The following is a 72,089-nucleotide window of genomic DNA, read 5'->3' on the forward strand; positions in this document are numbered from 1 at the left end:
AGTGGTAGTCAGATGGATTTAGACTTCTCTCACTAATTGTATAATCCTGGAAAAGTTACTTGCTTTGTTTTGGGTTCTTCATCTATAATATGGAGATTATAGGGGTGCCTGGGTGTCTCAGTGGGTTGAGCCTCTGCTTTCAGCTCAGGTCATGATCTCAGGGTCCTGGGATCGAGCCGCGCATCGCATCGGGCTCTCTGCTCAGCGGGGAGCCTGCTTCCTCCTCTCTCTCTCTGCCTGCCTCTCTGCCTACTTGTGATCTCTCTCTCTCCGTCAAATAAATAAATAAAATCTTTAAAAAAATAATATGGAGATTACAAAACATGTCTACATAATAGAGGTGTTGTGAGGACTAAGTGAGTTAGTAATAAAACAGATAATGTATGTGGAGCACTTACTCAGAGCCCAACAATGCCCTAAGAGCTTGCCCTATTTTACCTGTTTTAATATGAAGTAGATAGAATCATTATTCCCATTTTACAGGTCAAGAAACAGGTACAATGAAGTTGATAATTTGTCAATAGGCTCATAGCTTATAAGCAAAGTGTAAAGCTAGAGGATGAGACAATGGCAGTCCTCAAAGGGAGGCAGTGAAATGAAGAATGAGAAGGTCTGAAGACACTTCCTAAAGCTCATACACCTTTTCACATTGGCAGGAGATGTGTTTGGACCCATTTATTCTCCAGCTACAGCAGGACTCAGCTGCATGATTTGTAACTACACATGCTCTAGCCAAATAATGACACAGAAGATGGACAGTTTTCCAGTTAAACAGGTTCAAACTCTTACGGTGCATTTGATTTCACTTTATTTTAAACCCACTGCCACAGATTCGACTATTGATCTTAATGTTATACCCCCATGGACCCTCACTGCAGAGTGTACTTCCTCACTGTGATGAGTCATTTTGTCTGTCACCTTGACTGGACCACAGTGTGCCCAGATATTTGATCACATATTATTCCGGTGTGTCTGTGAGGGTATTTTGGATGAGATTACCATTTAAATCAGTCAACTAAGTAGATTGCCTTCCCAGATATGGATGGATTTCATCCTATCTGTTAAAAGCCTGAATAAAACATAAAAGCCAACCCTTCTGCAAAGAAGAGGGAACTCCTTCAACCTGACTGAATCGAGCTGGGATATCAGTTCTTTCCTGTGCTCCAACACAAACTGGAACAACAGCTTTTTCTGGGTATTAAGCCTCCTGGCTTCTGGAGTAGAACTATACCATCAGCTCCTGTGGGTCTCCAGCTTGCTGACTGCAGAATTTGAGAATCATCAGCCTTTATAATCATGTGAACCAATTCCTTATAATAAGTAAGTAAATATCTTCTTAGCTCTGGAGAACCCCAACTAATATGCATACCCCCTGACTTCAGATTTATTCATGTGGATTGCTTTGTCCAGTGGGATGTTAGTAGTTCTGATGTGAGAAGAGGCTTACCGTATGCTCATAGTTGGGTTTAACCTCTTGCACTTGTACCATTGTTATGAAAAGTACATATTCTGGGTAGCCACTACCCCTAGGCGTCAAAATGAGACAAGTGGAATTGGCTTGAGCTTGGCCTTCAGCCTGGAGCCAAGCTCTGCTGAATCCGGGAAAGATCAGCCAAACTTTAACTGGCAGCTTCATGAGTGAGAAAATGTTTTGTCTAGAAGCTACTGAGTTTTTGATGGTTTGTTTTATTATTGCTGTTTTACAGCATTATTATGGTTATAGCTGACAGATACACTCACCATATACAATGCCTTCTTTTTTCAGTGCCTCTGAGAGTCATCTCTTCCCTCATTCGGGGGTAGACACTTTGACTCTGCATGCTTTTCTCATTTTATGAGAAATAAATTCCTCTCCTTGTTTACAACAACCCTCTATTTCAATCAGTATTCAGTGCTGATGATTGAGTAATCTATCTAGAGTCTTGTCCAACTCCTATCATTTCCCTACTCTAAAGTCTTCAGTGACCTCCTAGTAAAGATAGGGAGCTCTAGCCCTTACCAGTTCCTGCTTCCTTACACTCTGGACAGTTCTACACGCAATTTCCTCTACCTAGAATGTTCTGTCACTCTACCATTCCCATTTTCCCTTATATAACCACATGGTATAATTTTAATAATGATTTGAAGGTCTACTAAAGCTTTAATTCCTCTTTGGGCAACTCCTCTTATGCATGCACCACACCCCTACCCCAAACACATAAATACGTATAAAAGAATCACACCTGGGTCTTTTGAGATCATCATATTCTTTTCTAAGCTCTCATAAGCTCACCATCCACATACTTAACTATATAATTATAGTAATAGTTTGCCCCCAAGGAAGGTCACAGACCTGTATGCCTGTGAATATTTGTCAGGCTAGGGTTGGTTACACCACAGAAATAAATTAGTCCCTTAATCTCTGAATTTATTCTGAGGTACAAGTCTGCCATTGCACAATTAAACTATGTGGTATTTCCAGGGCTTAGCATGGGTTCCTTCCACACTCTTCTCATATGGGGGGGGGGGTCTGCTCCACGTGGTCACTCAGCGACCCAGGCTGGAGGAGGCTTCATCTCTACACTTGTTTCCACACTTTCACAGTGAGTAAATGGTGAGCCTGGAATTTGAACAAGGCAAATGATTCCCAAATCCAGTCTTTAAAAACTAGTTTATGTTTCTCCATTCAAATCAGGGCATAGAACAGGAAGTGCCATCTAATGAATAATAGTATTACCATAAATAAGTATTGTATATTCCTTATTTAATTCTAATAGTGGAGTTAGGGGAAAAGTATTATTATATCAATTTGCATAAGGAAATAAATTTCCTTGAGGTTAAGCAATTTGCCAAAGGTCACATAACTAAAAATATTGCCAGAAGCAGGATTCAAAACATATTGATATATCCCCAAGAGATCACTTAGGACATAGCAGTTAAAGATTGGAAGAAAAACCTTTTCTATAAACCAGGTCAGGTGAGAGAATTCCAGCATGAGAAAACTAAGGGGAGGGGGAAAATATATGTATGTTCCAAAATATATCATCCTTGCCCTGTGAAAGCATGCAAAATACTAATGAAAATTCTATTGGAATTACCCAGAGCTGACATATGAAGCATGAAGTAACAAGAATATATAGTTGATTTTCATTATTCATGGATTACATACTTGGAAATTCACACCCTCACTAAAATTTACTTGTAACTCCAAAACCCATACCCCAGACCCTCCACAGTCACTAACAGACTATGCACAGAGTGGAGACAAATTTGAGCCACTGGATGTACACATTTCCTTCTGAGTTTAAACAAGACAGGGCTCTGCTCTCTCTCAGCTCTCATTCTGTAAACAAGTGTCCCTGCTATGGTCTACTCAGAGTCACGTATTTCATGTTTTGTGCTTTTTGTTGGTGATTTTTGCAGTTTAACTCAATCCCCAACATAACACTCATATGCCGTCTAGTGTTTCCGAGTGCAGGAAGGCTGTGATGTGCCTGACAGAGAAGCTGTTGGAGAGACTTTGTTCAGGTAAGAGTTTTAGTGCTGTTGGCTGTGAGTTCAGTGCTCATCAATCAATAGCATGGTACTTCCATTAAAAAAAAAAGAAAGAGAGAGAGAGAGAGAGAGAAAATTCACTAATCTGTGTGGGAGGCCACTCCACAAGGTTCTAGAATATCATTTCTAGTGCTATGGACAAGATTGAAAGGTAGATAAACTTGTGGACATGTGAGATGACAACTGATAAAAAAAATGTTTACTGGATGGCATAGTTGTGAGGCTGAATACAAAAAAAAAACATAGTCATGTTACCTAGGATCAAGAAAATGTCACACCTTTCTCACCTAGAGGCAGCTGGCTTTCATGTTTCAAAAAGCAATATGGCCTGAAAAATATTAAATTTGTAGGTTCTACAGATCAAGAAGCTATGAAAGAGTTTTTTTTAACTTCATAACTCAGTGTTATGCAGGTAAAGGATTAAGTGGAAGAGTGTTTTCAACAGTGAGGAGACTGTGTATAACACCGAGTGTTCCATGAAATATGTGCCCTCCTTAATACCCATCAATGAATCATGGAATACTACATCAAAAACTAATGATGTACTGTATGGTGACTAACATAACATAATAAAGTTAAAAAAAGAAACAGTGATGAGACTGGCTTGTTTTACAAGAATATTGGCAAACCAACCTATAGAACACAAATGGTATTTGAGTTGACTAAAATGTTGTGATCAGAGGCATGTAGGAACTTACCCCGTCTTTCCCCTGGGAGCAATAGTTTGATATTTGTTAATTCAGTGTCCATGGTGACTTTATAGAATATAACCCCTGTGATGAGAACCAACTGTGTGTGGTCTGTGTGTGTGTGTGTATGTGTGTGTGTGTATGCATACACAAATACCTAGTACTAACTGAAAGTGATTCTTTAATGTGTGCTTTTCTCCAGCCAGGTATTTAGTACTTCTGGATCGAAATCTCCCATTGTACATGTTAGCCATGTGGAATTTTCACAAGGTTTCTTTGGTTGTTGCTTTGGTTTGGTTTTATATCTTTTAATCCTTTGTTGCTTTCAAATGAATTTTTTTTAAATCAGCTAACATGGGAGTGAGGGCCAACACTCTTTTTCTAATTGCTTTAGCTATTTTTTGAGGTTTTGTTTTTAGACCTTGTCTGTTTTGATAAAAATGGAAAGTGATTTGGCCCTGACCATATCCCTCCACAAATTTTCATAATTGGGAGACTCACACTCAAGTTTCAGGATGGCTAAGAATTTGCTCTTTCCTAAATGAAAAGCTGGATTTTCCCTTTTGCAAAAATCCCTTTGTGAAAGGGACTGTTTGCCACTTTTTTTGACATTGCAGTGTATATGATATTAATGCAAAATCTGATAAATGCATAGGTCTCTTAGTCACACAGATCCTATTCTCTTCTAAGAATCTAAGAATTCTTTTTGAATAAAATCACTTTGGAATACAAATTGAAAATTGAGGAGCAATAAAAAGAAGAAGGATTTCTACTTCATTGCCACAGAGATTTCCCATCTCCAGTCAACTCTAAGTGCAGTTTAAGGGGATGTGCAACAATTTAATTGTTCTACTCGATTGCAAATCGCAGGACATGCAAGGAGAAGATGAATCTATCTTGGTAAATACATTATTAAAAATCTTCTAAATGTGCTTGCACAGAAGTGAAGGAAATGTTTCTGTGCCTGGATGGGAAAGATACAAGCAGTAAAAGGCTCTCTGTGCAGAGACTCTGGTTTGTAATAGGAATAGGACTACCATCGATGTGCAGTTATCTGGACATGCTCAGGAAGGAGATGGTGGTAGAAGAGAGAGGATGGACCTTCTGAAATGGGAGTAGAGACTTCATGTTCACAGGTGAAAAGCAATGCACTGACAGCTCTATGTAGTGAGGCTGTAGGAACCAGGGTTCTAGTGCATAGGATTTTTAGGGACTGGAAACCTGGGAGTAAACATGACTACAGCAAGGTGGTAGCCACTGCTGGTGCCTCATTTGGAATGCCCTTGTGTTACCATCCTAGGACATGGCTTCCAACTGCCAGCATCTGCTTCTGTTTGCCTGAGAAATTCTCAGATCTCCAGACCCCATCTTGCATATAAGTACAACAGGCCAAAAGTTCCGGGCTGTGAACACCGCCTACCCCAGCAGTCCTCAAGCATGTGTTCCACAAATTGCTCTCAGGGTTCCCTGGTAGAACTGAGCTCCAGATGCCCACCCTTAATATCACACTTCATTATCCTCTTTTTCTTCCCTGTCTCCCTTCCTTCGTCCCCAACTTTGTTTCTTGGGATCATGCCCAGAATGAAACATCTGCACTCCCATCCTCATCTCAGGGTCTGCTTCTTCATGAAACTCAAACCAAAGAGATAAGTTAGCCAGGTTCTAGAATCCTCAAGATGAGTAGTTGTAGGGCCCTTATATTCATTTGCGATGTTTCTTTAGTCATAAATGAAGGAAAAGAAAACCCAGAAGCAGGGGTCCAGAAATTACTGTCAGTGAGTGAAGCAACTGTTTGGGGACTGTGGTAAGTAAGCTCCCTGTTGAAAGTGGGTGTCTAGAACTAGCTCCAGCCAGTCTAATTTCACTGAGCAATGCAACCCTTGGTTTGTCAGTTCCTCTTATGGGAAACTTATTTTTAAATGTTGAGAATTAATTCAGGCTTTTTAAAAATACAAAGCACAGTACAACAAATTTGGAAAATCATTAGGGATGTCTGCTAAAACAGAACACGTTTATACCCTATGATTAAGAAAGTCCACTCCTGGGGAGATACTGAAGAAAACTGCATCCTTTTGAGCACCAAAGGACATGTACTAAAATGTTCATACAAGCATATTCATAATAATTCCAACCTGGAAAGGAGACAAATGTTCCTAAAAAGTAGGATGGGGAGATACATTGCTTATACCCATGTGATGGGATACTATGAAACAAGGAGACGGTATAAATCATTGCTACTGACCACACTATGAATGCTTTCAAACATCATGTTGAACTAAAGAAGCTTGAACAAAGTATATGCCCTATATGATTCCATTCATGTAAACTACATAATTACAAAAGTAGACAAAATTAATCTATACTGTTGAGAGAATAGGCTTTCTTATTCAGATAAGTTTCTCCAATCACTGCTCCACTGCCAAAATCCCATGGGTAATTCATTTCTCCTCCTTTTAAGGTGTAATTCTTGGTGAGAGAGGTGATGATGTAGATCTACTGGCCATTATTATGTTAGCATGAATTAGGGTCCAGCATTGACAGAGGGCCTGTTGTAAGAACTACAGACACAGAAATGGACAAGTCAGAATCCATGTCCTGCTGACTGGACAAGAGCTAAACAAACCATGGAAGCCATATGTTGATTTATGTAGGTCTTGGTTACTGTCCACCCCTAAATAAATTGCTGAGGCTAGGGGATGTGAGATCATGCTCATTTGCTTATGTCATGCAGAGTCTACCTTTGGAACCCAAACTGGGATTAATCCCATGCAAACCTTAGGACTGCTACTCTCTTACTTTGGGTTCCCCTAGGAACATATCCTGAAAATAAAGACTTAAATGTTTGGAGGCAATCCTGGGAAACATCAGTAAAGGGATAAAGAGGAAGAGAGGGAGGGGATGATTGATTGGCAAGGGAGCTGGAGTGTTTATACACCCATTCCTATCTGCCATTAAGTGAGGACTGGTCCTAGAAGACATTTATTCTCTATAGTGGCTTGTGTTTCAAAGAAAGCTCTAGAAGTCAAAGAAAATTTTAAGAACAAGAAATTCAGGAGCTGACAGTTGGAAGTTAGGCCAAATGCAATGTTGAGCAAAAGAAGCCAGAACCTTAGAGTATATACTATGGGCGATGAGAGTGGAGCATTGACAGCATCTGCTACAACTACCCAATGAGAGAAGCAGTTCCTCAAATGAAAATTTGGATACAGTAAAGAGATAGAATAAATGCCATTTAGAACACCAATCAATGTCCACTACACTCTCAAACCAGAAGTCAGTCATTGAACAATAAAGCAGCCACACAATTGATGCTGAAAAAAAGAGCGACCCAAGAATCTGTCTCATTTGTGAGATGCCAGCTCAAAATAATCTCCATTTGTGCAGAAGTCCAGTCTTCTGTGTGCCCAACAGGTGTCCCTGCAGCTTCTGTATGATTCTTCCACCAATAAGGGGCCCACTCTTTCATAAGACAGCCTCTTTTGTCATCATAAAGTCTTACGTATTATGTAATTCTGGTATGATATTGAAGTCTGCATCCATATGAGTCCTTCCATGCTTCTTTTTCCTCCCCTCTGGTCCATCCACCCTCCCTGGGCTGAGTCCCATCTCTGCAGTGCCATGTTGGATAGATCCACAGGACCTTGTACCATACACTTGTCCACGTCATGGGAAGTGGTGGGTGAATTTTTCTTTCATTCAATCTTTCCTACAGTGATTTTACAGATGAGGTTAATGAGATTCAGAAAGGCTAAGTCATTTGGCCCAGATCATATGCTCATGCATATGTGAGAGAAGTGAGAAGAAGTGAAGTGAAGTTCAAACACAGAATATCTGACTCCATTAAAATGCATTACTCACAGAGAGCCCATAGGGGAAAGTGTGTGTGTGTGTGTGTGTGTGTGTCTTCTCCCCCTCACCTCCACTGTCATTCCCAAGTACAGCCATCAGCCTTCCCTTTCCCTCACCTTTGCCTAATAGTTGCATAGGTGTGCACTCCAAACCCTACTTCCTAATGCAGTCAGACAAACCTCAAATCAGTAGCATTGACTCTCCCATTCCCCTCCATCAAAATTGCCTTCTTTGGGGTCCCAGACAAAATGGCAATGGGTACTCCCAAAGAAATAATTGATGCCTTTGTGATAAATGGCTGGGATTCCTCTCCAATTCACAACTTACCCTTGGAGGGTGATGCTTTAATGCAGAGGCAGCTGAGGTGGGAATTGCAGCAAACACAGGAGAATTGGGGGTTCCTTTGGGGATTTGTGACACAACCAAAATCACATCATATAAACATATACCCACTTTTCTAAGCCTGTAGCTAGGCTTAGGCTCAGGTCCCACCTAAAGGGAAAGTGGTTGTCCCTAAGTCTGCCAGTCCACAGTGTACTGGGCACACATCAGAACCCTCCAGCACAATGTCTGGGATTCCCTGTGCCTACCTCTTTTTGCGTCAATGCGATCACAGCCTGCTTTATGGACTTCCTGGAAAGATATGCTAACCAGACATCACAAGCCCATTGTCTCTTTCGAGAATCTCCTTTCCTGAAGCACAAAGCAGAATGGGAGAATGAGAGCAATTTTCATAGGAGGTTCTTGTTTTCACAGTCAGAGCAAGTAGTTTCAGTCAGACTGCCATGGGTTCAAAGTTAGGCTCTGTCTTCAACTACTAACGGGCCAGTGGGCTAGTGTCTCAACTCTCTCAGCCTCAAGTCCCAAACATAAATGAGAGTAGCCCTCACCTCTTCATAGGTTGCTATGAGGATTAACTGTTATGATTCCTATGTATGTTCCTTGCATGCTGTGAGTGCTCAAAGTCACTTTTCTTTTCTTGCTATCAAAGTACGTCCCCACGATCATTCTACTACAGAAAAAAAGAATATTTTGAGACAGAAGTTGCACTCTCTCTCTCTCTCACTCCCTCTCTCCATCTATCTTTTTGGCTTATGTATTTTTCAAAAGTATTGTATGGGATAGGAATACAAACCTCCCTTGGCAGAATCAGGTAGTGACAGTAACGCGCTTTATCGGGGACAGACAACTCCCCAGTTCCCTGCCTTGTCCCTTACACTGGTCATAACCATCACTCATTTTTGTACTCTGTTTGCCCATTCACGATCTGCCAGACTCTACTGCAAAATCTGCCATCACTCCTGCCCAAAATGATCATTTTCTCTTTTCTTGTTTCCCTATCGACCCTTCTATTCATTCCTGATGTCAGTTGAAAACTTGTCTTTCCCTCCCCAATCTATTCATCTTAAATTCAGTCTCCCCACTGTTATGATTTCTCTTCAGCATCTGGGTTCTTTAACTTACTCAGTGCCATGGGGGATACAGATGTGCAGCAGATGCCACGCTAAGTGGAAGGAGCACTGTGTAAATAGAAAATGTATTCAGATTGTCATGAGGATGGTAGTGTTACTTTCCTTAAGACCTCTGGCCTTGAAACTTGGCTGGAAGTTAAGATTTTCTTGAGCATCTTACTGAAGCATCGCCCAAAGGAAGAAAAAATACGCATACATGTGAGTGCACGACTTAGTGAATTTTCACAAACTAAACACACCTGTATAACCAGGACCCAGATCAAGTAAGAGAACATTATCAGAATTCCACTTGCCCATCATTACCCCCCACAAAGGTAACCACTATCTTGACATCGAGCAGCATAAATTTGTTTTTTAATCTTGTATGAATGAAATTGCACATGATGTACTCTGTTGTGTCTGTCTTCATTTCTTAAAAATTATGTTTGTAAGATTAATTCATACCGCTTCCATGTGGTAGTGGTTTATGTTTTCTCATTATGGGGTAGTGCTCTATTGTATAACTATGCCGTAATTCATTTATCCTTCTATTGTTGAAGAGCATTTGGCAAGGCTCCAAAGTGAGACTTTTATAGAAAGTTATACTATGAAAAAGTATATGTCTTTTGGTATACATATGTATTCTCTTGGGCATGTATCTAGCAGTGGAACTGCTGGATTATAGAGTATCCACATATTCAACTTTAGTAGACAGCCAATTCCCCAAAGTGGTTGGATCATTTTATGCTCTCATCATCAAGTATAAGGGTTCCAGTTGTTCCACATCCTCACCAACACTTGGTATTGCCTGTAATGTTTTTGTTTTATTTTGCCTTAATTTTTTTTTTTTTTTGGTCATTCTGGTGTGTATGTGTAGTTGTACCACATTTAGCTTAATTTGCATCTTCAAAAAGATGAACGAAGTTGAGCACCTTTACACACATTTAGTGGCCACTTGGGTATCCTCTTGTGTAAAATATGTATTCAAATTTCTTGCATATTTTAAAAATGTAGTTACTTAATTTTTCTTATTGATTCAAGTATCTAATATTTTATATAAGATGAGAGTTGGAGAGTTGGCCACACTTTGATGGACTTTTCTACCACTTTGCAACAACTACAGATATTTCTATCATCCCAAGTTGTGTCTCAAGTTGTCAGAAATTTCTCTAAGCAGTTTAATTTTATTTAAAAAAAAAATGTACCACATAGCACTTTGAGAAGCAAAGCATGGAAAGTCAGAAACCTGTTTTGGTTGATCTGCTAAATAGCTCTGTGACCACATGCAAGTCTTGGTATCCTCATCTGAAAAAAAAAGGGGGGGGGGCCAGATTTGAGATCTGCCAAATCTAATATTCTATAAAATACAAATAAAATCTATAATTTGGAGAGGTGAAAACAGGGAGAATAGGAGGCTATAAACTGAAACAACTTCCACAAAGTTGGTAATCTTTGGTCTTAAAAAACAAATACCAAAAAGTCTAACCTTAACTTCATAATTTCTTCCATATCTTAAATTTTACCTGAATTGTGAGTTTTCCATGTTAGAGGAAGAGATATTTTGTATAAAAACAAAAATCTTGTATCTCTATTTATCCTTTACCTCTCTCAAAGTTTTTCTTTTGTGAAAAACTGGATCAGAATTGACCAAAATAAGAAACAAAGCTTCCTTATGGTTTTTTGAGTGTGTATGTGCCTGACATAGACCTAGGAGAAAAAACTTGTTATTCTCCGTGGTCAACTACCACGGAGAATAACAAGTTTTTTCGGCCGAGACTAGCCTATTGCCTCTACCCTCCTTTCTGTGCACTTTGGTCTCATGTATGGCCCCTTTAAACCTTCTATGGTAAATGTTTGTCACCAGCCTAAAATCCACATCTCCATTCTACCCCTCCTCATGTAGCTCCAGCTGCTTGATGGTAAACTCTGTGGCAGCTTCACTCCAACTGACAACTTACAGGAAATAACATAAAAGAATGAGACAAACCCATAAGAGACTCTTAATCTCAGGAAACAAACTGAGGGTTGCTGGGAGGTGGTGGGGGTGGGGGGAGGGATTAGGGTGGCCGGGTTATGGACATTGGGGATGGGTATGTGCTATGGTGAGTGCTGTGAAATGTGTAAGCCTGATGATTCACAGACCTGTATCCATGGGGTAAATAATACATTTTATGTTACTAAATAAAAAAACAAAATTAAATTAAATTAGAAAAAAACGTCTTCACAACTTCAGAGAAGTCATACAAGATACAAAAAGCTCTAAGCATAGAGGAAATGATTAATAAATTAGACACCATTGAAGTTAAGAACTTGTTTTCATCAAAAGATTCCATCAAAAGAATGAAAAGGCAAGAAGCATAGTGGGAATAGGTATTTGATACATGTATAACAAAGAACTTGTGTCCAGGTTATATAAGAAATAAGTCCTATAAATTGGTGAGGAAAAGGCAGATAACCCAAAAAATGGGCAATAGCTCTGAACAAATACTGAAAAAAAAAGGATAAAAAATTTATGTACCAGGGCACCTGAGTGGCTCAGTGGGTTAAGCCTCTGTCTTCGGCTCAGGTCATGATCTCAGGGTTCTGGGATCGAGCCCCGCATCGGGCTCTCTGCTCGGCGGTGAGCCTGCTTCCTCCTCTCTCTGCCTGCCTCTCTGCCTACTTGTGATCTCTCTCTCTCTGTCAAATAAATAAATAAATAAAATCTTTAAAAAAAAATTATATACCAGTATGACCTCCTTAGTAATCAGAAAAATGCATATGAACTCTTCAACGAGATACCACAATGTGCACACTAGACTAGTTAGTATATAAACATAATAAATATAATATTGAATGCTGGATAGAGTATAGAATAATACAAAATCTCATATGTTGCTAGTGGAAGTGTAAATCAGCGTATCCACTTAAAAAAAAAAAAAAAGCAGGAACCAGAAAAAAACCCAAATTGCTAAGGAAATGTTGAAAAAGAAAAACAAAACTGGGGGCATCATGTTGCCTGATTTCAAGCTTTACTACAAAGCTGTGATCACCAACACAGCATGGTACTGGCACAAAAACACATATTGAGCAGTGGAACAGAGTAAAGAGTCCAGATATGGGCCTGCAACTCTATGGTCAAATAATCTTCAACAAAGCAGAAAAAAATATCCAGTAGAAAAAAGACAGTTTCTTCAATAAATGGTGCTGGGAAAATTGGACAGCTATGTATAGAAGAATGAAACTTGACCATTCTCTTACACCATAAACAAAGATAAACTTGAAATGGATAAAAGACCTCAACGTGAGGCAGGAATCTATCAAAATCCTAGAAGAGAACATAGGCAGTAACCTCTTCGACACCGGCCACAGCAACTTCTTTCAAAACATGTCTCCTTCAAAGGCAAAGGAAACAAAAGCAAAAATGAACTTTAGGCACTTCATCAAGATCAAAAGCTTCTGCACAGCAAAGGAAACAGTCAACAAAACCAAGAGGCAACCCACGGGATGGGAGAAGATATTTGCAAATGACAGTACAGACAAAGGGCTGATAGCCAAGATCTATAAAGAACTCCTCAAACTCAACACACACAAAACAGACAATCACGTCAAAAAATGGGCAGAAGACATGAACAGACACTTCTCCAAAGAAGACATACAAATGGCTAACAGACACATGAAAAAATGTTTATCATCATTAGCCATCAGGGAGATTCAAATCAAAACCACATTGAGATACCACCCTACACCAGTTAGAATGGCCAAAATCAATAATACAGTAAACAACATGTGTTGGAGAAGATGTGGAGAAAGGGGAACCCTCTTACACTGTTGGTGGGAATGCAAGTTGGTGCAGCCACTTTGGAAAACAGTGTGGAGATTCCTTAAGAAATTAAAAATAGAGCTACCTTATGACCTATAATTGCAGTACTGGGTATTTAACCCAAAGATACAGATGTAGCGAAAAGAAGGGCCATCTGTACTCCAGTGTTCATAGCAGCAATGACCATAGTTGCCAAACTGTGGAAAGGGCCAAGATGCCCTTCAATGGACAAATGGAAAAAGAAGATATGGTCCATATACACAATGGAGTATTATGCCTCCTTCGGGAAGGATGAATACCCAACTATTGTATCAACATGGACAGGACTGGAGAAGATTATGCTGAGTGAAAGAAGTGAAGCAGAGAGAGTCAATTACCATATGGTCACACTTACTTGTGGAGCATAAGGAATAACACGGAGGACATTAGGCAAAGGAAAGGAAAAGTGAATTGGGGGAAATCAGAGGGGGAGACGGACAATGAGAGACTATGGACTCTGAGAAACAAACTGAGGGTTTGGGAGGGGAGAGGGGTGGGGGTTTGGGTGAACCTGGTGGTAGGTATTAAGGAGGGTACATATTGTATGGAGCACTGAGTGTGGTGCGTAAACAATGAATCTTGGAACACTGAAAAAATAAAATTTTTAAAAAAGCAGTTGGGCAGTATGCACTATAGTTAAGCATAAATATATTTATAGTTAAATTTATATATATATGTATATATATATGTATATATATATAGTGATTCAGTAATTTTACTATTAAGTACATAACGTAGAGAACAACATAGATATGTGCAAAATATGTGTACTTGTTTATAGGTATAGACTTCTTAAGAGCAAAAGTCTAGAAACAACCTAAACACCTATCAGTGGTACGAGATTCAGGTAAATCATTATTTTCTAACAGTAGAGGACTATACAGTATTGGAAATGAATAACAACAGTTATATAGAACAAAATGCACAGAAATTTAAAACATGATACTGACAAAAGAAAACAAATGCAAAAGAGGCACCTGGATGGCTCAGTTTGTTAAGCGTCCAACTCTTGATTTTAGCTCAGGTCATGATTCAGGGTTGTGAGATTGAGCCCCATGTTGGGCTCCATGCTGGTCATGCAGCCTGTTTGGGATTCTCTTTCCCTCTCCCTCTGCCCCTCCCTCCCCCCACCTCTCTCTCTCTCTCTCTGTCTCTCTTTCCTTCCCTTCCTCCCTCTCTTATTAAAAACAAAAACAAAAACAAATGCATACTCTCTGACTCCATTGACATAAAGCTTAAAAACTGCACTATATTATTTAGAAATTATTAACATATGAAGAGAAGCACAGAAGTTATTGCCTAAATAGAATAATGGTAACCTCTTGGGGAGGAAGTGGTAGGCATCTAATTTCTGGGCAACAGGCAACATTCTGATTCTTGACTTGGTGGTAGTTCATGGCTGAAACCTTTATAACTAATTCTTATACTGTATAATGATGTTTTAAGAACTTTTATATATATGTTTTATTTCACAATATAAAAGACAAAATAAATTGTGTCATGCCTAGCGCATAGTAAGTGCTCAATAAATAACAATTATCATAAGTACATAATACACTAATTTTATTTTTATTAGACTTTGCACTTTCCAAAATTTTTTTCATGAAAATTGCTTCATTTTAACCCAGGCATTGTTATTGTTCCCATTTCAAAGATGAGAAAACATAGCTCAGCCTTCACACACACACACACACACACACACACACACAACTATCAAGATGGAGCACAAGTGAAACCATAGCTCTGGTCTTCAGGTTTCAAACCCTTTCCCTGTCCTCTAGACCCACACCTATCCTGTTAGTTATGGAAGGGGAATGAGTCAAGAACCTGATGACCCATAACCTAACTCGTAGCTAGTATTGTTTTACTGTGTGCATGGAGTCAAATTTCCTGATGTTTGCGTGCACCCTGATTTTCCCAAGTCACAGGGATACAGAGACTTCCTACTCTGCACAGAACTATGTGAGGAGAAGCTGAAAGGACAGAAAATGTGTTGAACTACATGAAATGCTATATTCAATGAGTATTATTTTGATGTACTTTTAACTACACTTTGAGCCTGAGCTGACTCAGATGACTAACAGTCAGTGTTAGAGCAGCATCAGTGTTAGTAATCTTTCTCCCCTCCTCTCAATGGTCCTACCCATCCCCCCCCCAAAAAATAAATCAGTGATAAAGAAATTAATCTAATTGGAGAATTTGGACATTGGAGCCAATTAAAACCAAACTGCCTGTGCCCAACATGGCCAAATGGAACTGGGAACCACAGAAAGCAGATAACTTTTCTACACTCAAAGTTGATATAAAACACTTTCTCACTGCGTCAGTCTGAGAAAGGTTAAAGTGCATGATGTGGGAAATTAAACTTATTCTTAGCCTGGTTTCACGGAAAACAATCTCCGGGGTTATCTCGAGTGTCTTCTGACAGAGAGGCATCAATTGGGAAAATTACATCTGTTATCAAGGAAAGCAATGAACTTTCCATTTACATTGGACTTTTATAATCTGACGAGAGAAAAGGGACATTTATCTAGTCTTTTAAAAAGGAAAAGGAAACTCTACAAATCTGTCCATTATACCTGCTGAGAATCTAAAGTGAGGTCAAGACAAAAGCAGATTACTTTTGATAGTGTTAATAAGAGTTTATTGCAAGGCCTGCAGGCCAGATCTCCCTCTGTGGATTTCTGAATGGCTTTGGGAGCTGGGCTATTCTTAGAGTAATGAGAAAGAGCCTTATCTCACACCGTAGGAAATTCAAAGATCCCTACGGCTTCAAAAGTCTTATTGATGCACTTTAGTAGAACCCAAAGCCAGGGTGATTTCTCATCACAAATACCTATCTAATGGAGGGGATATAGGAGGAAACTTGAACGGCACAGACAGGCAGCTCTCAATACGGCATATTAATAATAGCACCCAAAAGTACTCCAATGTGACCAAGGCTGTTTCCCTGAATAAATCACGTTCTGAGGTAGCATTAGCAATATTAGTATTAGTGATTTAGAGGTATTGGTTACAAGCATTAGATGTTGACTCTGGCTTATTTAGGTAATGGGGAATATATTGGGAAAATACTGAGGGCTCAAAATACCCAAAATGAGTGGCTGGTTGTGTTTTGGAGGAGGTAGGTACCAACAGAGCCACAGAGAATAGGAAGCAAGAGGCACAGCAACAGTCTCTTGTTTGGAAAACCCTAGTCATGACAGCGCCTTTATCAAGCATGACCCACAGTCACTGTGTTCTTGAGTCACTGGCACAGGGTTTGAAGTCCTGTCAGAGACCCTATGAATGCCTAATCTTGGGTCATAGGTAGCCGCCCTCATCTCATAAATAAACCTAGATAGGAGACAAGAAAGATGGAATATGGCCTCACTCAGCTTCAAAAGTGAGCACTGGGTACCTGAATTTCCTCTCCCACTAAGACTTTTAGAAGAAAGAGTGGTTATTGTACTGGCGTTTTTTGTTTGTTTGTTTTTTGTTTGTTTGGTTGGTTGGTTTTTGCTTCAATCATGTGAATAACAAACACTCCAAACTCCAATGGCTTATAGCAACAAACATTTATTTTTCTTGTTTGTGGTTCCATGAGTTGACTAGAATAGCATTATCTCAGGTGGCAGACTGGCTGGTGTTGCCTCTGGGCCACAGATCAGGTCCACATCTGCTCCACATCTCTCCATGGACCAGTGGCTAACACAAGCATATTCTTCTCACGGAAACTGACAAGAGCACGGCTTGCCTTACGTCTGCTCACATTCCTTTGGTCTATCACATGTTCAGTGCAAATTCAGTGGGGCAGCCAAGCGTAATGCACTGGAATAGGAAGGTGGAAGGAAGTGAATAATGTTGATAATGATAATGCAATGAGTCTAACACAGATGATAACAAGCATCCTCTATACCTATATCCTAACCACCTCACTGACAACTTCCCCAAACCTCCATTTCCTCCATTTTTTATCTGATCCAAATCCCCAGATAAAAATTTATGAAAAAGATCTGGTCACTATTGCTGGAAGATACACACTAGTGGTATCTACAGGGGTCCCTCAGATCTCAGTCCCACATTCTTGGGTAATCATAAGCATGCTTCATTTTCACTCTTAGATAATGAATATTTTAAGGGCAAAGCAAATGTCTTTGTGAGGATCCTTGCAGATGTTTGGCTTGCGGTTGTTTTCCTTGAATTTCTGGTAAATGTAACCATAGGTCCTATCAGACTTTACCAGTCACTGCTCTGATAGGGCCCCCCAGCCTCAGAGGAGGTTGGGCTTGGATGGCTCAAGGCAGAGCCAGTGGTTGGGATCAAGTTTTGTTTAGACATAATACCCAGTTTTCATGTACTACAGCATGAAAGAAAGACAAGTCATCTATCCTTTCAAATCCTGTATCTGTTTCCTTATCCTCCCACCTCCTGACTCCATCTACTACTAGTCAAGGTCAAAGGCACTACATAAATGAAGGGGATGCCTAAACCTACACTTAAGGCCTTGCTTTAGACTTCATCTCCTTTTTACTTGTGTCTCATCATCATCATGGTTGTTTCTAAATGGCTCGTTCCTCCTTGAAGGCATGTAGCATGCTCTCAATTAATGTTAACCATGAATAATATTCTGTGCCAGGTAGTAAGCTAAGCATTTAACATGAACTAACATAATTAGTCTTCACAACTTCTACATTAGGCAAGAACGATTACCATTGCGATCACTTGGCTTGGCAGGTCAGACTGGCCTTTTCTTGTTTGCACTACTTACCTTGTTGAAAGTTTATAACAGTGTGAATGTTGAAAGTGCAAATGCAAGAACCAGACAACTTGTTTTTAAATCCTGCTCCCAATCCTTACATCTGTGTGAACTTAAATAGGTTACTCTTATTCTATGCCTCAGTTTCCTTTTCTACATAGAGGTTGTAATATTGCTTACCTTGTAACAATGTTGTGCGCACTAGATGGTCAAAAGCACACAGAACAATGCCTGAAAGCATCCAATAAATGTTTGAAGGGGCCATTGACCCTCTATCCACCTACTTAGTGACCCAGGCTTCCCCATGCAAGTGGGGCTCTTAATCTGGCCATAGAGAAGGAAGTGGATTTGTGCAGTGGCCCAACTCAGCAAGAAGGCCCCCATTCACCCCTACCTTGACAAAATGAACAAAGTCCCTTAAGATCTCTTGTGTGTTTTTCCTTCACCTTAGAGTATTTCTGTTCATTCTCCCTCATCAGCATCTGCCTAGAGAATAGCTAGTTTTTGGTTATGGATTTGATGGCTTAAGACAGTTTTATTTATTTTTTTATTATGAATTTGACTGCTTGGAATTTTTGTTCTTAATTTTGGACATTTATATCTCAAAATGAGATATATCTGTATGAGAAAATCTAAGAATTATAGTTTTAATGTTGTAGTAAGTAATATTAAAATAAATGGCAAGCCAAGAATTGGGGAATTAAAACACCTAATAATTGGATTGGAGAAATATAAAAACGTTGGATTCAGTGAAGCAGCACCAGTCTAATTTAAATGCCTAATTAAAAGTTATTTGGAGGCACAGCATACACAAACTGCATTGCACTCTTCTATGGCTGAAAAGGAAGCTTGGTAACCAGAAGCAAATTCAGAACCGCATCAAGAACTGGGAATGGACTGTAATCTTTAAGCAGAGTATCCTTTTTTAATCAAGGCAAGTCCTACTCTACATTCCATTACCACTTCATTAAAAGATGCTGTCCCCAGTGCTGAAAGTTCTGTTAGTTGTTTAACAACAGAGCAACCATGTTTCCAAGCCAGGAAGGGAAGTAGCAATGCCTGGCTGAAGGAAGAAGCTTTTGTTAGCCTGAGCACTATTTATCCACCGTTGCCTGAGAGCTACAGAGGAAGAAAAAGAAGGTTTGTGATTAGACGAGCTTAGATTAGAACTGATTTGACAGGAGCAAGCCTGCCAGTCTACAAGCTGATTCATACAGAGGGCTATTCATAGCAGAAGGCTATTTAGCACATTGTCAAATATGACATTCTAAAGACACAGTATGATCGTTGGAACAAAGAGCTAATGAACAGTGACATATTTAGATTGCCTGCAGAGAGGTGGATGGGTGTGTGCAGTTCGGCAAAAAGAAATCCATCACCATGGTGAGGGACGGATAAAAACAAAAACAGAAAATGTCCAAAGTAAAATTCTAACACTGGGTTTGTCTTCAGAGGTTTCTCAATTCTGTCACTATCAATTTGCCACTGTCACCTTTGTCTCTCAGTTTTCTCATCTGTAACATGGAATAATAACTGTACCTACTTTGCAGCCTTGTGAGAATTAAACTGAGATTAAATGGGGTAAAGTATGTAATGCAATTAGAGTAGTAGCCAGGAAAGAAGTAAGTTCTCAATAAATATTGGTTGTTACCATTATTAATATTATTATTGACAGGTATTTTTCTCCACTAAGGAAGTGTGAGGTATAGTCATTTGTATAAGCATCATTAAATTAAACCTAAATGCATAGCAGAACGCCATTGACGTTTCAGTTAAATGGTGCCTCCATTTCCGGAGAATAGAATTTCTTTCTCTAAAGATGTTTCCTGTGTTTGAGAGGTCAAAAATGAGCTGCAGTCTCTCAAACATGCCTCACTTTTTCCTTTCCTCCCACTTTCTTACATCATCACTTTAGTTCATTCATTTATTCTTTCATGCACTTTAAAAAAACTCTTTAATGAGCCAGTCATTGTGATTAAGTTGTTAAGAGATGTCAATCAAGGAGCTTCAAGATCCTCCATCATGAATGAAAAGAACTACCGTAAATACGACAATCTATGGTATAATTGTGCATTAACACACACACACAAATTTATTACATCAATTATCTCCATGTTACAGATAAGGAAACCGAGGCTTAGAAGGAGGAGGATTTGCCTCGTGCACTCTGCCTTAAGGACTCAACAAAGATATTGCAACGTCCAATCTGTCCTAACCCTCCCCTACAGAACAGCCTATTCAAGGAAGTGAAGAACTTTACTTCCCGCCTTCCTCCCCGTCTCAGAATTCTAGGAAGGAAATAGTTCAGGGAAATGGTGACTTGAGGTCTAAGACTTCCCCATGAAGAACAAAGTCACAGCTCCTCCCGTTTCCCCATGAGACAGTCTGTCAACAGAGCATGAACTAAGAAAAATCTCCGCAGTCAAAATGGGGGGAACAACAGATGAATTACCTTTTATCTTTAGTTCCACTTCCCTTCCTAATGAATAAATGAAGAAATCAATAGATCCCTGTGTCCTATGTAACTTTTTTTTTTTTTAAACTCCAAGCAAGTGTTGTTTTCCTTGTTTTGGATTTTTTTTTTTTTTCTAACTAAACAACCTAAACAACCAGAGGCCATTTTCACAGTTTACCATCTAAAAAAAAACACAGCAGTGGTAATTAAAACAATCTGGGGCTAGGGGAAGATGGAAGGGAAATCTGTCACTACTGAGACTATCAAGCAGGAAAAAAAAAAAAAAAGGCGTTTTGGGGAATGAAGCAGAAACATTGTCAGTTTGTTAGATCTAACCCCAGACTGACATGCAGTGAAAAGGATGAGGCAGAAATTGTTGCCAGGGGAAATGTCAGCTTTACATGAGACATCCATGGAAAAACTCGGAAGAAGGTGCTTACAGTTTTCATCTGCTACCAGGGCCAGGAAGGAACTGATTTTCCTTTGCACAAATGGGAATCAGCTACTGTGTAGTCATCTGCACAGTTTTGGAAAGGAATGACCATGGGCAGCACATTCACGCCATGTCAGCTTGAAGTCAAGGGTTAAAGAAAGTCAACACATACCCTGACTTTAAAGTATTTTAAGTCTAGTTTTAACTTCATTTTAAGGATACTGTAGGTCTCAGAACCCCTACCCCACTGGCTGGACCCTTTTAGCCCTCTGACTGGGGTGAAATTATTCAGTAGCTTCTCACATCCAACCAAGGGTAAAACCCCTTAAGGTAACACCAGCCAGAACAGCCCTGCAAGGTATCTGACCTCATGTTTTTCTTGATTATTTTGCAGGAAAGGTCTTTCTAGCCAGGCATAAACTGTGAAATCCAGTCAAGGAGTTTTGGTGTTCTGTATCTCATATAGCTACATTCTTTTGGGAACAAATTTCCAAGAGATTTGTAAATTCTCACGCAGTAGGAAAAATCATCATTGGACTTGAAGCAAGTCTGCTAACCTCATTTCTCTTGCCATGTTTGTTGGTTAAGAACATAAATTGGATAATATAACAATAATAACTAACCACTGTTAGGTTCTGTCCTTTATGGTAAATGTCATTATTTTAATCCTCAAAGTAACCCTGCAAAGTGAACACATTTGTTACCCTCACTTCACAAACAAGAATACACACACAAACAAGAAAACATTGATTTGAAATGGTGGGTCGCATCCAACGCTTAAAAAAAAAAAGCAACTAAAATTAAAGCTTCCTTCCTATTGTACTTCCAGAATTTAAAATTTTTATTGACCATAACAAAAATAGAAGCATAGCATGGAATGCTGGCTACTTATATTTCAAGTGGGCATTTTCCAGTATTTAGAAATGTATTGGGTTTTAGCCTGTCTAACTCCATTTGTTGTTCTTCAGTAACAATTCTAGTCACCAGGAAACCTTCCCAAGTGCATTGTTAGATGTAGAAGTTGGGGAACAAAATATTAAGGGATTGAGCTGGAAGAATACGCCTCCAAGAATTAAAAGTGGCAATAATCCCTGGGGAAGTGGGAGATCAAACTGTATATTCATCTTTGCCCATCTATCTTTTTTTTTATTAAAGAAAAATGTCAGACTAAAAAAAATAATAATAAAAAATAATGCAGGTGGCTGTTAAATTTTCCAAGGAATTATACCTACTTCTGAAAAACAAGTTTGTTATGCCTTTAGACTCTGAAGTCTGAGTATGTGTGTACTGAGATGTACCTCTTAATCTCTGCTTCCTCTCCTTAACTGTTCTCTCTGGTGATTTAGGAATGATCTGTTGTCACCGTGGTTACTACCCAACTTCAGAATTCTTGAAAAACATAGGCTATCCCAAATCACCAATTATTAAATAGATATTAGATAACTTGAGTAGCCCTATAACTATTATACTCATTGAATTCATGATCTTAAAAAACTTCCAAAAAAAGAGATCTCTAAACTTAGATGATTCCACTGGAGAATACTACCAAATAATTAAAGAAGAATTAACATCTATTTGATGTAATCTCATATAGAAAAACTTAAAAGTGAGTTCAGTAAGGTCACAGAATAAAAGATAAACATATAAAATATTATTTCTATGTCACCAATAGGCATGTGTGCACGTGCAATAATATTTCCAAGTGCAGGGGCGCCTGGGTGGCTCAGTGGGTTAAAGCCTCTGCCTTCGGCTCAGGTCATGATCCCAGGGTCCTGGGATCGAGCCCCGCATCGGGCTCTCTGCTCAGCGGGGAGCCTGCTTCCTCCTCTCTCTCTCTGCCTGCCTCTCTGCCTACTTGTAATCTCTGCCTGTCAAATAAATAAATAAAATCTTTAAAAAAAAAAATATTTCCAAGTGCTCAAAAAGAACTTTTTAGATTTAAATCTCACAAGACATGTACAGGACCCATTTGCTGAGAGCTTGCAAAACACTGATGAAATAAAGAAAAGATTTAAAGGTGGTGAAAGACACCATGTTCATGGATTTGAAGACTCAACAAAATAAAAACATCAATTCTCCCCTAACTGATGCACAACTTCAACAAAATTACTACCAAAATCTAAACAACAATTTTTGTAGATATAGACAAAATAATTCTAATATTTATGTGAAAAGTCATAAGAACTAGAAATAGCTAAAACAATTTTGAAAAATAATACAGCATGAAGAATCAGTTTTCCTGATTTCAAGACTTATCATGCACCCACGGTAATCAAGACTACACAGCATTGGCAGAGGGGCAAGCACATGGATCAGTGGAGGAGAGCACAGGACTCAGAGATAGAATCACACAAATATGTTCAACTGAGTTTTTGACAAAAGTGCAAAAGCAATTCATTGGAGGAAAAATAGCCTTTTCTCTACATGGTGATGGAATAAATGGACATCCATAGACACATGCTCAAAAAGAATCTTTGGGTAATCTCCCACTTTGTACAAAAGTTAACTCAAAATCCATCATAGACTTGAACATAAAACATAAAATGACAAAACAAACAAAAATAAGACAAAATCTACAAAATTTATGTAAGGGTACTTAGCACTGACACTAAAAATATGATCAATAAAAAGAATGATAAGTTAGCCTTCACCAAGATTAAAAATTTTTGCTCTATAAACGACTCCATTAAGAAGATAAAAAGACAAACTATAAACTTAGAAAATATTTGCAATTCATATATCTAACACAGGACTTTCATCTAGAGTATATAAAGAACTCATAAAACTCAACAGAAAAAACAATTAGAAAATGGACAAAAGACATAAAAGACATTTCACTAAGGAAGATATGCAGATGGCAAATAGGCACACGTAAATATGTTCAATATCATTAGCCATTAAGGAATGCAAATTAAAATCACAATGAGATATGTTATACATCTTTCAGAAGGGCTAAGAAATGCTGGTAAGAATGCTGGTGAGAAAGTAGAGATATTGGATCACTCACACATTGTTGGTAGGAATGTAAAATGGTACAGCCATATTAAAAAACAGAAAACAGTTGTCAATTTCTTTAAAAACTAAACATGCAACTATTGTACAACCCAGCAATTCCATTTCTGGGCATCTATCCCACAGAAACGAAAACATGTTCACCAAACAAAACCTGTAAATGAATGTTTATTCCAGTTTTATTCAGAGGAGCCTCAAAGCACAAACAACTCAGATATCCTTCAATAGGTGAATGGTTAAACAAACTGTGGCACATCTATACAATGATTGCTAATCACCGATAAAAGGGAATAAACTATGGATACACTCAGCAATATAATTTAATTTCCACCAAATTGTGTTAAGGGGAAAAAAGTTAATCTCAAAAAGTTATATACTACATAATTTTATTTACATGGCATTCTTAAAATGACAAAATTATAGATGCGGAACACAAAATAATCATTGTTGAGGGTGAAGGAGGAAGTGGAGGCAAGAGGGAAGGGGGTGTGGCTATAAAAGGCAAAATGAAGATCCTTTGGTGTTGGAACTCTTAGGTGTCTTAACTGTGTCAATATCAATATCTTGGGTATGATATTTTACTTTGGTTTTGTAAGAATTGCCACTGGAGAGAACTGAGTAATAGATACCCTGGATTGCTATCTATTGTTTCTTATAAGTACACATGCCTCTACATTTATCTCAAAACAAAAAAGTTAATTTAAAAAAGTCAACATGAACATGTTCGTCATAGTTCTGCGGCCAGCCTTCAAAATGTATATGTTCAGTTCTACCATAAGCTGTCAGAAGAAGCTGCTCTGTCAGCTCACTTGGCACAGGAAGTAGATATTCTGCCATCTGTACTGACACCATCCTTCAGCTGCCCACACTCTGGTCTTCCTTCCAGACCCAGAAGGTTCTGACTCACTACTTTATTTTGATCCTTCCCTCATCCTAAATATACCTACAAATGCTAAGTCATGTATACGTATATACAAATGCTAAGTCATCAGAATTCCTATTTTCCACTCCAATTTAGAGTTGTTTTTTTTTTCACTCCAATTTAGATTTAAATCAGAATTACACCACTGCCAAACACTGAGTAGCTACAACAGCACATATGCCACAACAGATGGCTCACAAGTTCTGGTTTTTACCCCCAAAGTTCTTCTGCTTAGTGAACCTATCAGTAAGCATGGCCCAAATAAGTATTGTAGAATAAAGAGAAAAAGACAGCAGATTTGGTTGGGTAGGTAATGGGTTCTCAGGAAATGGAAGAAACTTCTGGAAAGTTCTGCCCGAGGGCCAGTTGATGGCCCGAGGGCCAGTTGACGTGGATCAAGAATCCTTAGTTTTTGTTTTGGACGTTATTTGTTGTTGTTGTTGTTATTTTTGGGTGTGTGTATTTGTGTGTGCAATAAAAAAGACCTCAAATGCTATTGAGAATCAAATGACAATTTTGGATCCTGTCTCCCTCTAAAGTACATACACTTGTCATTTGATCAAAATATTATGTGATCACTGCTAAAACTATTTTTTTTTTACCTGACTGTTTTAGAGATTGCTCAAATATTCAAGATATAATAATGTCCAAATGTTCAAATTAGTAAATGTCAACTGTATCTCTGAAATCTTTGAGCCTTTGATTGCCAGATTAAATGCCAGGATCTTCAGGGACACTTTTTTTTTTTTTAAAGATTTATTTTTTTATTTATTTGACAGACAGAAATCACAAGTAGGCAGAGGCAGGCAGAGAGAGAGTGGGGAAGTAGGCTCCCCACTGAGCAGAGAGCCCGATGCGGGGCTCGATCTCAGGACCCTGAGATCATGACCTGAGCCGAAGGCAGAGGCATTAACCCACTGAGCCACCCAGGTGCCCCTCAGGGACACTTTTTAATAACAAACATCTCCACCTGTTGTATTGTTTTCTTCCTGTATTCAAATTACTGATCTTCCTAACTATTTAGATCCATTGAATATGCAGTACATTATTAGTAAATAATGTCTTTCTCAATGCATCATGTATTACTCATGTTTTACAATGAACCAGCTTAAAACTGAGCAGCTTACAAAAACTACCATTTATTCTCATGCTCCTGGGTCTGCAAATCAGCACCTGGGCTGCTCTTAGCTGGGTTCAGTCAAGCAGTTTTGCTTGCCACACATCAGCTGGGCTTGGCTTGGCTTGGGTTCAGGAATGGGCAATGGCAGAAGAGTAAAAGGTAAGGCAAACCACTTAAGCCCAGTAAGGCCTCCATTTGAATCACAACTTCTAACATTCCTTTGGGCAAAGCAAGTGAAAGATTCCAGCATAGACTGCTCACAGTAGGAGGGGGGAGGGGAATATTTGATGAGCACTAATCCAATATTTTACATAGCACCAACTTCTTTCTAGTGTTTTATATAAGGCAACAAAGATGCTTTAATGATATTGCCTAAACCAACTGGTCAAAAAATGTAGTTAAAATGAGACCAAGTCTCAGTCTCCAAGTCACAATTACCAAAAATGTTTCCAATTATTGTCAGATATTCCCTTGAGGTCAAAATTGTCAGCCTTTATAACCACTATTTTAAGGAAATAGTCAAGCATTCAAGGTATGACAAGTATTATCAATTGCCAAATAGAAAATGTCATTAATAAAATTTTTTTCTACATAAATATAAATAAATTTGCATTCAAATAAACTTGATTGAGTCTTTTTATATGGTATTATGTAATTACCCTCAAATTCTTATAACCACTCTGCCAGGTGGGTATCATTATTTCAAGCAACTGACATTGAAATTGAGCTGCAGTTAAGAACATTGTTCCTAGACCCAAAAATAAAAATAATTTAAAAAAAAAATGAGTTAGCGATATCTTTTTTATGGAATATTACAGCATTCCACTTTGAAATGAGTAGATGTGGGGCACCTGGGTAGCTCAGTCAGTTAAGTGTCCGACTCTTGATTTCAACTAAGGTCATGATCTTGGGGTTGTGAGTTTGAGCCCCAAGTCAGGCTCTGTGCTGAGCATGGAGCTTGCTTATGATTCTCTCTCTCCTTCTCCCCGTGCCCCTTCTCCTGCTTGGGAAGGGCTGGGGAGTGCACACATGCTCTTGAAAGAAGGAAAGAAAGAGAGAGAGAGAGAGAGAGAGAGGAAGGAAGGAAGGAAGGAAGGAAGGAAGGAAGGAAGGAAGGAAAAAGAGAGGGAGAAAAGAAAAAGAAAAATGAAATGAATAGGTGAAAATCTCATTGTAATGTGGGGTTTTTGTATACACCCATGAAATCATCACCCCAATCTATGCTATAAACATATTCATTACCTCCAAAGTTTCCTACCACCTTCTTTATTTATTATTACTATTTTTGTGATAAGAATTAATATATCATGATATGAGAAATGTAAAATAGTCAAATTCCTAGACCAGAAAGTAAAATGGTGGTTACCAAAGTCTTCACAGAGAAGGAAAGAGGTATTTGTCAAAGGATACAAAGTTTCAGTTATGCAAGATGAGTAAGTTCTAGAGATCTGCTATGTAACACATTGCCTATTGTTAACAATACTGTTTATACTTAAAAATTCATTCAGAAGGCATATCTTATGTTAAAACTGAGATTTGAGGGGCTGCCGGGTACCTAAGTCAGTTAAGTGCCTGATTTCAGCTCAGATCATGATCTCAGAGTTGTATATTTGAACCTCACATTGGGCTCCACACTGGGCATGGAGTCTGCTTAAGATTCTCTCTCTCTTCCTCTCCCTTTACCTCCCTTATCCCCCCCACAACTCACATGCTCTTTCTCTCTATATATAAAAAAAAAAAAACCCTGATATTTGAACTAAAAATTTCACCTTAAAATGAGCATCGAGTAATAACATATACTGTTACACCATCAATAAGGATACCTGATTATTGCAGTCATTTTCACTCTGCTTTATTAGGTATTTATTTTATATAAAATTTGTGATTAAACAAAGACTTCATAGAAAATTGACTAATATCTAAGGAATATTTTAATTGAGGCCACTTTATTATTCACAACACAAATATTCATGAAGTCTCCAACCACTAAGAATAGTAATTAAATCTTGTGCATATTGTATGTATTGTTATGATCATACACACTTTTGTTCCTGTAAACTATACCCACAACCATCGTTATCAAAAGCGTAATCATCAGGGGCACCTGGGTGGCTCAATAGGTTAAGGGTTAGACTCTTGATTTGGACTTAGGTCATGATCTCGGGCCATATGATCGTTCCCCAGTCTGACTCCTCACTGAGCGTGGACCCTGTTTAGGATACTCTCTCTCTTTCTCCCTCTGCCCCTCCTCACACTCCTGCTTCTGTCTGAATAACAAAAACAAAAAGAAGCATAATCTTCAAGTGGAAATAGTGCCAATTTAACTTTTTTTAGGTGATTTATAGAAACCTCTGTTATTGTTATTTCACTGGCCATTCACCTAAAATGCTTTTCCCCAGATCTGTTTTCAGGCTCTGCTCCAAATGCTATTTTTTCTGAGAACCCTTTCCTAACCACCCTATGTGAAAAAGTATCTCCTAAGACTTTATTCATTTTCCTTGCTTTGTTTCATATAGCACCTCTTAATAACTGATGTCATATTGCATCCAATTTTTGCTCTTTTATTAACTTTCTTTCCCACTAGAATATAAGTTCTACACAAACAGGAACTATGGTTTCCTCATCCCTTGAGCTCCAGGATATAAAGGAGTAGAACTTCATTGTAGGTCTTCAAATATTTTGTGAGTAATTGAATAAACAAAACCTAAATTTTAAATGGGGACTTAAAAGTTTTTTGAGGTTTAACAAAGTTTTTCCTAAATGCCCAATTATCCTACCATCAACCACTACCCACACATACTCTAGAGATTCCAGAACTCTCCCTGAAACTTCTCAGAATTTTCAAAATTTCATGTTCTAGGCTACCTCTAGTTTTGGCTGCCTGCTTTCTTGGTTTATTAATCATATTGCCATCCTATACATGCCATCTAGGGCAACTCATGATAAACTTTACCGAAGATTTCTGGACAGTAAAAGGAAAAGGATTTTACAAAGACATTGTGAAGAAAAACTTTGAAGTACAAATTAAACATTCCTCTTTAAAGGCCTCAGTCATGACCCAAGAGGGGTTTTCTATGGACCCACTACTCTCTAAGTTTTCCTAGCCCTACAGCAACCTCCCAGTCTCTACTTTATTCTATGTATCCTCTTCGTTTAGTGCTCACCAGTGTAGAAACAAACTCCTCTCTCCATCTGACACAAAGCAATTTAGTCTTCTCTTTTCTTGCCTTTGATCTTTCTGGTTTCATGCTTCAGGGTCCCTTCTTTCATCCCCCAAAGCTCTTAAGGGCATTTTCCCAAACAAAGATTCTTCCTTCTGAGAAAAAAGAAGTCTAATGCCAGCTGTTAAGATGATACCTCTGTTGCTTCTATAGCTATAAGAGCCCTTAATATTCCACATGGTTACCAAATATTGCCTTCTGAATAAATATTACATCTTGCCCTTATATATGCTAACATTTTTTCATATGCATACATACCAATACACACATAGATAGATATATATATATATATATATATATATATATATATATACACACTATATTATATATATATGCTATTATGATTCATTAAAAATTTATCAGAAATATAACTAAACTCACATGAATTCATAGCTCTTGGTCATTGGGTGTTCCATCAATCAATCAGTTCTAAAAGATCAACTTTAATTAGGTAGATGTCTGTAAGCCTTTCTGATGTTAAAAACAGTTTCCTCACACTTGAAAAGACTGATAATTTATTGCCTATCCAATATCAATTTTTCAAATGGAAACTGAAAATTAAGACTTGAAAGGGACAAAGGCAGCCATCCTTATAGATCCTTTTCATGCTTGTCAAGTATTTTGATCAGAGAAATTGCCACAGGGATGAAGAAAACACAAGGACTGTTCATTTATCTAAATTATATGGACACATTGTTAAATGAAAAAAGTTACATGCAAACCAATATTTAGTATGTCATCTAAAAATAAGAATATGTTTGTCTTACCAGTTGGTGTGAGACATAAGGTCTCACTTACCCAGAAGAAGCAGCTTCATTGCTTGGTAGGAGAGGAATGACTGTAACCTCAGATTGTTGCAGTGGTGCTGATGATAGGTAAGAAGACTAGTGCCTACCACTTGTCTTGCACCTGGACCCCTCCAGTAAAATTGTCATCCAAGCCACCTTGCATTCTTGATTACATTTCTAACAGTTAGAGACCTCAAATATGTCATGCTGTTGCATCTACCACACTGTGCTGGGTCTTGAAAAAAGTTAGTAGTCAGTACCATGTGTTCTAAAATAGTGCTTCTAATATCCCCAGTATCCTGATATATTTCATTGAATTACATCAGCCAGTACTTTGCAATGAAGCAAATTATATAATTTCAATGCTAGATCCTATGGTCAACAATGCTAGGCCAGTGGAATCTTCACTTATTCTAGGGTGATATGGTCTCCCTAGTCAGTAGAAGAGGACTGAGATGAATTCTTCAGGGCTGGATGAAATATTTTTGATCTATGAAATGCAGCCACAGATGCCAACTTTAGCCAACTCCCTATACTACTTATATCCACCAAGTGAAAGAAAGACTACAGACTACTTGACTCAAATGACTACATATGTTATTTTCATGGGTGATATCACTCCCCCTAGCCTATTATTTCCATATGGGTCAACAGACTTCCCCTTACTACCTCAGTTTAACATAATCTGAACCCAAGTTAGGGTGGTTATGTAGCCATTACAGGTTTTCCTGGACCTCTTCCAAAACCTTACTTGTCCCTTCCAGCCCAAGTGTGAAGAAACAATCTTCTCAGAGTATGTTTGTCAACTCAGGACCTCTAGGAAACAGACACCAAGAGTTAAAAGTACAAGAGATTTATTGAGAGTAAAACTTAGGACATCTAAAGGAATGAGGAAAAGCCTTCAGACTGTGATGCAGATACGAAACCAGTAAGTGGAGAGGGGAAAGAAAGATTATGCAGGTAGTGGCACAGGCTGTGATGTGTTCTGAAAAAGTCTCATCCACCCAATGATGAGCTCCAGTGCAAAGAATAGCCACTGAGCAGTCCAGTAATGCGCAGAAAATTCTAGGCCCTAGTTCTCTCATGATGGTCAGGCATTGGCTTGGAGAAGACCAAGAGCAGTGTAGGCTCAGCTGAGATGCTGCAGGAGATCTTGAAAGTCCTACAGCTGGGCACAGGCAGCTTTCTGCATTCCTTGCCACAAGTTCTTTCTTGAAGAGCAATCTGAGCCATGTATACAGGAGGCGACAGAGCATAGTACAATCCTGATCATAGTCTAATTCCTGGGTGGGGGATAACTGTGCTGATGACAAAAATACAGAATTTGTCAAACACCTAGGCTAAGTAACAAGAAAGTTTCCCCATGCCACAAAGACCCAGCAGATTAACCTAAGCTCTAGGGTGATTTGGAACAGAATCACTATTATGTGTTGACCAGCAAGGGAACATCTTATCGTAGACTAACACACCACCCATATATGCATCAACACCAACGGGGAGTCAGAACATTCCATATCCCACATATGGGACAGGAAGACTGTTTATCTAGAACTCTCAGCTGCATGGAACCTATCCTCTGCACTAGGGCTGGTCTCCCTGAGACTGCACTATGGGAGAGCTTAAAGGAATATTCATGGCTTTCTTTTTCTTACTCCTGTCCTAACCAATCCAGTGTCTCCTATAACAATACCAGAGACTAGCCTCATGAATTTAGAGGTTAAAATGGAATAGGTTCCTGATGAGTGGGTAATGACACATAGCATCTAACCCTTGGAATAAGGAGTGAGCTGAGAAGTCAAGTTTAACTTTCTTGATTCCCTAGAGGCTGACTTCTTAGAAATGGTGATTGATCTCCTCTAGGGCACTACAGAAACTGTTAGCCTAAGGCAATTGACTCTGGAGAGGACTGTGCTATGCATTTGGTCTTGAGGCCACTGAACTCTTGTCACATAGGTGTAGTCACAAGATTTGGACTCCAGCCCAGCCCTCTGTTCATGCCAGGGGAAGGGAATCATGCAGCCCACCAGCCAAGGGCTGGATTCCTGATCCTCAAATATGGGGATCAGGAATCTGTATCCCTTTCTATATCTATATCCCTATCTGCCACTTCATAGAGTGATAAACAATGGGGGACCACATATCTGCTAACTATTTATGTTTCCATGATTTTCTTTCCCCCTAAATGCTCTTCCAAATGGCCTGTTATGTGTTCTTTCTATCTCTGGCCATGTGCCCTTGTCTGCTAGGTAGCTTCCCTCTGTTTATAAATAAATCATGGAAGTACACACAAGAAATTAATAAAGATGATGAACCAAGAGATAGTGGATAGATGTGGACAGAGGTGGAAGAGAGCTTTCTCAAAGCACATATTTGATATTTGAACAATATGAATATCTTACCAATTTTTAAAAAATAAAAATTAAAAGGAGAAAAGGTTTAATTAGTAACTTCTAGAAAATAATAAATTAAATTAATGCCACACAGTTTCCTTTCTTGTCCAAATTTCTTTACACAGACTTGAAAGTGATGTTGACAGCCATAGGCATGAAAGTGTACCACATACAACAGAGAAAACATCCCAGAAGTAAAATAACATAATGACGGCAAAGGAACAGTGCACATATTTTCTCAAATAACACATTAGGATGTGATTTTAGTTAAATCTAAAGAAAGTTTTAGAATCTAGAGAGGGAAATTAACTAAAAGTAAGAAATATTTCAACTGCTTGAGAGTGGCAGGAACTACACAATCACACAGATGGTTCCCCCAATGGGGATTAGGAAGACACAATTCACATTCTTCCTCCTAGCCCTTCACAGTCTAGCTGGAGAGACAGACAACTAAATAGATAATTAAAATACAGTGTGATATCATACATGAAAAACAATTCCAGATAGATTTGTGATATAAATATGAAAGGAAAAGCAAGAAAATTTCTATAGGAAAACATCCACAACTATCTTCTCTATTTCAGGGGAAGAAAAGTTTTCCTAAACAAAGAAAAAAAAAAAAAAGACCATGGAGGAAACAAGTAATAAATTGGATAACACTAAAAATAAGAACCTTGGCTCATCAAAAGACACAATTAAAATATAAGAAGGTAAGCTACATAATGGGAAAAGATATTTTCATCACATTTACCTAATAAGTCACTACTTTAAATCAATAAAAAGAAGAAAGACACCCCAATAGATAAATGAACAAGAGACTTCAACTGACATTCACCTACATAACCAACAAACACATGTGAAGTAACAGAAGAAAATTGTAACCATGATGAGACCATTATAGCAATGTCCATTTTTACTAACTACTGCAATTCGCATAATGGGGAAAAATTGGAATGTACATACACTGCTGAAGAGAAAAAATTGGTAAGATCATTTTGGAAAATATTTAGCAGTTTCTATTAAAGTCAAACAGGTACCCACTCCATAACTCCTAGACATGTGCCCAAGAGAAATGAGTGTTTATTTCCACCAAAAGAAAGAAAAAAATGTTAAAATAACCAAAAACTGCAAACAGTACAAATGCTTACTGATAATAAAATGGATACAGAAATAATGGGTCTATTCATTCAATGGTATATTATACAATAATGAAAATAAAATTACAGCTACACTCAACAACACAGAAAAATCTCACAGGCATACTTAGTAAAAGAAATCAGACATAAATTACATGTACTACATGGTTCCACTTGTATGAATTTCTAGAACAGGTGAAAACTATGATAGTAAAACTCAAAAGAATATTACCTTTGGGAAAAAGGAAGTATATTGATTAAAATGGAGCATTAAAAGGGCTTCTGAGTTGGGAGTTATTAAATTTTTTGGTCTGGGTGGTGGTTTCATGGGTATATTCACTTCAGGATGAGTAAACTGTATATTATGAATGATGTATTCTTCTGCATGAATGTTATATTTAATGAAGAAAGTTAAAAGGGGGAGGGGCGCAATTCAGTACTCTGATAGAACCCACTGAGGGAAAAATTTCCTGGAAGGTCTATAGTGAACTCTGGAAGTTGGAAAAGAGTGAGCTTGGTCAATAACAGTGAGAATGTTCCAGAACAAAAAGCCTCAGATGAAAGAGATCGTAGTGCCTTCCAGGAACCATAACGATGTCTTAGAGTGGAAACAGTGTTTTGGGGTTGTGGGGAAGGACAGGGAAGAGATGGGAATGTTGAGAGAATCCAGACAATAGTTTTGTAACTCTCGTTAAGGAATTTGGACTTTGTTCTTTGAGCAATGAAGAGCTGGTTTTAAATAGGAATGAGTATGATTAGATTTCCATTTAGAACCATGACTATAGCTACAATGGAGTAGCTATAAGAATACAAAAAGGAAGGTACTGGAAAAATCTAGGCTAAAAGAGAGACAGAAATTGAGGATATTAAGGGGGTGTTTTGACAATAGGTCTTGACAAATGATTGATTACATATGAAAGACAAAAGATTCTAAGACGACTCCCAGGTCAGCCTGTGCCATTTCTTGAGAAGAGAACACAGAGAGATGAACAGGTTGTGTGGGGAAGATGGGGTTAATGCACCACCTATCACTGATACTTATGTAGGACAACACTGTAGTGAGACTCTAAACATCCTAAACAAGTCTCTTATATTTTTTATGGCACTTTTCAAATTCCCTTGGCAGTTTCCCATCAGCCACTTCATTTTCAGTCTCTCCATAGCCTCTAAGATGGTCAACACAGGCATTATCATTGCACATAGCAAACTGTCACCACCTCTAAGATCAGTGTGGCCATTTAGAGTTGACAAAGCACCTGATGTAGAATAGGGAACTGTGGATAAGCTCTACCTTTATCTCTTTAGGACACCATACATCTCACTCCACGCTTCTTCCCTGGAGTACAGTGAAGGTCAAACAAGGCAATGAATTCCAAAAGGCTTTCAAACATGAAAGAAGTCCAAAAAAGCTCGATTATTATTACATCTCAAAAGTGTCAATAATTTAAAGAAAATCTCAGATGAACCATGAGTCATCTTCCTTGCCTTTCCATAGCCCTTGTTCTCTCTTCTCTCATAGTCATCTAAGTCAATCTGAAATGATCCCTGGCCCTGGTTTGTGGAGCTATGCTAATTTGCATAGCTTCTGAGGACCAATTATTGATTTTCTGTAAGGGGTGGCTATGTTTGTACAGGTGGGTGGCATGGCTATTTGTCCAACAACATTAAGAGGAACTTACTGACAGCTTCATCTCTTTGCCATGGACACCCAGACACAGGATCTCATCAAACACTGGGGATGCTTTGGCATCCCATTCTTGATGTCTCCCATTACCGCACAGATACACATTAAGGTGATGAATTCCTTGTCAACTCATTTTATTTATTGCCTCTGAGGTGAGCTGTTAAAAACCACAATTGTCAAATTTCTCATATAACTGTCACAAGCCAAATAGGAAAAGTCCACAAATAGCTGACATTTGAACATTTTCTTTCTGGGGGAGAAATAAGTGAAAATTGTTTTTTCTCTAAGTTTAACATGAAATTGGATTTAAAACTAAGTATTATTCTATTAATAAATAGGAAAGAGCATATTAGCAGGAAATGTTCATATCATTGGAGTATTTGGTTACAGGTGATGGAGTGGGAGGTAAGATCTAGTTAGAAATCATTTTATCTCAAAAGGAATTTAAAGAAAGAAGGTTCAAAGAACTAAAATGGAAAATTAAAATGTCTAAGCACAAATGTCAAAATTTCAAAAATCTTAGTATCTATGGACAGGTCCTCTAAAACAAAGAATCTGAGACTTATCATCAAAATCCATGTTATTTCAAAAAAAATGTTTCTAACTTGTTTGAATCCACACAGACATATGGCACATGAAAGAACTTAAGGGAATTAGTTTTTTATCATCTGTCACCTATAAACCTATAGCAGAAGCAAAATTAGAAGCATACAGAGTTTCATCTGAGGCTCAGCAGTGAATAGTGTCAGATGTGGTTGATTGTTTCAGGATACTTGGGGCAGGACACGGAAATAGACTGTCCCCAGGTAGCCACTGATCAAAGAGAAGATCTACGCAAAGAAGAAGCATGGTATTCCAAAGAGTAACTTCAACTTTCATTCAAACGTTTCCAAGTACAGAATGCACTCCTAAGTCACTATCTAGCTGGAAAGGACCCTAAATATTGTCTTGGTTTGACCCTTCATTTCCCAGAGGAAGCATCTGAGGTTTGAAAGACAGAGAAACAGCAACAATCACACAGCTGTTGTGAGACAATGTTATGAATGGAAACTGGGACCTCTTGAGTTGCTGTTTGTTGATCTTTCTATTACCTGAACTCCATGCATTATATTCACTGACCCCATAAATCTTTATTGACCATTATATGTGATTAAGGTATTTCAATAGCTGCCCTGGAAATGATTTAACACTATCTGGTCTCATTTTGATCAAATAAATCAACCGGTCCTTACCAAACAGTCAGTTGTCCACTGGAAATTTAACAACCCTGAGACCGACTCATTCATTCATTTCCTTCACTTCCCAAAATGACCCTTCTCTAGCCACACAAACATCTTGAGTGAACATCCCTTCCATGACACACACAGTATTTTCTTGTATAGCTGTTCTTGGAAACTCCTTCTGGCAATTCCTACCCTCCAAAACTCAACAGGCTAGCTTCTATTTCCTCTCAGGAAACAGAGCACTTCCCGCCAGGTTTCCTGAGCTTTAATGTTTTAAACTGAATATCATCCAACTGATTTTTTTTTTTTTTTTTGTCTTCATCATTGCCCCCTTGTGCAGCCACCTTTCAGCTCCTGGGCCTTACCAATAAGGCAGATACGAAAGAGTAAGTGTGGAGCATGCACTTGGTCACAGAGAAGACCTGCGAGATCATGGTCATCCCACTAAATGACAGCTATTGAATCCACTATTCCACCATTAAGTACTCCACGGAAGCCTGTGATCATATCATTAAATATGCCTTCATTTCTGTTAAGCACTACCCTCTTTTTTTAAGTGCAAATATTTTTGAAAGCGTTAGCACACCAAATTCTTCATTTTAGAGATCAGACTGTATTCATCCTCAACTGGAAGGAGAAGGAAATTAAAGACTGGGCACTCTAGGCAAGGTTGGAGTAACCGCTGTGATGACCTCAGATGAATCCAGTCCTGTAAAGGGAAATGTGGATCCAGAGTACAGCCTCTCTGTGCTGGCAAATTGGCTGTGGCAGCCTTCTCTGGGGTGATAATAACCATAATCGTCATCATAATCATTAAAGCAGCTGAAATTTATTGGGGGCTTATAATGTTCCAGACACTTAGCTGAGAGCACGATGTCACTGAGGTCATAGACAGGACTGAGAAACTTAAGCCTTCACTTCTGACCCCTGCTAGGCTGCCAAAGATTTATAAGCAGATCTTGGTATACATCTCTTGTTTCTACCTCCAGGAAAAGTGACTGATTTTTTCCTTGTATAATTGCCAAGATAAAATATATTAATTCGAAACATAGTTGGTTTGAATGTATGCCTGCAAACTCAGGTATATGAACGAGAAGTAATCACTGTCTTTGTCACCACATATTGAGCACTGGCGTATGGTCTCAATTTCCTCATCTGTAAAATGGGTTGTAAAATGCCACTTTGCAGGCTTTTCATGATGACTGAATGAGTTGATATGTGAGAAGTGATTAGAACTGTGACTGGTACATTGTGTCTCCAATATATGATCTTATCATGTTCTCATTATCCCAAAATATTGGCAGAATACAACTAAGTAGAGTTGTTGAGTGGTGAGGAGTAGGAAGGGGTGGTATCCTTGCACTCAGGCCATTGCAGAGAAGGTCTTCCCCTTGGTCAGGGAGCCAATTGACCTCAATTGTCTGAGTGACAACAGGGATCTAGGAACCTTCCTGTAAGGCTGCATGGAGTCTGTCTCCTAAATGTACCACTTCTCTACTTTCTCTCCAGGGCTTTGTCACCTTCCAAAAGCATTCTTGGAAGGCTCTTGCAGACACCGTCCCACTATTTTCCCCTCTCTCACCACTAGACCAAGGAAAACACTTTTCTAGTCTAAAGGTGAGAACAAGGCATTAGTCTTTTCTTTTTCTTAGCTGCAAATCTTCCATTTCCCCTACTTGCAGAGGATTTTAAAACACAAAGCCTGGGAGAGCTGGAGGCTATTTCTGATTTTTTGACCTTGCCCTTTTTCATCCCTCCTCTGAGGCAACAATCACTTGCAAGACTGGAGGGAAGGGGGGAAATCCAATGAAGGAAGGAAAAAAAGCTGAATGTCTCCACATATTATGGCACCCTCCTTAGATAGGAGGATGTTTCTTACTTCATAATCAGGGATATCTGTAACTCAACAGAAGGCCAGGTTCCCACTGTTTGCTCATCCCTGAGAACCTCTAAACACCACCTCTAATGCCTTGCTGTGCTTCCTTCCTGTCCCAGCATTGGTCCTGGAGGTTGTCTAGGTAAGGGAGGCAGAGGCTGGTGAGCTGCAGTTGCTGGGAGTGCATGGATGCGGCCAGTGTCCATCCTGGTCAGATGCCAATGCTGGATGTTTATAGACGTGAGGATCTAACTTCTCAAAGTGGCCTCTAACCACTTAGCAACACTGTCCATGCCTCTTCCCACCACCACCACCAGAAAACAGGAAGTGAGCAAGGACACCAGTTACTGGCTGAACTTCAGGCAGGTCTGGGTGCCTCTACCTTTACCTCTAGAAGTACTAGAAGTCAAGAGGCCATTCCTTGCCTTAGGCAAGAGAGTTCAAGTGAACCTGAAGCCTTGTTCTTGGCTCCTGGTGTGTGTGTTTGTGAGTGTGTGAGTGTGTGTGTGTGTGTGTGTGTGTGTGTGTGTTAGTTACAGGTCTGAGTCTGATGCCAGAGATTGAAATCCACAGGACATCAGGCAACTGGGAAGGGAAAATGTTTATAAGGTGGAGGAGAACAAAATGGAACCTACAGGTGAGATCTGAGGCCTGAAAATGGGCTGAAATGTATGGCACTTCTTGTTGCCTCTGACCTTAGAAGTCGGGTGTCCTGCAGAAGCCTTTTGTCATGCTGCTAAACACACACACCAAGTCCCTGAATCAGAAGAGCCACAGGAGAGTGACTGGATGGTGGCGCAGTCATAGGCCTGCATGGATGAGGCGAGTTAGCAGATGAGAGATGGTGGGTGTGACCCACAATATGGCTGCCAACTCACTTGCATAGTCAACTTCCTACCCCAAAGTCTCTCTTGTGGCATATCCTCACTGGAACCCTACCAGAAAAGGAATTTGGAGGTGTCGTTCAGCCTGGTCTAGTTGACATGTTGCAAAACCACTACAGTGATAGTACCTACTCCACCAGGCTGCATTTATGGATACAAGAATTCTCCTGTTGAGGTTAAAGCCGAGATAGATTTGGGAGAAAAAAAATGCTAAGTGTGTGTGCTCATTTGTGTGCATTTGTGTGCTTGTGTTGGTCTGTGTGGATGTGGATATGTGTTTGTGTACATATATAGACAGGTTATGGCCCAGGAAATGCATCTTGAAAGAGATATTCCTGATGCTGTGCTCTTTTACAACCATCATCTCCACTCTTCAAGAGGTTCCTGTATGAGTGGGGTAGGATTACACCCTTTCATCTGTAAAGAAACAGTTGCAGAAAGGGCAAGCATCTATAATAACTATCAAAACTAGGATTTGAATCCACATTTCTCTAAACTCAAATTCAAGACTGTAACTACACTGCCACCTTCCCTTAAATATTTTCTTACTGCTTCAATCCCAATGAGACTTACCAATGGATGATTTAAAAAACAACAACAACAATGAAAACATAAATCCAGACATGAGGACTTCAGAAGTCCTGGGCTCAGAACTCATCAGAGTCCAGAAGCCAGAACTTCCTGCTGTTTTATAAGCCTTTATCCTGTTCTGGAGCCCACTACCACTTAGGAGCCACCGCTCAGCCAACTTCCTAATAGGTAGGACCACTCCATCACTTGGGGTCCCAGCAGAACACAGATAAATATTCAAACTAGTAACAGAGAATATTTGATAAAAGGACTACTTACAGAGGTGGAGGCAGGTTTTCCCCTGAAGCCAGCTGTGGTTGGCAAAGCACCCAAGGGTGAGCAGGAGTGGGAAGCTGATAGAGCGTAAAGGAGCAGCATCTATGAAGGAGCAGGACCAGAAGGCTGGTGGAAGCTGTTGCTGGGGAAAGAGACCACCCTGTCCACCTGATGTTGTGACCCCATTTCTTCCACCCAAGTTCTGCTGTCAGTGCCTCTCTCCAGTGGGTGCAACAGGAAACCAGAGAGCAAGGGTATCCAGGGAAAATAATCTGTCGAATTCAGCTTCCTGGAGCAAAGAGAAAGAGAATGGATCCGGAGGAACAAAGAAAACTCACTGGCTCTTTCGGTTCTTATTTTTCCTTGAGAAACATCAGACTCTACTGACTAAAGTGTTCACATGGCCCAAGTGGCAAAGATACAGAAATTCATGACATGGTCAAGTCACAGCAGCAAAGAGCCAGATATAAGGACTGGATGCCATCTGACATAAATCCCCCTTCTAGCAGCAATGAAATCTACCTAGTGATGCTGAAAACGGAGGCCAGGGCCATCTAAATTTTAAATAGCAATTCAAGGTGAATGTTCCTTGCACACACTGATAGAAACTTTCCCTTTTGCTCTAAAGTTGTAGAGGACCTCGGGGAAATTGCAGAAGAAGAAAAGTTTTAGGCTCCTGAGTGACCTGTCAGTCTCCTGGCAGACACCTTCATCTCCAAGTCGCCACAAAGCAGTGGCATTACTTTTATGCACACGTATAGAGAGAAGGATAAAAATAAACATAAAAATCATACTGTAGTCTATTAGCAATGCAGCTCATCTGCATTGTTACCGCACTGTTCATCTGCATTGACACACCACAGAGAAAACGTCGTGAAATCAGAGTGAGCAGAGCAGCCAGAGATCTTTAGATTGAATACAATGGCTGGGACCTTCCTGGGAATGCACCACTTCCTCCACGTAAATAAAGTGCTGTGGGGAAGAAAATAATTACTGAGTTGTTCATTGCTGTTGCGGTTGTTGTCATTGTTGTTTTACAGACTGTACAAAATAAAGTACAAAACTAAACATTCTCAGGTGTCAAACTCACTGGGTACAAAAACCCATGGCCTGCAATCACTGGGGTCTTGGTAGAGGCAGGCACAGCACTTCCCTAGAGACAACTGACAGAGACACATTGGTGACCATTCCTAATAATGCTGCCATGTAAGAGGCTAACAATAAGCATGGCTTGGGCCAGAGATAGGGTTCATCCAGGCCAGAGCTCTATTTTGTAAGAGCTACAAATCACTTCCTTCCTCCCTTCCCGCTTCTTTTTTTCCTTCCTTCCTTCTTTCCTTCCTTCTTTCCTTCATTCCTTCCTTCCTTCCTTCCCTCCTTTCTTCCTCCTTTTTCTTTTCCTTTCCTTTCTTTTCTTTTCTCTTCTCTTCTTTTCTTTTCTCTTCTTTTCTTTCCAGTGGAAAGCACTTTTCTCTCTGTGAAAATCAAACCTGGCCTGATATGGGTAGACTGGCTTTTCATTCTATACTTACCCCCTTTTTACAAGTTTTTTTTTTTCTTTTACCTGTGTGTTATATGACATTTTCAACTAAAAAGAGAGTTTAAAAAGACCAAAAATCTGCATGTTGCCTTCTACCATTCTTCCTACCATTATTAACAGGTACTAGAATTGCAGGAGCAAGCCTTTAGCAGACTGGGAAGATTTTCTTTGATTCCAGCCTCTGACTCAATCCCTTTTTTGCTACAAAGTAGGACAGTGAGATACAGCAGCAGTATTGGCCTCCTTTGCTCTATTTATTCCCGTGCTGAAAAAACGTGAGCTTTAACTCCAGAAGTACCAGTATGTCAGACATAGCTCTGTGTGGCCTCCCTGCTAAGTTATTCTTTGACTCCACATCAGAGGTTGGGTGAGAGGAATAGATACGAAAGGTTAACTGTCATTTGGTTCTATGCTTCCAGCACCTGTGTGGTAAACCCCCTCCTCGGTATATTGAGTAGAAGGAAAGCAAGATAATATCGGATTGTAAATTGCATTAGGATTCATTCTTTCACTTGATCCATGAGTTTCATAGCTGCTAACACTCACAGGACTTCAGATCCTCCTTAATTCTTTCCTGTAGGTTTGCTCGAAGACTTGGCATTCCACTATGCCCCCATCTCTCTGAATGTATCTTCCCTTCTCGCTTATGGTCTCTCTGCCTATTTGACCTCTTTCCTCTCCAAAATCAGTTATGAATCCAACTCTTTCCTCTGCTTTGATGTTCAGCTACAACCCCTCCGTAAAGAGTAACGATAGAGCACAAGGAAGAAGAATGGGTGGTTTAGAACTGGCCAGAAGAATCTGGAAGAGAAAGTGGACAAAAATGGAAGTGGCAGAAAGCAGGGCAAATGCTCTCTCCAGCTGGCAAAAGTATTTTAGGAAAATGGGCTCTAGTTTAGACAGCATGAAGGCAGATTTTTCCTTTCACTATAAAATCAAGACCACCTTCTGAGGGTCACATCAGTTGAAGTTGGTCCCTCTTGAAATACAGACCTTATGTAGTGTCATTTTTCATTTTTATATAAATATTTTTAATTAATAGATGGCTTCATCAAACATGAGAAGGATTAAGCATTAACACTCACCAGAGGCCCTGAAATTAGATTGATTATCTGCATCTTAATTTGCTTTTTCAACACCACTAATTTATTTTTAATAGGTCTATAATTTAGCTTTATCTACTTCTTATTCAGCTTGGCAGACTCAAATGCTTGTAGCTCACCAGTCAGTCTCTGTAACCTTTAGGCACTTCTGTCTGCACAGTATATTAATTTTTAAATTATCCAGCCCAGTGTGAGGAAGAATATCAATTACTTGCTATATGGGAGCCAAGCTCAAGCCCACCCTCTCCCAGTAGCAGTGAAATTTAAAGGCCAGTTGTGGGTAGAATCTAGATAAAAATGGTAAATTCTCACTCTTGTATTATAGAATCTGCCACCCTTGAAATATTTTCCACTTGAATCAGTGGCATTGACATCATTATTGCGATGAAAATAAATGTTTCTCTTATTGGCAGATTTCCTCATGGAAAATTAGTGAGTGGTCAACAGACCTTTTCATTTCCTCCCCATTTCTGATTATATTAACACTGTATTACTTTGGAAAAGTTACTCAAATTTCTCTCAAAGAGGAAACTTGTCTTCCTTTTGGAAAACCCTCACAAGTTAAGAAGCAAGAATAAAAAAGTAGACTCTCAAACTTTAAAGAGGAATGAATAGTTGTGTTAATGCATGGGGTAAAAAAGAGTTGGTTTTTCTTTTCTTTTTTTTTTTTTTTTTTGCCTGTTATGGAGGGGTAGATACAAGAAAAAGAACACCACTGAGGAAACTTATGTAAGGTGGAAATGGGAACATAAGATTTGCACGTTAAGATCACTGTGGGAGTGTGAGCAGGGAGGGCAGTTGTGTTAGTCCAGGTGAAGATCAGGACAGTCACAGCCAAAGATATGCTAAGGGAGATAGCGAGAGATGGTCAGACACAAGACCTTTATTAAACAGACCCACCAGGATCACTGATGATCCTGCGTGGAGTGGGAGGGGTGAACTCCTAGACTTCTGGCTTGAGCTACTGGTGGCTGGTTGTTAAAACCAATATCCAGAACAGCAACAACAGATGTGAAGGGAGGTTGGAAACCAATCATTTCATTTAGACAATTATGTCTCAGATGTCTGTGAAATATCCAAATGGAAGTAGCACATAGGTAGTTGAATAAGTAAGACTAAAGCTCAAAGGAAAGATCTGGGTTAGAGATAAAGTTGGGCACTTTTATTGTGAGATGGTATTTAAAATTATGAAAAAGGCTAAGGAAAGAAAGAAAAGGGAGAGAAAATATGGTGGCCCATACTTAGTCTTTGGGAACTCCAAAATTGGATAGAGTGGAAGAAATGGTCTCTCCTGGGAAGTGTGGAAAGGCAGCCTGAGAGGAAAGGGCATCCAGGAGGTGGGTAATGTCATTGTAGCCAAGGCGACAGGAGACTGTCCTAGCAAGAATGCTAACTGCACCCACTGTTATTGAGGAACCAAATAACACAGGAACAAAATGTCATTTTTACCTCAATAAATATGATAGATATTTTTAATCCTTTTCCAGGCATGAGGAGATTGGATGCTGAACTTTGAGGGCAGAACTTGGCCTTTGATAGGAGTGCAGACTATTTCTCCACAGGAATAATAACAGGGAAAAATGGATGCCACTTACATACCACCAAGTCTCCACACAGGATAACGTCTCTATAGGCAGCCACTCTTTGAGGTAGAAAGCAGCTAATGATCTCATCTCCACACACCTTAACACCTGAAGTCCCCTTAACTCTGAACCCCACCACACTACACAAGGATGTTTTTCATAGCAGCAAATCGTGCATTTGTCTACAAGCATGTAAATCCCTTGAGGGGATAAACAGTGCTTTACTCAGCTCTGCATTCTGTGTGCCACATGGTATCTAGCTCAGAATAAACCCTCAATTTGTGCTTTACAACTGTGGTCATAGCTTTTTTTTTTTTTTTTTTTTTTTTTTGGAAACACTTCTGAAAAGTTCTTAGCATCCCCTCATATTACAAAACATGGAAAAGCCTGGCCCAGAACTTAATAAAATTACAAATGAATTATTCTATTAATATATTACTTTTCTAATTTCAGGGACAGTTATGGGTTAGTTACACAAGGGACAGGATTGTCTGTTAATATATTAGAGGTTGGGTAAAAGAAAAACTCAAAGTTGAGCTCAGTATTTTTTTCTGAACTGAAGATTGTAACTCGAACATACAAAGAACCATAGTCCATAGTGTTTGCAGAAAATGTACTTGAATACACTCTGAAAATAATAATAAAATGAAAAATAAAATAAGTAATAAAATAGTTTCACTCCAGAGCTCTAAATGGAGATGCTTTCTCAGAACACAAGAATCTGGAAATTGGGATTGGGTTATACCGAAATGTGTTGCTTTCGTGTCTCACACAGAGTAACTAACCATGATCTTTCATTCCAAACACACACCCCCATTTACTGTTTTAAGAGTGGCAAAGTAATCTTGGGGTCTATGGAGAATTTTATGCAAAATAAATGAGGACAGAGGTATGAGGAAATTTAGAGAGAAGGCTAGAAAGGACTAAGGAAAGATGGAGAACAGGCAACAAGGCATAGCTACTTTAGCCATCTTATAGTATAAAGACATCAGGGACATCTGAGAAGTGACTTAGAGGCTGCTTTTATTGCTGACCGCAAGTCTCACACTAATGTCTTTGGTGCAAAGTGACATGCAGTATTCCTCAACTCACCACTTTTCAAAAGCTCATAACCTGATCCTTCACATTCTCCAGACTGAACAAGACAATCTTCCTTTCTAAGAATAGAGGTCCCACATGGTGCTTCAGGCTCCCCATGTGCTGGTTCTACCTGATGGGTTTACAGGCATTAATCTTTGGAATTCTCTTCTTGGAGGATATCATAGAATGCACAGAATGTACATGGAATAGTAGAGTCCAGAACCTTCCTTCCAGGATTTACAAGAGCCTTAGTCCAACTCACTCATTGGACAAGGAACAAAAATGAGATAGAGGTACACTGTAAGTTGGAACAGGTCATAGAGCTAGAATCAAGACAACTGCCAACCCACCATGTTATCACGGGTCAAATTCCTCACCTTTTATCTCAATTGCTTTATTTGTAAGGAGGGGTAATCATGATCACCGTGCTGGGTGGTGGGGGACAAAATAACTGATGTGTGTAACATTCGTAGCACAGTGGTTGGCTTGGTTGGCACCTAGAAGATTTCAATAAATTATTCTCTCCCCTTTCACCCTTTCTTGCTACCCACAACATGATATTTTAGCTAATGCTATCAGATTAAAGAAAATCCAAACCATTTCCCAGTTCTACCTAGAGAAGGGAATTTTCACACACTCCCCTTCATATTGCAAATGAAGCATATTTCTCTTCAGTCATCCACAGAGTATTAAATAGCTTAGAAGCCCTTTCCGTTGCTTCTTTTTTTTTTAATTAAAGATTTTTATTTATTTATTTGACAAACAGAGATCACAAGTAGGCAGAGATGCAGAGAGAGAGAGGAGGAAGCAGGCTCCCCGCGGAGCAGAGAGCCCGATGTGGGGTTCTATCCCAGAACTCTGGGATCATGACCTGAGCCGAAGGCAGAGGCTTTAACCCACTGAGCCACCCAGGCACCCCCCTTTATGGTGCTTCTTAAATACTGCTTTAAAAATATACCTTTCCAAATAAATACATGAATGTGTGGATGGATGAATGAATGGATTAATACATACATATATAAATAGAAATACACCTTTCCGTGCATCTTATCTTACCACTACAATACCCTCAGGATGTCCGAAGGCTCTGGGTTAAAGCTGGTAGCTCTCTCAGGTTCTGAGCAGCACCCTTAATATGACCCACTCTCCATACAGTAAGAACAGAAATTTCTCCTGCACAGCAGAAATGAATTTGCTTCTCAAAGTTTTTCAGAAAAAACTGAACGTTCAGTGATGCTCAATAGCCATACAGACCCACTAGTAGTATGAACATTTCTGGCCAATTGGGACAGCAACATAGGGAGAAATATGTTTTATGTTTACAAATTTTGGCAGAAAAGAAATGAATGAAAGAGGTATGATGTGCAGAGGCAAGGGAAAATACAGGTCTTGGAATTCATACAAGGCACAGAGAGTTGAGTTCTGTCTTCCCCGCAACTTGATTACTCTTCTCATATCTTGAATATATAGTTCCCCAAAGCTTGGTCATCACATGGGCCTCCTTCTAAATCCGGCTCACCACCTTCTTCTTTTTTTAAATCCTGGAAATTATAAACCATTATTAATATGCTAAAGAGTAAGATATTAACAAATGCTTGTAAAGCTTAATCCAGCTTAAACTTGCTTTCTATGAGGAATCCCCAAAGTTGCATTGCATGGATCCAAGCCCAGACAATTCCCCAGAGAAAAAAGTTAAAATAACTCATTCTCAGCTTAGGTTGTAAATCAAAAGAAGAAAAAGAAGAATTTTACCAAGGTTATTTAAGCTTCATGCAAGGCATATTGGCTTCAGGTACGTCTGGTTTTCATCTACCTTGAAAAAAAGCTTAGATTTCAAAAAAAAACTATGCAAATGATTAGTCAGTCATTTTGTGTAAATGCTTTAGGCTTCAGATGTTACTGTGGAAAATAAGGTAAAATAAAACAGCTTTAGCACAGCCCCAATAAGCTTAGTCCACGGACAGCATATTAAATCCTGAATTACATACTCCACCAAACCCTTCCTAATGAGCCATCCAACTCTCTGATGTATATAACATGCCTTTTTAAAAATGCATAAAAACGTATTCCACCCACAGGTTTGGATGGCTCCTTTGGGTTATTTAAGTTTCAAAGGAGTCCATCAGTCTCCCAGGTATAATGCTCTGTGAATGCCTTAGAACTGAAAATTCAGAAATTAGAAGCTCAAAATGCCTTGAAGGGGAATGATGTATCAGCCCCCCAAACCAGGCCATTCAAAAGCAAGGTTGACGAGGCATCTGCTTTCCTGAGTTTCCTGTCTTTTACCAGTTTGGGTCACAACCCTTACAACAGCTGTAATTCTGCTCCTTCCAACCTAATTATGCGACTCTGGCTTGTTTTATTTATAATTAGAATCCAGTGACTTCCTCTGACTCTCGTCTGTGCTGCCATCACTTGGCTGCTCGTGGATGCGGAGATGCGATGATATGGAGGAGGGTGTGCCAGGATGTTCAGAGCCCCAGGATGGCATCCCCGTGGGCTCTCCGTGAAAAATGAGAAGGTTGGGACATCCCAGCCTAAAGGAAGTGGTGAAACCAGAAAGTAAATATCCGTGGGTGGGAAAGAGAGAAAAAGTGATAAGAAGGGCTTATAGAGGAGAGACAACTATAACTTTTCTTCTGGGGGAAGCACAAGAAATGAACAGTGCATGAGCCAGCAAGAAAAATCCATCAGTTGGAGTAAAGAGAGAGGGCACACGGGAAATGAAAGGCATAGAAGGTAAAAACAGCCTTAGCTGGGAAGTTTCCTTGTGCCAGACTCCCCCATGTCTCCATGCAACCTGCTGCAACTTGTCATGTATATTGAATTACCTTCATTCCACAAAGAAGGGAACTGAAGTTCAGGGAGATTCAGAAATATGCCATAAATGGCACAGACCAGAGCCAGAGCTCATACCTAGGGCTGGATGACTTGAAAGCCTGTAGCCTTTCTCCTCTTGGCTAATGATGGATTTAGTGTAAATGAATTCCAGGGACAGTGAAGATGGGAGGATGCATCTGGACCTTATCCAACACAGCCTGACGTGGAGTGTGTTTCCTCAACTGCAAAAAATAAAGCCCACCTCATAGGGTTGTTGTGAGATATACAGTACAGCACGTGGCACTTGGGTCTAACACACTGAAAGCAACATATGAACGAAAGTTATTTACTATTACATCTCTCCCTTCATGATCCGCTTCCCCAATCTGCTTACAGAGGTTTACGTGATGGGCCCAAAGCTGTGTGTCCATGAGAGCAAATGTTTGATAGTATCTCAAGTTTCTGTAGATACCACTCATATTTTTTTCCCAAGAGTATAGAAATCATAAATTAAGATAGGCTAAGTATGATTTGAGCAGGACAAGCTGGGTTAGAAAATTGCAGCTCATGACCCGTGTTTGATAAAGTAAGACCTGGAAAGCTGGTTAATTCCAAAGGTTGAGGTCTAACATTAAAACGCATTTGTCATCCCCACATAATTTAGATCTGCAAAGAGTTGATGTAAAGTAAATCTCCACACTGATGAGGAGCAAGAGAAGAATGAGCTCATTCTGTCTGATGCCCTCATTTGCCAGTAGTGGACCTGGTGCCTCAGAAGTCTAGCGTGTCATAGCCAAGTCTGGACACCAGCCCCCTACAGCATGTGGACAGCCACTATGCTGAGGTCCCAGTGGTGTTGATGGTTACCCTAAAACATTTAGGCATGATACTCTGTCCTGAGCTCACCGTGAAGACACATAGGCTTTTCATGGCATTAGTCAGTGGGCCAAATGACATCAGTGAAAATAGACATCCATGACCTCCAGGATACTTCTTTCTAAGATTACACAGATACAGAGTGGCAAAGGAACAAACGAGTTCCACCACAGCCTCACAGAAATCAGGCATGTCTCCACAAATCCACGAGGAGACCCGAGAGTAGGCCGTCCTTTCTGCACACACTGAGAAGTGATTTCCCACTACAGCACCTGCCATAGAGTGGGGAGAGCACCCACGTGTCTTCTGTCAGAGGCATTGCTGCTCTTTGCTAGGACACAAACCCCTTCAGAGCATCCACCAGTCTGTGAACTACCCCCTTTATCCTCTCTTCTGTTTTTCCTCCCTCTTTTCCAGAACTCTTCTCTTCTCTCTAAAGAACATTTTGATTGAGATATATAAAGATGAAAAGGAAAATTAAAAGGAGAGACTTCTTTACTTTTTGTTTTTATTTCTTTATCTTTTCTTCAAATTCTAAGTCCTGGAGCCAGGCGAGTACCATTTCTTCAAGTGACCTTCAACATCTGGAATATCACCTTGTCCAAGCTGGAAGCCAGAGCCATTGCATGCATCCTGAAGATGCACATTTCCCAGGCTACCACGTGCCTTGCCTGTGCCATCTTGGCACCACAGTGGGCTTTTTGCATAATCAGGGAAGCCCAAGACAGTCAGAGCATGGTTTGAGATAAGGAAAACTCGATGAAGATATTCCTTGTAAGGCTGATTTGACACAATGGCAAAATTCTACCACAAAGAATCCCAGTCTGAACATATTGTGCTTTAAAAGTAGGAAAGGAGACATACTTTCTATAAATAGAATTCCTTATTTATCAATGGGATTCCATTAGATCCAATTAGAATTCCATACTAACAGCAGATGTCAGTCTGCCTTCCTAGAGGTTGTACTCTTCTGACTCCCGTCACTGTGGGCAGTGCCCACAGTGCTGGGCTGCTGTAAGGGCTGGCGCCTTGCTGGGCTGTGCCTTGCCTGCTGTAAGGGCCCCGAGGATGTTCTTGGTAACAGCCCACCCCAGGGGACAACTTTCCTGGGTTCTGAGAAGTTCCCTGATGTCCAGACAAAAATCTGCCCCAACTGTTCCCTGGTGCTTGAAATCCTTCTGTCAGGAAGGACAGAGGAACTGTGTGCCTAAATGCCCCTATGAGCTGCAACCTGGTAATTTCAATTCATCAGGTAGAAATAACAGGGAGAAGAGATACCTGCCAGACACAGACTTCTTAGGAGGATCAAATAAAGTGGGAAAGGTGGGGAAAAGATGCAAAAGGAGAGGCCAAAACCATCCAGAGAAACACCATCTAAAGGCTTAAGTGAAGGTTGACTGGCCTCAGGATCTTGACTGCTCTCCCTGCTGGGGAGGGACTGGATTAACCTTTTCTTACAACTATCATCTAGCAGCACTCCCTGAACCAATCCCCTTTGGGAGTGGGTAGGTCTTGAGAGAAAAGAGAATAAGGCTGAGCTGCCAGCCTCCTTGTCTTTGTGGTTTATTTTTGTTTGTCTGTTCTCAGCTTAGTTTGGATTGAGTTTTCCTTTCCTTTTCTTTTTTTTTGTAAAGATTTCCACTCCAAATGAAGTGTTTTTGAAGCTGGCCCAGCTTGTTCTGAACTATAAAAGATTGAGTTAATTAACCTTTCATCAGCTGATTACTTTCAACCTTTTTGTTGGCACATTGGGGAAATGTATTAGTGGTTACTAATTAAAGGTATTGAATATACCTTTACACTTCAAATTCTTAAACTCCTAGAACTAAGTTGATTAAAAAGAAAAGGGGAAAGTTTCTGTTGAATTTACCCTTGAAAATGGCTACGAGAGACTATAAATAAAACCAGGAAAAGGGAGTTGTCACCTTATTCTGTAACCTATCTTTGTAATTGAGGTTTGGGGCTGGGGACAATTTTGTAAAAATAATAATAGCTGAAATTTACTGGATGTTTATCATGTGCAAGAAAGATAATAACAGCTTTAAATGGACCATCTTATGTAATTCTCACAATTCTTTGAGAGAGATATGATTCCAATCCCAAATTATAGGCAAGAAAATTAAAGCCTAGCAGTCAAGCAAATTGTCCAAGATCACCAAGTTATTACCCACCAGAGGAGGGACTTAATGTGGGTGGTCTGTCTCCAAAGATGATGCATTTTGTCTCAATAATATTGACTTAAATGATGATACAACCATGATTTTTGGAATTGAAAAAAACTTAAAAAAAAAATTCACTTGCAATTCCGAAGTGCATCATGTTTTCTCACAATTCCTTTCTGTATTGGTTGTTTATTGCTGCATAACAACTTTTCCCAGACATGCATTATCTTAGTCCAGGAGTAGCTTAATTGGGTCTGAGTTCCTCCCAAGACTGTAGTCAAGCTGGTGGCCCAGACCGCAATCATCTGAAGACCTGATTGGGGCTAGAACACTTGCTTTCCAGTTCACTCATGTGATCATTGATGGATGTTGTTGACTGTTGACCAGAGTCCTCAGTTTCTTACCATGGAACCTCTCCATAAGTAGACTGAGTGTCCTCATGGCATGATAGCTACATTCCCACAAAGTGTGTGGCCCACAAGGGAGAGAGCCATGATGGAAGATGAAGCCTCTTATAGCCTCAATCTCAGAAAAGACACACCATCAATTCTGTCCTATCCTATGTCACACAGGTCAGTCAGGGTACAGAGTGGAGGAGGGGAGGGGACTGCATGAGGGTGTGAATACCCCAAGAGGCTGCAAATCTCTGGGGCCATCTTGGAAGTTGGCTCCTATCCTTGACTTTCACACTGATATGTCAGCACAGAATTCCCTATTCCATCTTTTCTCCCTGCCTTCTGCTCAGCCTTGAAGACTACTTCAAATTTAATTCTTCGTTAAAGAAATCCCCAGTTCTCATGCTTTTAATGATTATTTTATTTGTTTTTTAATGATATCCTTTTTTAAATTTTTTTATTTTTATGTTCAGTTAGCCAACATATAGTACATCATTAGTTTTTGATGTATGTTCAACTGTGTATAACACCCAGTGCTCATCACAGCACATGCCCTCCTTAATACTTACCACCCAGCTACCCCATCTCCCCACATCCTTCTGTAACCTTGAGCTGATTCTAATGATTATTAATACACTGATCATATTGTGCTATGATCACCTGTTTACAAGTTGTCTTAGCTTGGGATCTCTCAAAAAGCAGAGACAGGCATTGCACTCAGGAAATTTACCTTAGGAAGTGATCTCCTAAGGAACAGACATGGTGATTGGGAAGAATGAAATATGAGAGGAGGGAAAGGTTATCCAAGATGTCAATGCTAAGATAATGGACATTATTGGCAATTGGGCTCCATCCACTGGGGGTCCTCTGAGGGACTGTGTCATGTGCAACTAGAATTGTCTGCTTGCAAAAAGAGAATTGTATTCATTTTCCAAGTCCTATCTTCCCAGTAATCAAAAGAGGATTCAGAGAGTATTGACAATGGTGCAAAAAGCATGAGATGTGGGGTGTAGCAAGTATACTAGGGATACACTGGTATATAGCATGTGTCCATAACAGTGGCCTGAACAACATGTTGGGATGGGAAGGTATAGATGTCCAATATACACGTATGGATCCCAATTAAGGCCAGGGATGGTTCCTCATTTGTCTTTGTATCCCATTTCCATAGAATAGGACCTACTAGCTGGAAAACCTGACCATCCCATGCAACCATCCTGAAGGCCCTTAGTTTATTCAACAAATATGTACTGAGTGTATACTATGAGGTAGGCACCATGCAAAGTACTGACAATCCTGGTAGAGGGATTTAGAAAATATTTAATAACTAGTAATGCACTGGTACTGACCAATCAAAATGAACACCAGCCCTTCATGAGTGGCAAGGTTATCCTGAAGTTACTTTGTTAATTCAAAACTGGAAACAGTTGAATAACGGAGCATAAACCAAAAATGGTGGGTCTTTTTGAACTTGGGGCTGGAGGATGGAGGAAAGAGATGTCTTAGATGCTTTCAAGAGAGGGAAAGGAGAACGCTGATTAAATATGTAAAGAAAAGGTATTCATGGGGTGGGGAGGAGGATGTGGGAAACGAGGAACACTAAAGCGTAGATCAACTATTACAAAATGAGTGGTCTGCCCATTTCTGCAGCTGAGAATAAATCAGGAAAACAAACAATAAGTCCCCAGAATTATCAAGCATCATGACAGAGAAGTACAAAGTGTCAAACAGCATGTTAAAATGTTAAAGCTCAGGGTGATATTAACAATGTAAAACTTCACCCTAAGAACTCACTGCAAGGAAAGCTTTATGCTTCTCTCCAGTTTAGATGCTGAGCTCTGGAAGGACTGCTCAGAAATAGTTTTTGGTCCAATAAATGAATGGAGTTTAAACTTCTCATTTCAAAATGGGCAAACTAAATCCTGGACTTCCGTTTCCAATTCAGAGAGTGGCAAGACACTGATCCTAACCAAGAATACAAAATGGAACAGCCTCAAACATCATTTTTTCAAACTCTTTAGAGAGCTGAGGACATTAAAAAACAACAACAACCTATATGAGCTAACATGTAGAAACAATCTCTTCCTGGGGGAGAAAAGAATCCAGTCTGCTTTCATACCCAGCAGGGTGGGGGAGGAAGACTTCTCTTCAGACAGGGACCTGCAATGCCAGACAACCTAGAAGATGTTTTATAGATGGAATAAAAATGCCACATGGACACTAAGGTCACTTGGAAGAAATGAGGAATACCAAAAAGAGCAAACATGTGGGTAAACATGAAACATTTTTAAAATTATCATATTATATTTGTTTTTTAGCCTATCCTTTAAAACAAAAAGAATGAGCATTTTATAGGGTTTATAGCATACTGGGGTAAAAACAAATGGCAAAAGCATAGAGGGTGGGAGGGAAGCAAGTTTAACTACAATGTTATAATATCTTACAGTGTGTATAAAAAATTAAAAGACTGTGATCATTTTAAAATGACTTTTGTAATGCAGGTCAACTACTCAAGAAATGACTTAAAGAGGTATAGCTTACAAAGTTGAGGGACGAAATAAAATGGAATACTGAAAAAAATACTTGGCTGACCCAAAAGAAGGCAGGAAGGGAAAAGTAAAGGGAGGATGGACAGATGGGACAAATAGAAAATAAAAATAAATATCACAAGGTAGGTGGGGTGCCTGGGTGGCTCAGTGGGTTGAGCCTCTGCCTTCAGCTCAGGTCATGATCTTAAGGTCCTGGGATTGAGCCCTACATTGGGCTCTCTGCTTGGTGGGGAGCCTACTTCCCCCTCTCTCTCTGCCTACTTGTGATCTCTGTCTGTCAAATAAATAAATAAAATCTAAATAAATAAATAAATATCAAATGGTAGACATAAACCCACCATGACAAGAATTATATTAAATTTAAATAGTAAAAATATTTGAAAGACAGTATCTGGTGGGACAAAAAAGGAAGATCCAACTATTTATTGTCTGAAAGGACTTCTTTAAATATAAAGACACAAATTGGTTGCAAGTAAAAGGAGGTAAAAGGATTTAACATACAAACAATAAGCAAACAAAATCTAGAGGGACTATATTAATATCAAAGTAAACTTCAAGACAGTATTATAAGGGATAAAGAAGGACATTTCATGATGATTAAAGAAATCTATCTCAAAGATGTAAACAGTCCTAGGAGGCATTTTGAATCACAGAACTTCAAAACACGTGGAGCAAAAACTAGTATAACTGAGGAAAGAAATGGACAAATCTATGATAATAGAGATTGCAATGTTCAGCTCTCAGTGACTGACAGAATGACCTATAAGAAATTATTTGCAATGCATATACCTGATAAAGGACTTACACCCGTAGCATATAAAGAACTCTTACAACTCAATTATAAGACAAAAAAAAAAAAAAAATTCAATTTAAAAAATGGGCAAAAGACTTAGACACATGAAAGAAGCTATAGTAATGGCCAAATAAGCACATGAAAAGACGCTCATTGCCTTTATTCATCAGGGAAATGGAAATTAAAACCACAGTGAGGTGCCACTACATCTCTACTGGAAAGGCTAAATTAAAAGGACTGAAAACACAAAGTGTTGACAAGCATATATGGGCTCTAGAACTATAATACATTGTTAATCAAAGATAATATGGTTTAACCAGTTTGGAAAATAATTTGCCCTATTACCTAGTAACTCCTTTTCTAGGTATTTACCAAGAAGAAACAAAAATAAATGTCCGCACAAAGCAGCTTTACTTCCAATACCCAAACTCTAGAAACAACCCAATCGTCTATTACCAGGTAATATAGAAATAAATTATTGTATATTGTGGTATGTTCATACAACGAAATACTAGTTGAAGGGCGCTTTGGTGGCTCAGTGACTGGCTGACTGACTGACTCTTGATTTCAACTCAGGTCATGATCTTGGGATTGTGAGATCGAGCCCCACGTTGGGCTCTGTGCTTAGTGTGAGGTCTGCTTGAGATTCTCTCTCTCTCTCTCCCTCATCCCTCTCCACTGCTCATGCCCTCGCTCAACCTTTCTCTAAGATAAATAAATAAATAAATAATAAGATCTTTAAAGAAATCAATAAAATCTTGAAAAAGAAAGAAATACTAGTTGGTAATTACAAGAAGAAACTACTTATGCACACAACGTGGATGAATCTTTAAAATCATGTTGATCTGAAGAAGGCAGACACAGAGAGACTAGACTGCCAAGAGCAGGCAAAACTAAACTACAGTAATAGAAATCAGCAAGTGGTTGCTTATGGACTTGGGGAGGTAGAAGAGCTAGAAAGGAACTTGAAGGAATTTGCCGAAGTGATGCAAAATGTTCAATAGTGTGTTTGGGACAGCAGTTACATGAACATGTAACATTGTCAAAGTTCATTAAGTGCCCCCCCAAAATGTTCATTAAATGTAATAAGAGTATTAAATTTATTCATTTTATTGTATACAAATCATACCTCAGATAAAAAATAAAACCACCTAAATCCAAGTGAATTTAATACACTTGAGAGTCTTTATATTAATCAGATATTGAAGTCCATAATGCCTAATAGAAACAAGCCCCAAGCTCAGTGGCTTTCAACAGCAAACACTTGTTTCTTGCTCACAAGTGGCAGGTTGACCAGTAGTTCTATGGAACTTGTCTCTTCTGGGAGTTCTAATAGTCACCGTGGCAAGCTTTTCTCAACTTGCCATGAGAGTCCTTAGAACCTCATCTGATAACCTGCAACCTGTCGTCACCTTCCATTGGCCAAAGCAAGTGATCTGAACCCAGAGCTAAGGGGGCAGGAAGAATATGTCACTCCCAGTTGAATCATGACAAGGGTGGAGAAGGAAGGAAAAACTAATACAAGGTCTGTATAAGAAGTGGGACGAAAACCAGATCTCCTGACAACTAGAGCAGTACTTCTGAAATCACACCATGCTGTCTCTATGTAGTCTAGAAGCCAACAAGCTCAGCCCCAGCTGTGTTCCAGAGGAAGGTTCCAGAACACCTTCACACTCTTTGACAGAGAAGTGTGACAAAACCAGAACACAGGCTCAGTGCAGATCTGAGAGAAAGCTTCAATCTGGGACACACACTCAGATGGCTATCTCCCTCCAGGGAGCCACCAAGTTCTCTGCACAGAGAGAAGAAACATCTGTTAATAGAAAGAAATGCAATACAGCCATCTAATGGATCCTGGGTGTCATAGGCCTGCTTTGCCTTCCCTGAGAACATCTGAAATAGATCACAGTACAGAGGGACGCTGTGTCTCTCCTTGGGTTGTTGAGTTGGAGCATGTGTGTCACCGGGCAGGTGGGCTCCTGCCCAGGTGGGAGGCAATAGGTATATGAATCATCATTGGGCTGCTTCTTGGTTTGGAGTAGCTGTGCAATATGGGGAGCAATATTCCCTAACTTGAGCCCACCCCGGCATAAACACCCAACAAGGAGATTCAATGTAAGTCTCTTCTAAGAGAAGGGAAGAAACTAGACCAGTTGTCACCTACCTGTATCTGGTAAAGACCGACTCGGAAGAGAGGTGGTGACCATTTCTGCCGCATGTACTTTCGTAAACCAACCAGAAAGAAACTTCAGCTTCTATGGTCCTTCCAAGCACATTAAACCATTTTCTCCCTGATGGATCATGGACACAGAGTAAGCATGGCAAGATCCTCCAGCCTTCAGTCCCTTTCCACAAAATTATGGTCTGACTCAGGCCAGTGATCTGAGCTTTCCCAAATCCACCTGACTCCAGGCATTTGTTTACTACTCCAGTCAACTGAAGAAGTTATTCGATTTCATTCACTCATCCAACCAACAATGATTGCTCACCTGCTATGTGTCAGGAACTCTGCTAAGCCCTGGGGATAAAGCTGTAAATGAGGAAAACATGGTCCCTTCCATCACAGAGCTTATAAACAAGTAGACAAGATGGATGTTGACAAAGCAGGTTAAGTGTAATGGGAGTTAAAAAGCAGAATTGCACGGGGGTCTTCAGAGCCTGGCGAGTCACAGTAAGGACTCCCAGTGTATCCTAAGGGCAGCGAGGAGCCTTTAAAAGGCTTAGTGCTGCGTAACCATGGGCTTTGGCTGATGTGCTTTCCCAGAAGATGCCATGGACAGAGCAATGCTTCCAATGTTACCTCCTTCTATGAGCTCTGTCCTGCCTTGTGGGGTTTCAAGCTAAAGAGCATTCAAATGCCCTTAAAATTTTCACAAATGCACTTAAGTTTTCACAAATGCAGTATCTCTGACACATCCTCACAGAAGTCTGAGATAGCTTTGGGGGCCCTCCAAGGTATCTGGCCCTGGGCCTGTAGGGGCCTAGATCCTAGGGACCGCACACAGGCTGCTCATACCTCTCCCACTTCCATCTGTGCCTGCGCTGTCCCAAGGCCTGAGGAGAAAAGTCCTTGCATTGTGATAAGTGCCTCCTCTACCAGACAAAATGGTTATCTGAGCATCACCAAGTAGTTTGTGAAAACAACCGGGAAAGGCCCAGTGGGAACTCTTATTTAACACAGTCTCTGCACCAGCCCCACTGTGTAAGGTTAGAGAAATGACGTAAATCCTCACCTCCTTTTCACTATGCCCTTACTCAAATGAATAGAACAAACCTGAAAGTCTAAGGTCTAGCTGACATTCGTGAAGGTCTAAAAATAAGGAAAATAAAACTAAAATGTAATCCCCACCGAAAATGTAACTGGAAAAATGTCTTTTACCTTTAGTCACACATTCCTCAAAAGGCTTAGAGCCAGGACCACAAAAATGGTCAGCAATAGTTAATTTTGTGAGGAAGGGAGTTGAGTTTTTGTTTTTTGTTTTTTGTTTTTTGTTTTCCAACTAAGTGTTCTATTTAAAAGAAACTATCATTAGCTAAAATCTGGCATTTGGACAGCACAACGTTCTATCTGTAAACAAACACACAGCTTAGGCATATTTCATTGAACTCCTTCACTAGGAAGAGAATTGCCCAGACAGGCTTGGAGAGTAATACATGGTGCCGTGTGCAGAAGGAAAGAAGGCTGGGAGGTGCGGTGCTGGAGCCTCCAAGGGGCTTAGGAGCTTGACATCAGAACCACTGGAATTGATTGAGGGAGATTTTGTTTCTTCTGACTGTGTGGGAACTCTAGCAAGAGAGGGCATTTGGGGAAATGATTTTTATAATTCGATCCCAGAGTAAAACCAGGATGAGAGCTTTGCCCTGCAGCTGAAACTCAGCCACTCAGGAAACACCAGGCCTTTGGAGGGAGGCCTGTCATATCACCAAGAAGGTGTCAGCATTCTCCTCCAAGCAGGCTCTGATCCTGCCTCGGACTGATCTGTGGGAAAGCACAGGACACATCAGGGACTGGAGCTCCCCAGCTCCCCAGCTCCCCGTTCCCACTCTCACTGCTCAGCATGTCAGGGGTGTGAGAGAAGCCTGAGAGGAGATTGATTATATCTGCCAATTTGGTTGACCGGAAATAAATAACAGTGCCTGCCACTTTTACTTAAAGATCCAAGCCAGGCTTGTCTCGTGGTTTATGCGCAGAGTTCACTCTGATGTCAGAGGAGATGAGCGCAAACACAAATGTGCACACACATACACACATGCACTTATGAGGCTCCATCATGATTTGCATCCTCCTCCCTTCCTTCTTTCAGCAAATATTTAGGGAACTCCTGCTGCATACTGAGCACTTGGTTCTGAAGGTCACATTGTGGGTTTGGAGTTGGTGGCCCAAGAGGGTGCAAAGGAGTTGTCAGCAGAAAGTGATTTGGACAAAAAGGAGAGGAGATTGTGATTTGATCTGCTCTCAATCATGTGGAAATCAGTGGGTATCATTGTTCCATAGGTCTGGGAGCAATGACGCAGAGCCTAACATTTTCTTTCATCTTCAACCAAGTAGAGATAGCAGGGAGGACAAGGAGAAAGGACTTTTCTGTAGAAGATATTTGTCCTTCTTTGGTTGGTCAATATCTACGTCCTGTTCCCAACAGTCCCCTCCAGTCCCCCAGTAAAGGCTGACAGTCTGGGGTCCTACCCTGGTAGGCTGGATAATGGTCCCTCAAAGAGGTTTGCATCCTAATACCTGGAACCTATAACTATGTTACCTTACACAGGTAGATAGGACTTTGCAAATCTGAGTAAGAACCTTGGATGGAACAGTTCTTTGGATTCTAAATGTACTCAGTGTAGGCAGAGGGGTCTCTGGTAAGAGGGAAACAGGAGAGTCAGAGGAGGAGGAAGAGAAGCCCACGTGATGACAAAAAGAGAGAGATGTAGAATCAGAGGAAAGCCATGCTATTCTGCTGGCTTAGAAGATAGAGGAAAGGGCCATGAGCCAAGGAATGGAGGCAACCTCTGGAAGCTGGAAAAGGCAAGAAAATGGATTGTCCCCTGAAGAGTCCAAAAGGAAAGTAGCCCTTCATCACCTCAATTTTAAACATCTGACCTTCAGTATATTAATTTGTGTCCTTGACCACTAAGTCTGTGCTAATCAAGAAATTAATAGGACAACAGAAATTGCTAATAAATTATTATAGTATGTTAGTGCAAGATTTCTTGGCTTTCAGCTGCCAACCTGTGCTTCCCTTTCCCAAGACCACTCAGCTCCTATCTGTGGCATTCCAGAAGTGGCTGAAGATGGACTCCCACCACCTCCACGAAGTCACTAAGGAGAGCTGGTAGACGTAAATCCCAGTTCCCTTGCCCACAGGACAGATAATCAAAAGTGTGGGTTCCATATAGGTTCCTCAGGTTTTCCTGTGCCCAGTGTGGAAACTGGATCAGTTGGGCTTCTGGCTGCCTTCCCTTCCCTGTCTCACTTTCGCACTGCCTTACAGGTGCCTCCTGGGATTACCTCCCAAGTATAAGATGAAGTATCATCAGAGCCCTGCTTCCCTGAACTAGAATCACTCACTTAAATCAAGTGACTCAAGCCAAACCCATTAGGCAATTGTAGCCTAGAGCATGAACTTTAAACAGAGAGATGAGAGACCTTAAACCAAGGAGGGCTTGGTCCTGGGGGAACCTCCTACCCCACATTCCTCCTGCCAACATTTCAGTCTCCACCTGCTCTAGGTTCCAAGAGCCCCTGTAAGCCTTCCTAAGCATAGCTTCCTCTTAAATTAGCCAAAGTTAGTTCTTATAACCTTAGCAGATAGATAATTGGGGAAGGAATGAAGGAAGGAGGTGTACTCTTTGAAAAACAGGAAGGAAAAATAAGGAAAAATAAAAAGCAGACTCAATGTCTGGGTTTTAAACATGAGCTTTCAGTGTTTTTCAAATAGAAGCCTCCAGGTATCTGTTTTGCTCTTTCTCAGCCAATATCAGCCCCTCCCTCGGGAGAGGCAATGTCTATAGCTACATACACATGACTATGCTGTGAGAGTTGACTCAGTTGGAATTTGACCATTTTGAACTTGGGAGAATTCTTCAATGAGCAGAAAAGCAGGTGCCCAGAAGACCCATCCTCTATGCTGTGCAATGCTTGGAATGATAGAGATTCCTCTTCTGTTACTCTGGGTAGATGTGATGGGCTGAGCCAGGGATATGTAGAGCTTGATCCTTGATATCATGAAAGAGCAGGGGAGAGAAGTACAGCCATTATCCCCAAGAAATTTTTAGTAATCTGTTTCAGTGGTAATGGACAACAACAGAATGTATTGTAATAGTGATAATGGCACTTAAAATCTAGACAACTGGTTTCTAGTTCTTACTCTGCCACTAATTGTATAATTGTAGGCAGGAAACATCACCTCCCTGCATCCCTGGCTTTGTGGTTATAGAAGAGCATGATTCTTTGATGATCTGGTGCCAGCCAACTTATCATAACCAACTGTCATGGTAATGAAGTTGAGTAAGCATACTCCCACCTGGCCTGCATGGCCGTCCTCCCATCATACTCAGCATCCATCAACCTGGGAGTTTGAACATGGAAACTCAAATTCTTTTCTTCAACACAAATGGGGGCCAGAGAAATCGGGATGCAGCTCTAAGCTTGATTTCACTTCCAAGTAACTGGTAAACTAGTGCTGTAGGTGAATGTGTTGGCTTTAAAAGGAGAAAAAGTCAAAAGAACATCTTTTTCCTTATTAGGCATAAAATGAAAATATCTCTGCTCCCTCCAGAATGCAAGGGCATTTAGTTTCTTAAAGCTGCTTTAAAAGAAATATGTTCATTTTGGGGATAGTTAAGCTTATGGTTTTCCATAAAACTGCCTCATCTTAGGACTCTAGCTAAAACCTCTAATCTGCTGAGCCAATTCATTTAGCAAATGTTTTGAGCATTTGCTATACACCAGACATAGTTAAGTAATGGAAGTACAAAGCCATATGACTCATACTCCTTTTTATTTTGAAAACTCCCCTTTATTCATTTAGTTCACAACCATATTCTGGGCACCTATTATGTATTAGAAACAGAACTAGATACTGGAGAAACAAAAGTGAACCAAATAGTCTCAACTTTCAGGCAGCTCCCAGGTAGGTGATGGAGAAAGTCAACAAAAATGGACTATTCTGATATTGTGCAGAGGTAAATATATACATGCATGGAGCTGAAAGTAAAGAGTGGTTGATGGCACATGGAGGGGTCAGAAAAGACCCTCAACGGTGCTGACTCTTCCACAAAGGTATAAAGGAACAAGATAGATGGGGAGTTGGAGTAAGGTTGGTGAGGAGAATCCTAGGTAAGAATACAGATGTGTGAAAAGGAAATATGTTTCCTTGTCAAGTGTTTCAAAGACGAAACTTGTCAAAAATAGGAAGAAAGGAAGACATTGTCTCCTTGAAATGTCTTTCCTTCCATCTTCCAATGGATATAAAAATCATTCAATCTGCTCCCAAGTGGATGAAAAATTCAATTTACAAACATGAAATGTTGATGTGTTCAGCTGTGTTCTACCACCAGGGAGGAGATGGCCAGAATTGCACTCTGTGTCTTCAGCATCTCCTGGGTCTGGGTTTAAACTCAGCTCAGCCACCTCCTAGATCCAGAAGCTTGGACAAGCCGCTATAAAATGAGATCAGTAAGAAGATACTCCTAAAACTGTTGAATCTGAAAATGACTATAGAATCACTACTAAGTGATCAATAAACACTACAATTACTAGAAAAATTTTTTTTTTGCTTTCTTATGAGTAACTTTTTGATCCCAATGACAAATGTTTGTAGTTATTAAGTGTGTCAAGTAATAATTTCACAGGCTTATTCTTTATATCAACCTGTTGAACATGGAGCCAGTCTTATTCACTTGAAATATATAAACATCTGTTTATAGAACAAATTGTAGTCTATTTCTTGGGTAATTTAATTTTTATTTTATTTAAAGTGTTCTGAATGAGGAACATTGTTGTCAATTTTTCCTTTCCAAGTTGTACTACTTGCAAGCAGACATTCATATATACAAATCCCATTTTTATTATATAGCCCTGACACAGTTCAAAAAGTGCTTCTGTGTGACTTTGTGTAATTTCGGGCTTGATGGTATAAATGCATATACTTGAGTTTTGAACTCCTCATCTACCACTTACTAGCTGTATGACATCAAGCAAGTTAATTCACCTCTCTATGCTTTCTTTCATACATATTTAATATGGAGATTATAGAGTTGCTGTGACAATTAGATGAGTTAACTCATGCAATGTGCTTAGGACAGTAATTGGCATATACAAAGTTCACAATGAAAGACATTATTATCATATAAAAATTTTAGGGGTGCCTGGGTGGCTCAGTGGGTTAAACCTCTGCCTTCAGCTCAGGTCGTGATCTCAGGGTCCTGGGATCAAGCCCCACATCTGGCTCTCTGCTCAGTGGGGAGCCTGCTTCCCCTCTCTCTCTCTCTCTGCCTGCCTACTTGTGATCTCTGTCAAATAAATAAATAAAATCTTTAAAAAAATAAAATAAAATAAAATAAAGACTGCCTGGAAAGTAATAATAATAATAATAATAATAATATTTATTATTTATAAATATTTTATTTGTATATTTATATTATATATTATTTACCTATAATTTTAGTCTATATTATATATTATAGATATATTTATAAATACATATGAATAACTAATATTTATTATTTTTCATTATTATTATTATTCCAAGGCTCAAATGGCAAATGTCCCTCTCCAAGCAGAGCAGTGGGGCTGGGGCTGCACCCTCTGGGGGTGGAGATTTTCCATTCTCTCCAGAAAGTCCAGTGCCGTAGAAAAGGCACAGTGATAATTGAACGCCTAGCCGAGCCTTAACTGCAGTGTTACGTTCTTTCTCCAGCCACCAAGGAGAGCTCTGAGGACCAATTTGCAGGCTGCTGCTTAGGGTCAGATGTGGGACTTTTCTGCCAGGAGCAATACTCAGAAATAATCCGGAGCCTAACTTAGTTCTGATCCTCTCCTGCCGCTCGGTCTATCCCATGTGTGCCCTGCACAGAGCGGCTTGAAGAGAAGCCTGCTAAGGAGCCCAGCGCCATTTTGGGATTGTGCTCTCCCCAGTGTGCGGGCAGCCGGTGGTTCTCTGAGGCTCCGAGGAGGAGTGCGGCCACAGCACCCCTGACAGGAGACAAAGGAAAGGCCATTCGTTGGTGTGTGTGCATACAGGGAAAGCAGAGAGAGCCCCGAGTCTCCACATATGGGAGAGGAATGAGATGAGCCCTGCAGTCATCAGCAAAGGGAGCCAGGCCCTACACTGGCAGATTATGCGCAGTCCATGCGCGGCATGGTGTCAACCAAATATTGCCACCAACTTGAGAGGGACCGAACCCATAGGCAGACCCACGTACATAGGAAGCACACCTACACAGAGAGAGGGGAACATCACCCCCCCCCGGAAGCTGAAGTTTGTGTCAGCCCCTAGGGCAAGGCAGGCTGAGGGAGCTATGAACAAACCACTGGGGCACGTCTCAGGTCTTTTTAAATCTCCTTCCCCCTTTTAAAAGAGAGCAGAAGACATTTTACTAAGTGGAAGGGAAGTAGGAGGCAGAGAAAGAACCAGAGAACCAGCGTGACAGTCTCAGCCACAGGAAAACACAATTTTCACAAACTGAATTAGAAATCCAGAAAAGTAGGAAATCCAGGAAGATCTGCACAACTCATGACACTTCCCAGAAATGAGAGGGCAAACTGGGGTGTGTTACACGATGTTAATCCTCCCTAATTTACTGCAAAAATCCCCACTTGATTTTTTTTGGTGAAAAACACCCTCTTTAGGATTTGTTTTCATGGACAAAATCACTTAGGGGTCCCCCAAAATGGCAGACTTGCCCAAGCAATATATATTTGATTTGGGCACATTTTTGAACTGACAAATGAACATGGGTCCATTGGATGTTGAGAATTCATACTTTGAGAAAAGAAGGAAAAAAAAAACAAAACTAAACTAACTGAAACCCAAGTGTAAAAAGGTCTGAAGGTGCAGCCTAACATACCCCCTTGAAGTCATTGCTGAGTAGGAACAAATTGCTTTCTCTCAACCCTTCTCTACCTCAGTAGTTTCCAAACTCACATGAACAGTGAAATCCTTTCTTCAAATGAAGGTTCTTGTAGAGCCCCAAATGGTTTGAGCCGACGGGTCCTAGAGAAGCAGGTAAGGGCTTGTGAACCTGTGAGGGTGCCCCCAACTCTTCCATGGCTGTTACCCCAGGAGCCCCTCATGTACATCCTGAGTATGTCATGGAACACAGATTATTGATTCACAAAGACACAAAAGTACACTCTGCAAAGGAAAAAATATGAAGAGGTTTGTTTTACACTCGTGTCCTCAAACCTGTTTTTATAAAAATAACAATATATCTTTCCCAAGATAAAAATCATCCGTGGCTGTTGGGAATAAAAGAGCTTAAATTTTAAGGGCACCTCAGTGGTGCAGTCAGTGGGCATCTGACTCTTGGTTTCAGCTCAGGGACATGAGATTGAGCCCTGTGTTGGAGTTCTGCACTCAGCGTGGAGTCTGCTTAAGACTCTCTCTCCCCCTCTCCCACTCACCCACATGCTCATGCTCTCTCTCCCTCAAATAAATAAATCTTTGAAAAAAAGACTCTTTAATTTTTAAAAGTATATGTGAATTTTAAAGGAAATCAGGATTAGCTAATATTCTCAAAAACTAACATCTCTGGCAAAAGCAGGAGTTATGGTCACATATAAATTTGAGTATTCATAATGACCTCTCAAGGTGTAGTAATCATTCCTTTTGCAGACACCATCCTGTGTTTCACCTTTATCCATGAGCTAAATGGGTTATTGGGCAAATCTACAGCCATCAAAGCTGGAAAGGGGAAAAAGTCTTAAAGCTGCGATTTTACTTCTTGGTATTAGTGGATGTGATGGTGAGAGAGATTGGAGGATGAGTCAAAGAAGAGGCACTAGTTAGAGTTACCAGAAAAAATGGATCAAACCAAACCCACAGAGTAACTAACTGGGACCCGTTCTGACTCTGTGCCCTGAAAGGTAGTGACTGGCCTCTCTCATTCTTGAATCCCCAGGAATCAGTGCAGAGTGATTGCATTTCTTGCAAGATCAGCAGTCCTAACTTGCTTCCTTCAGAGCTCACATTACTAAAACCCCGACACAAAGAAGCAGGATTTATCTCTGCAAGGATCTCTACTCTGTGGCAATTGCTTTGTTTATATTTTTGAATCTCTTATAAATCACACAAATTCATAACACTTCATTCACTTACTGGTAAAGGAAAGAAATGTCAATATCTAGTTACATATAAGTGGTTAATCAACCTGGAGAATAATGGAACCTATAGATCAATTCTTGCATGTAACCTTAAGAGAAAGATATAATATAATGGGCAGGAAGAGAATCAGAGTTGGAGTCTTAGGGACATGGCTCAAATTTCAGCTCTGTCACTCGCTCAGCATCCCACCATAGATCCCAGCAAGACACCTTAACTCCTCTTAACCTCAGTGTGCCCACTTGTAAAATTCAAGGCTGGAAGAAAATCTATTTCACAGGTTTATGAAGGGTTTGTGAAGAATAAATTTGAAATATATATAAAGCTCTCTTGCATAGAGCCTAGAATATATCAAAGCTCAGCCAATTGTATCTAGCATGACTAATAAAAAGAATTAACATTTTTTTCCCTATAGCCAGCCCTTGGAAGAAATGATAAGTAAGAGTAAAAAAGACACAAGACTAAGAAAGACTAATTAAAACAGAGTAGCAGGAAAAGATCCTTTAAAGGAAATCCCTTTGTTTAATCCACAGTAGCCACAGCATACACCCATCTGTGAGTCCAAGGTCATGATGAATGTATGCCACGTGTGTGGCTACCTAGCATGTTTTGGACAGCCTTTCTGGGTTTCCCACATTATAGGTAGAATCCAGAATTCACTTATTTACATTCATATTTCCAGATTCCTTTATAACTAAAACACAGACAGGTGACTTCAACTCCCATCAATCATGTATTCCCACCTTGGATTTGGAAGAGACACTAGCTGCCATGTGGAATCCAGTTTCTGGTGAGGATGACTAAGTGTAGTGGAGAGAAATCCCACTGCACATGGAGCACTGGGTAAAATCATGGAAACAACACCTGCACCTGTAACACCTGTAGAGCTGGTACCTGATGGTAGCAGCAGGGGTTCTCTCCTGGAGTCACCAGTGGTACTGTTGAGGCACCGTTCCTGTTGCTGAAGCTACATACCTAATACTCTTGCCCTCTATAATGCTGTGAACTACCTAAGATCTAAGAATGAGTTTATTACCTAACTGTAGAGTGGATTCTGTTATTTGCAACCAAGAATGCCTATTGGCTATCTCAAGACCACCACTCCACTGGGGTGCCTGGGTGGCTCAACCAGTGAAGCATTTGCCTTCAGATCAGGTCATGATCCCAAGGTCCTAGGATCCAGCCCCATGTTCTTAAAAAACAATTGATTTCAATATGCGGAATTTGACAATCAAGTACCACCTACTTGTTGATTTCCCTCCTGACATATGCATTAGGTGCCACTGTCATAAACTGGAAGGTATTAGCAACCATCTGAACCATCTCTAGCCTCTACTCTAACTCACCAGACACAGATATAAATAGCATATGGGTGGAAAGAGTTTTTAATTGTCTGTAAGCAGAACAGAATACAATAATTGACTTCTATCCATTAATTATTGTTGTTTAAAAACAACCAGGCGCTCATTTATTCATTATTCATATTCAACAAATATTTATTTATTTGGGGACAGCCACATACCTAATGTTATGCTAGCTGCCAGAAATAATTAACAGTTACTAATATATCACTTGTCAATGATTTAATTACATTCAACTCTTTGGGTGTTTTCACTTTCACTGATTAACAGACATGCACATGGTTGTCAACTAAAGTCTTCCGGTCTTTACGATTTCAGTAAGGTTGACTCCAACTCTCTTTGCATGCTCTGGAAAGTTCCAAATTCCCCACCACCACCAAAAAAATTGTAAATATCTGAGGTGATGTTTTTCCCATTCCTCCGGCTGTTATTTCTAGCGTCTCAGGAATTACACACCTTGCATTATCCATCTTGTGACTTTTTTTTGAAACTCATTTTCCCAACTCTACTGCCAAAGAATCCCATTTGTAGAAACCTTTATGTGCAGAGAAGATTTGGAGAGACAGAGATGTTTATATCATAGCAGCATAAACAAGGACAAAATGAATATTAGCTACCTGAGCTGGAGAGTCCCTCTGTTCGTTCTCAATGAGCTCAGTCACCATATCACCTCTATCACTACTTCCCTTCTTTTTGTCCCTGTGTCCTCTAATTCTTGTGTATTCCTATATAACCAAGTAGTTAATAAATTGAACTTTGGAGGCAGGCCACTGAAGTGTGGCTCCCAGCTCTATCTACCCCCTACAATCCACATGACCTTGGGCAAGTTAATTGACCTCTGGAGGCCACGGAGGTTTGCTTAACTATAAAATGGGATCACTGTTGTTTACAGTGCTGTTGTAGGAGTTTAGTGAGTTAATACATATATGTAACCCTAGCACATAATGAATGTGTATATGTGTTAGGATTTTTACTGTTGTTAATGTAGAGCCTCTCAGTTACCCATTTGTGCCATTTCCTGTACTCATCCATGTCTCTGGCCTGAGAAATGGTTGAAACTAATTTTTCTTCCCTAAGAGGAATTCTATTTCCATTTGCTAAAATATTTACTATTGGCCTAAATGTAAAGGCTCACTTAGCAAGACAGCAAAGGACATACACAATTAGTTTTGAGGACAGATGGCCTAGATTGAAGCCTGGTACCTCTCCTTATGATTTTTTTTCTCCCATTTGGTCAGCTGATCCATTTCAATGCTTCAGTTTCCTCATCTAAAATGGGATAATAATACTACCTACTTTGTAGGAATGTTGTAAGGATAAAATAAGTCAATACCTCGAGAAATTAAAAATGAGCTTGGACTTTAAAGTAAAAATCAGGCTTGGCACATAGACAAGATAAAGCTGGCAGCAAAGTTAACAGCAGACAATATTCCCCCCAAGGGCATGCTACAGCTGTAAAGTGTCATAAGGCCCTCTTTGTCAGGTGACAACTGCTGCTTTACCCACTGAGAAACTCTGTTCTCTAAATCATAGATCCTGAGAAACATTGCCATTTGAAATCATTCCAGTGTGAATGGAACATCCCACTCTGTTTGGCTTGGGCTTTTTGTCTTTGTGAAAAAATATACATTTATCATCTTACAGTTTCTATAGGTCCTAAGTCCAGGGGGGTTCATGTGATTCCTCTGCTAAGTAATGAGTTCTCACAAGGCTAAAATCAAAGTGTTGGCAGGGCTGCATTCCTTAATAAAGGCTCTAGGGAAAAGTGTTCCAAGCTCATTCAGGCTGTTGACTGAACCCAGTTCCTTGTAGTTGCAGGACTGAGGTCCCATTTCCTTTCTGGCTGTCAGCCAGGCTTGTCTCTGCTCCTAGCAGCTTCCCACAAAAGCATCCTACACTCATCTAGAGAATCTAAGTCACTTTGACAGGGAAAAAGAGCCCAGACTTACAAGCTATGGGCAGACCTCCGAATAAGGAGTTTCTGGCTATAGTCCTCCACATCTACCTTAACTTTATTGTAAAGTTAAAGGATCCTGAGTCTACTTTGCATCCAGACCTAATGCTGACCTCTTACACACAGCCCAGCTTTGCTTTCAGCCCATCAAGATGCTACTGCGGATATATTTCACCTAAATTCCACCCTTCTCCAAAATCCTAGAACGGCACTTTCGATTTTATTTGATAAGATCTACCACATTCCTCTAGTGTGTGTTCTCCCTCATCGCAATGCATCAATAATCTGACTTAGTAGAATTAGTGGCTTGTCCCTGGTGGGCTTAGGCTGGTTGGGCTAGAACACAGTCTGCTTAAAACAGTCTGGCACATGATGGTACTTGACTTAATCTTAGCTGTTATAACAAATATAATAATAATAAAATTATTATTATTATTATTTTATTATTATTATCATAAACTCTGTGGATCAGTGCAAATAAAAGCAATGTTGCTGTGCCAGCAATAGAAGCCACGAATAAGCCAATTGGAAAAAACAAACACATCACTGTGCACTGTCTGTAGAAATCCCTGTAACTGCAGAGATTTTCTGAAAGCAAATTTCCGCTTCAGAAATCTGTACCAGCACACTTGGTGCTAGCAGAAGCTGTTCAGTCCTTTGAAATATTTCAAAATGCAGCATGGCTCCATGTTGACTCCTCTGGACTATGAGTTTAAACAATGACTCCAAGTGAAAAAATAAATATCTGATTCTTAACTGATATCAAGTGAAAAAATAAATTGATTTCAGAAAAGTTTCTTACTTTCCCCCCTAAAACGTAAAATGTAAAAGATGTTTACAAGCTTAATAATAACTATGAGTAACCCTGGCATAATCTAAAAGACTTTGGGATTTGAGAGACCTCTTAAAAACATGTGTAGTCCTAATTTGGGGTTCTAGGGGGACCTGGAAAGGATGGAAGACAATAAGTATTAGAAAGAGATCCCTGAGATTCCTTAAGAAATTAAAAATAGAGCTTCCCTATGACCCTGCAATTGCACTACTGGGTATTTACCCCAAAGATACAGATGTAGTGAAAAGAAGGGCCATCTGTACCCCAATGTTTATAGCAGCAATGGCCACAGTCATCAAACTGTGGAAAGAACCAAGATGCCCTTCAATGGACAAACAGATAAGGAAGATGTGGTCCATATACACTATGTAGTATTATGTCTCCATCAGAAAGGATGGATACCCAATTTTTGTATCAATATGGACAGGACTGGAAGACATTATGCTGAGTGAAATAAGTCAAGCAGAGAGAGTCAATTATCATATGGCTTCACTTATTTGTGGAGCATAAGGAATAATACAGAGGACATGGGGAAATGGAGAGGAGAAGGGAGTTGGGGGCAATTGGAGGGGGAGACGAACCATGAGAGACTATGGACTCTGAAAAACAATCTGAGGGTTTTGAAGGGGCAGGGGGTGGGAGGTTGGGTGAGCCTGGTGGTGGGTATTATGGAGGGCACGTATTGCATGGAACACTGAGTGTGGTGCATAAACAATGAATTCTGGTATGCTGAAGAGAAAAAGAAAGAAAGAAAGAAAGAAAGAAAGAAAGAAAGAAAGAAAGAAAGAAAGAGAAAGAAAGAAAGAGGAGAGAGAAAGAAAGAAAGAAAGAAAGAAAGAAAGAAACCCCTGAGAACATCCTCAATTTTCTGGCCTACCTAGGCAACATTCCTTATGTGGGTAACCCAAACAGTAATCAGAAAAATAGATTCAAATGCCATTTGCCAAACAATGTAAAAGAGTTGAGTCCGGGCAAGTGGGTGGCTCAGTCAGTTACACATCTGATTCTTTTTTTTTTTTTTTAAGGTTTTTTTTTTTAATTTTATTCATTTGAGAGAAAACGAGAGAGAATGTAAGTAGTGGGAGAGAGTCAGAGGGAAAGGGAGAAACAGACTTCTCACTGAACAGGGAGACCAATGTGGGGCGAGATTCCAGGACCCTGGGATCATGTACCTGAGCCAAAGGCAGACAGTTACCTGACTGAGCCACCCAGACACCCCTAAGCATTTGACTCTCAATATCAGCTCAGGTGTTGATCTCAGGGTCATAATAAATAAATAAATAAATAAATAAATAAATAAGAAATAAAATAGAAATAAAACATAAAAGTAAAATAGAATAGTTGAGTCAATACCTAGCAATGATTGGCACATAATGGACTCTCAATAAATATCTCTTGAGTAAATGAATGGACTCTGACATGTACTTCAGACAGAATATCACCCTCTAGAAAAGTAAACATTAAAAAAATGCTGGCATAGGCATGATAAAGAATATCCAGAGAGGAATATAAAAATAGTTCAGACATAAATCGATAGAACCATCCCTAGGGCCATGGAAGAGCAAAATGTTTGATGAAATTCAGAATAGACAAAGCAATGCAGCTCAGTTGGGCAAAGGTAATCACTTACT

This window comes from Enhydra lutris, unplaced genomic scaffold, assembly GCF_002288905.1.
Source record: "Enhydra lutris kenyoni isolate GAN:26980312 unplaced genomic scaffold, ASM228890v2 scaffoldscaffold6, whole genome shotgun sequence".
Lineage (NCBI taxonomy): Eukaryota > Metazoa > Chordata > Mammalia > Carnivora > Mustelidae > Enhydra > Enhydra lutris.